This window comes from Triticum urartu, chromosome 4 (genome assembly GCF_003073215.2).
Source record: "Triticum urartu cultivar G1812 chromosome 4, Tu2.1, whole genome shotgun sequence".
Lineage (NCBI taxonomy): Eukaryota > Viridiplantae > Streptophyta > Magnoliopsida > Poales > Poaceae > Triticum > Triticum urartu.
Genome location: NC_053025.1, coordinates 423,608,411 through 423,680,499, shown reverse-complemented (window position 1 = coordinate 423,680,499; position 72,089 = coordinate 423,608,411). Strand labels below are relative to the sequence as shown.

At 46.6% G+C, this 72,089-nt stretch overlaps 1 protein-coding gene across 5 annotated transcripts; it reads left to right on the top strand.

The window, feature by feature from the left end:
* The first annotated feature begins 55,237 nt into the window (after positions 1–55,237).
* Positions 55,238–65,841, top strand: LOC125551870 (autophagy-related protein 18a-like). Of its 5 annotated transcripts, none has more exons than XM_048715252.1 (6): positions 55,238–55,800; positions 56,183–56,261; positions 63,712–63,832; positions 64,770–65,004; positions 65,119–65,245; positions 65,385–65,841. In XM_048715252.1, the coding sequence occupies exons 3-6, from the start codon at positions 63,794–63,796 to the stop codon at positions 65,539–65,541; spliced, it is 558 nt and encodes a 185-aa protein (XP_048571209.1). In that variant the 5' UTR covers positions 55,238–55,800; positions 56,183–56,261; positions 63,712–63,793; the 3' UTR covers positions 65,542–65,841. The 5 variants fall into 5 exon arrangements, 3 of the variants coding, with proteins under 3 accessions (XP_048571209.1, XP_048571207.1, XP_048571208.1); XM_048715250.1 differs by having other exon boundaries at positions 65,119–65,266; XR_007303302.1 differs by lacking the exon at positions 63,712–63,832.
* The last annotated feature ends 6,248 nt before the right edge of the window (positions 65,842–72,089 follow it).

Genomic DNA, 72,089 nt, shown 5'->3' with positions numbered 1-72,089 from the left:
GCATTACGGTACGAGTAAAGTGACTTGCCGGTAACGAGACTGAACAAGGTATTGGGATACCGACGATCGAGTCTCGGGAAAGTAACGTACCGATTGACAAAGGGAATTGAATACAGGATTGATTAAGTCCTCGACATCGTGGTTCATCTGATGAGATCATCGAGGAGCATGTGGGAGCCAACATGGGTATCCAGATCCCGTTGTTGGTTATTGACCAGAGAGTCGTCTCGGTCATGTCTGCTTGTCTCCCGAACCCGTAGGGTCTACACACTTAAGGTTCGGTGACGCTAGGGTTGTAGAGATATAAGTATGCAGTTATCCGAAAGTTGTTCGGAGTCCCGGATGAGATCTTGGACGTCACGCGGAGTTCCGAAATGGTCCGGAGGTGAAGAATTATATATAGGAAGTGTAGTTTCGGCCATCGGGAAAGATTCGGGGTCACCGGTATTGTACCGGGACCACCGAATGGGTCCCGGGGGTCCACCGGGTGGGGCCACCCATCCCGGAGGGCCCCATGGGCTGAAGTGGGGAGGGGAACCAGCCCATAGTGGGCTGGTGCCCCCCCCCTTGGGCCCCCCTGCGCCTAGGGTTGGAAACCCAAGGGTGGGGGGCGCCTCCACTTGCCTTGGGGGCACTCCACCCCCCTTGGCCGCCGCCCCCTTGGGAGATCCCATCTCCAGGGCCGCCCCCCCCCCCGAGGGGGCCTATATAAAGGAGGGGGGAGGGAGGGCAGCCGGACCCCAAGCCTTGGCGCCTCCCTCTCCCTTGCTACACCTCTCCCTCTCACAGAAGCTCGGCGAAGCCCTGCTGCGTTCACTGTTGCATCCACCACTACGCCGTCGTGCTGCTGGATCTTCATCAACCTCTCCTTCCCCCTTGCTGGATCAAGAAGGAGGAGACGTCATCCGCTCCGTACGTGTGTTGAACGCGGAGGTGCCGTCTGTTCAGCACTTGGTCATCGGTGATTTGGATCACGGCGAGTACGACTCCATCATCCCCGTTCTCTTGAACGCTTCCGCTCGCGATCTACAAGGGTATGTAGATGCACTCTCCTCTCATTGCTAGTTGACTCCATAGATTGATCTTGGTGAAACGTAGGAATTTTTTTTGTTTTCTGCAACGTTCCCCAACATCCCCACCCCACCGCCCGATGAACGCCCCCCCAACCGCCGGTGACTGCCAACCAGAGGTCTCACGACTTTGAATACCCACCGACCACTAATTTATTACCATTTCCGTCCTTCATATACGCGCTGACGGGTGGGCCCTATGGTAATGTGCGCTGCTGAATGTGGACCGTTTGACTGGTCAATTGATCGTGTTATCAATAAATTACGGAGCTGTATGGTGAGCCAGTGACCGTATGATCACCCTAAAATGTACTCCTATTTTATTAACACAGTACAGAATCAAACTACCATTTCTTTCTTCCATATACGGGCTGACAGGTGGGCACCACGGTTACGCGCCCCGATGGTGCAACACTAGTTGCGCCACGTGGAACGTTTGACTGGTCAATTGATTGTGTCATCAACAAAATATGAAGTTGTACGGGTGAGCCAGTGACCGTATAATCATGATATGTATTTGTTTAACACGGTACAGACGCAAGGGCTCATATATACGCGCAAGCACTCACCGCTATAAGCGCACACACGCAAACCCTACCCCTATGAGCACCTTCGAGAGAGTGGGCCAGCATATATGATCTTGAGCTTTTACGAAGTCACCATAGGTGCCTCGTAGTCGAGCGGAACGTCTCCTCCCACTGAACGTACATCGCCGGAAAATACTGAAATTAACACAAGATAAATGCGAGCACCGGGACTTTAACCTTGGTGGGCTCGAGAAACCACTGTCCTCTAACCATCCAACCACATGTTGGTTAGCATGACAAAATGTATGTGGTGACCGTGATGAGCTTATTCTGAAGTCCAGTGACCATATCGTGCTTTCGCTTCAAATACAATGACCGTAAGTGTCGTCAACAAAATACGGAGAACGCATCAAATGCAAAGTCCGTCAGTGTCATCAACAAAATATGGAGACGTATCGTGAGCTAGATACCGTTGTACTATTGTATATGCTTATTTTCTTAGTGGCCAATTGCGTGTGTGGTGTGGTGGGCACATCATTTCTAGTTGTGGTGGGTCAACATGAAGACTCATGGGTCGGTTCCATCCTGCGCCACATATAGGTTGGACCGAGACGTGTTATATGAAGACCCATGTGGAGGACTCGGCGTACAACACGAAGCTACCAGAGTCGCGGAGGACTCTATCCCCACTGGTGATAAGCCGACTATATATGATTTGTAACCCTAGGCCCTTAGTATGTTATACAAGCTTGGGGGCTAGTTCGTGGATAGTATACACACACGCACAATGCCTGGTATTCACGTGTACTTTGTACACACCCCTATCACTAATATACAGTACTAGGAGTAGGTTCTTTCTTCAGCTGCAAGGGTCCGATCCGAACTAGGGTAAAACTTTGCCTCATATTACCATCCAGCCTAACAGCCAGGGATATCCTACCGAATGATATGATGAAATCATATCTGCCAACTACTAAGAGAGAGGTGTGTCGAGGGGGGCAATGTGTGCGAGAGAGGCCTAAAGATAATGTGCGTGCGGGAGACACGTAGGCACATATATGTGCGTATAGAGGGCTAGTAGAGACCGTGCATGTGTATATATGCATGTGAGAGAAATAGTGTTTTCCAACTGAGATTAGTGAAAAGAGTGGTACATAGTAGTCAGAAAGAGAGAGAGAAACAGAGAGAGCATGTGCGTGAGACACCCCCACACCCTGAGAGAGATTGTGAGCATGTGTGAAAGAGAAATGTCGATGCATATAAAGTGTGTGCACTTATGCGTTAGACAGAGAGATATATAACGCGTTTGTGAGAAACGGGCGAGGCATAGTGCATCTACGTGTAAAAGGCGGTTCTACGCATTAAATTAAAATATAAATGGCATTATTATTTTTGGATGAGATCATGAATTTTGCAAATTGCATATGGACGAAAAGCGGTCTATCAGACACCCATACTGTATTGAATTCTAGCATGTGCATGTGTTTATTTCATATTATCGATCCATAGAGTGAGAGCGGTTTGAAATACAGGCAATGGATACTTTTGCAATTCATATATAAACATTAATTAGTGCACTCCATGTTGTTAGTGTGAAGCACTTTATACATTTGTCACTTGCATGGATACATTCCAAATTGCTAGCTACGAAATAGAATACATGTTGAATTCAACATAAAGGGGGTTTCGAAGATTCGAATTCATAGGAAGTGCATTCATCTATTTGAACCCGAGATAAACATTTGTAAATTAGTTGTAAAAGGGGGCATCAATCTTTGTTGTGAGTTGAACATGCTATATATATATTCATACGCATATCTAACTTTTTTTTGCAACCAAGGAGATTATATCTGGAACCATGCATGAACTGAGGTAAGTTGCATATTTTTTAATATATACTCGTGTACAATGTATATTCAAATGTACCCCCTCCATTCCAAAATAATCGTAGCTTTAGGATTTTCAAGAGTAAAGATTTGTGAAGTTTGACAAATCCTGAAAGTTCAATTCAAGAGAACCGAAAACGTTAGCTTCTGCTCCCAAATATTGAACGAAGCGCCAAATAGGCCTCTAGTCACCCGAAACCGCGCGAGACTAATGTTTTGGTGGTAGGAAATTACTACCTGACTCTGGCCCGTGTAGCCTATCGGCCCGATGTCCAAAGGTCTAAACCGTGGTAGGTTTGTAACTTCACCAAGACACCAGTCTCAACCGCCTCCGAGAAGCATTCATACGCCGTGGGCGCCTACCCATGCGCTCGGCCAAAATCTATCCCGCCCACATTTGGGACACCTGACATGACTGTCCTACCCCCAACCCGCAATATGTCCGAAATTTTAGATGGGGGCAAAGTTTGTAACTTTCCCCAAATTTCAAACAAGCGCGTCTCAAACCGAAACATTGTTCCCCCTTAGTACCCCGCCTCCCTCCGTTTCCCCAGTTATATTCTGTGGGCGCGAAAACGCCCTCTCCACCAGCCATGAAACCACAGCCTCCTCCGTCCTCCACCCCATAGCGGCCAATCCACCGCCGCCCTCCTCCATCACGCCGGAGCCGGTACCCCGACGTCGTCGTCCAACGCAACCGCAACCGCAACGCCCTCAAGGACTTAGCAGCTGAAGCCGAGGAAAAGCTGCCTCCACGATGCCGACGCCGACGTGCGCCATACCAGAACCACTCCGACCATGCCGTCCTGCGCCTCACTGTTGCGGCTCCACTGTCGCAACCGTCCACCGCACCGGAGCTGTTCCCGCTACGCCGTCGTTCGCCGCCTCGGATCTGCTTCCCCGCAGCCGACAGACGGCCACCGCACCACACTCAACAACTTGGCCATGGGTTCGTCCAAGGCTGCACCATCCTCCACAACTTCTGGTTTCCGGCGAACAACAAGAAGATCGTCGGAAAAACAGAAGGAGGACACGACACTGCCAGTAGAAAGAGGTACTCCTCTTCCCTTATTCGTGCAAATCTTACATCTCCGATCACACCGTATTCATCCCACGAAAGAAACTAGTTGAGCGCTTCTTACTTCATCTTCTTCGTGATACTAAATGCACAAGGTTTCCTCCCTTTTACTATTTCACCTTTGCTAGAGGTCAGTAGCCCGCCTGGATTTCAATTCAGGGTCAGTCGAACCGCAATTAAAAGAAGCAACACCCGCTTAGGCGTGCGAAGCACCTAGTCCACTTGTTCCCCGGGGAAGCGGCGCATCAGTGTCTATCATAGGGGGTGTGGGGCGCAGGAGCTTCTTGCGCCTGATCTGGAGGTCAGTGGGGCTTGAATGGATGGTCGGGGGGCGGTGCCAAGCACGGCGGTGCGGTGAGGTCGAGGGGAGGGCGCATGTAGGGGAGGAATACTGGGCCGGTGGTCGCTGGTGTTTCGAGGAAGATCGTCAACACTGACTGGCTAGAGGTAGATGAAGGCGATCTGCCCGTTCTTTGTACATCGGACGGTGCAGAAAAATGGACTGGCCTATTTGCTTTCAGTCGACTGTTATTTTCATAGAATCATGTAGTAATTTAGTGTGCCATGCATGTTGTAGAGCTATCATATGTCTCCCGTCATTTATTTCTCACCGACCTGCTATCTGCTACCTTTACACTGTACTAATTGTGCACACACTTCACCCATACTCACACTATTTTTTTTATGCATGGGTATTTCAGACTCTAACGCAGTGTTGATGAATGCAGAAAAGAAAAGACAGAAGTCGCTCCAGTGTAATTCGAAGATAAGCACTAAGCGTTTCAGTGCTCTAATGGGTGCAGTGTCAGCAGTTGGAGACAGTAAACGTAGCTCTGCAGTTGATGATCTCAATTGCCACACACAACCATCCCAGGTGCTTGCTTTAACTTCGTGCTGTCAAATGTGGTTGCATGTTGCATATGGTGTCTAGCTTATATTGCTTCCAATTTGGTTAAATTGCATCTGCTTACTTTACACATTATACCTTTGATAATGACATGCCTTCCTGTTTTGGATACATACTACATATGTCTATTAACCATGTTCGTACATCAAACTAATGCTCTTTTGTATCCCTCGTCAATCACTTATGATGAGACAGTCACCCGAGTGGGTTACTGTGAGACGCCCTACTCATTTAAAGAGTGCAGTGTCATCCTCCCCACATGATTCTCAAGAAACAGCAAGGCTAAATGAAGATAGTCAACGTAGCTCTCTAGTTGATCACCGCAATTCCCCCACACCACCATCGCAGGTGCTTGCTCTTACTTGGCAGTGTGATATGTGGTTGCATGTTGCATATGGTGTCTACCTTGTAATGCTTCTAATTAGGGTAAATTGCATCTACTTAGTTAACACATTATACCTGTGAATATGACATGCCTTCCTGTTTTTGGTACATACTATGTCTTTCTATTAACCATGTTCTTACATCAAACTACTTTTCTTGTGTATCCCTCATCAATGCTCCTAATTTGTTAAATTGCATCTCCTTAGCTTACACATTATACATGTGAATATGACACGCCTTCCTGTTTTTGGGACATACTACATCTGCCTATCACACCATGTTCTTACATCAAACTACTGTTCTTGTGTATCCTGCGTCTATCGCTTATGATGAGACAGTCATGCGTGTGGGTTAATATGAGACACAATACTCTTATAAAGAATGCAATTTCATCCTCTCCACATGATTCTCAAGAAACAACAAGCCTAAATGAAGATATTGAACGTAGCTCTGTACCTGAAGACCGCACTTCCCCTACACCACCATCACAGGTGCTTGCTCTAACTTCGCAGTGTGATATGTGGTTGCATGTTGCATATGGTGTATAGCTTGTAATGCTTCTAATTAGGGTAAATTGCATCTTCTTAGTTTACACACTATACCTGTGAATATGACATGCCTTCCTATTTTTGGTACACACTACATCTATGTGTTAACCTTGTTCTTACATGAAACTACCTCTCTTCTGTATCCTGCATCAATCACTTACGATGAGTCACCTTTATTCGTTGCATATTGCATATTATTCCTAGCTTGTTGCCATGTATTGCTTCTAATTTGGTCAAATACATTTGTTAGGGCACCCTTTTAATTTGGCAGAGTGATATTGGTTTCATCTTTCATATGGTTTCTAGCTTACATCGATTTTAACAAGTTCAAGCACCTTGTGCTTAGTTTACACTTTATACATCATACATGCCAATATGTCACGCCGTCCTGTTTTTCATACATATTCCATCCTCCTATCATGCGGCTGCCTTACATGAAAGTAGTGTTCATCAGTATCATGCATCAATGAGTTCTGAAGAGCAAATTTTATTCCTTTTTCTTGTGGGTTTGACTTGACAAGGCAAAATCAAGAAAGAGGAAGGAAAAGAGTAAGGAAGGCGATGATGGTGGTCCTCTGCAGCAACGTAAACGGAGCATTTGTACTGATTCTCCTTGTACTGATAGTGCATTACAAGGTCCAAGTCTCCACTCCCCTACTCCACCATCCAAGGTGCTTGCTCTAACTTGGCAGTGTGATATCTGGTTGCATGATGCATATGGTGTCTAGCTCGTATTGCTCCTAATTAGTGTAAACTGCATCTGCTTAGCTTACACATGATACATGTGAATATGACACGCTTTCTTGTTTTTGGTACATACTATATCTGTCTATCACACCAGTTCTTACATGAAACTACTCTTCTTGTGTATCCTGCATCAGTCACTTATGATGGGACACCTTTAAGTTGGCAGTGTGATATTGGTTTGCGTCTTGAATATGATTTCTAGCATGTATTGCTTCTAGTTTGATGAACGCCACCTATGACGAGACAGTTTTAACTTGGCAGAGTGATATTGATTGCACCTTCCGTATGGTGTCTTGCAGTGTTTCTAATTTGTTGAAGTGCCTTCTGCTTAGTTACCACATCATAGGTGTGAATATGTCAAGCCGTCCATTTTTTCGTACATATTCCATCCTCGTATCATGACTTTGCCTTTCATCAGAGTAGTGTTCGTTAGTATCATGCATGAATGAGTTCTGAAGAGCGAATGATATTCCTTTTTCTTGTCGGTATGACCTCACAATGCAAAATCGATAAAGCTGAAGGAAATTGGCAAGGCATTGGATGATGGTGGTCCTTCCGAGCAACTGAAACGGAGGTTCTCTACAGATTCTACTCCGCCATCCTCCCAACAAGATTCGCAAGACAACGCAAGGCTAGACAGTCAACGTAGCTGTGTAGATGATGAGCACATCTCCCCTACTCCACCATCACAGGTGCTTGTTCTAACTTGGCACTATTATATGTGGTTGCATGTTGTGTATGATGTCTAGCTTGTATTGCTTCTAACTTTGTTGAATTGCATCTGCTTACTTTACACATAATGCCTGTGAATATGACATGTGTTCCTGTTTCTACATCAGACTACTATTCTTGCATATCCCGCATCAGTCACTTATGATAAGGCACCTTTAAGTCACCACTTTGATATTGGTTGTGTCTTGCATATGATTTCTAGCATGTACTGCTTCTATTTTGTTGAAACACCATACAGTTTGAACTTGGCAGAGTGATATTGGTTGCATCTTTCATATGGTGTCTAGCTTGCAGTGCTTCTAATTTGTTGAAATGCCTTCTGCTTAGTTACCACATCATAGGTGTGAATATGTCACACCATCCTGATTTTCATACATATTCCATCCTCGCATCATGTGTTTGCCTTTCATTCAAGTAGTGTTCGTCAGTATCATGCATGAATGAGTTCTGAAGATCGAATTTTATTCCTTTTTCTTATAGGTTTGACTTCACAATGCAAAATCATTACAGCTGAAGGAAATTAGTCCGGCAGTGGATGATGGTGGTCCTTTGGAGCAACTCAAACAGGGGGTCTCCATAGATTCTACTCTGTCATCCTCCCAACAAGATTCGCAAGACAACACAAGGCTGGACAGTCAACGTAGCTGTGTAGATGATGAGCACATCTCCCCTACTCCACCATCACAGGTGCTTGCTCTAACTTGACACTATTATATGTGGTTGCATGTTGCGCATGATGTCTAGCTTGTATTGCTTCTAACTTGAATTGCATCTTCTTACTTTACACATAATGCCTGTGAATATGACACGTGTTCCTGTTTCTAGAACATACGTGTACATGATGAGCACATCTCCCCTACTCCACCATCACAGGTGCTTGCTCTTACTTGGAACTGTTATACGTGGTTGCGTTTTCCGTATGATGTCTAGTTTGTATTGCTTCTGATTATGTTGAATTGCATCTGCATAGCTTACAACTTATACCTGCAACGATCACTTACCCATAAGACACATTAAACTTGGGACTGTGATGTAGGTTGCATCTTGCATTGTCTTCTAGCTTGTACTGCTTCTAATTTCTTGAAATGGCACTTACGACAAGACACTTTTTACCTGATAGAGTGATATTGGTTGCATGTTCATATGGTGCCTAGCTTTCATTTCTTCTAATTTTGTTGAAATGCCTTCCACTTACTGTTTTTTCATACATATTCCATCCTCCTATCGTACGTGTGAATATGAAATGCTGTCGTTTTTGTATATATTCCATCCTCCTATCCTGCGCTTGCCTTACATCATAGTAGTGTTCGTCTGTATCATGCATCAACCAGTTATGCAGAGCTAATTTTATTCATATTCTTGTGGTTTTGACTTCATAAGGCAATATCAGAAAATAGGAAGGAAAAGAGTAAGTTAGGGGATGTTGGTGGTCCTCCGCACCGACGCAAACAGAGACTCTCTAGATTTGCCACTGCTACTGCTAATGAAGTTGAAGTCCCAAGTCTACATGATGAGTTCATCTCCCGTACTCCACCATCGCACGTGCTTGCTCTAATTTGACAGTGTGATAATTGGTTTCATGTTGCATATGTTGTCTAGACTGTATTTCTTCTATTTTGATTAAATTGCACCTGCTGAGTTTATACGTTATACATGTGCATATGACATGACTTTTTGTGTCTAGGATACACTGCATCTATCTATCATACCATGTTCATACATCAAAGTACTGTTGTTGTGTATCCTGGATCAGTCACTCATGATTGGACGCTTTTAACATGGCAGTTTGATAGTGGTTCCATCTTGCATTGATTTCTATGTTGTACTGCTTCTAATTTTTCGAATTGCCACTTGTGACAAGACACTTTTGACTTGGCAGAGTAATATTGGTTGCATCTTTCATATGGTGTCTAGCTTGCATTACTTCTATTTTCTTGAAAATCCTTCTGCTTAGTTTGCACATCGTAGCTGTGAATATGTCATGTCGTCCTGTTTTTCTTACATATTCCATCCTCATACGGTTGTCTTACATCAAAGTATTGCTTGTCTGTATCATGCATCAATGAGTTCTAAAGAGTGATTTTATTCTTTTGTGTTGTGGGTACAGCTTGACATGGCAAAGTCAAAAAAGAGCAAGGAAAATAATATAGTAGGGAGTGATGTTACTCGTCGGGTGAAACGGAAAAAGTTCTGCCGTCGAGATTCTGCTAGTACTTATAGTGCAGTAGAAGGTCCAAGTCCACCGGCTAAATCTACAAACACAGTATCACCTGCTCCACCAGCTGCAGCATCCGCTTCAACTATACCAACATCTCAACCAGTTACTCGTTCATTTGCTCCGAAACTGGCTAGTTCCCAAGCTACCTTCACACCTAACACTACTTCCGAAGCACTGCTAACACAACAGGACTTGGCAAGATCAGATGAACCTCATGAGCATCAACACCAAGACGGTACCTGACCGAGTCAAGTTGCAGTTGCATGCTCCTTTATATGTACTCTCACAGTTTGATGTACACTAACACTTTCCATATTCGTTGTTGAACTAGCACCACGGCGCAAGCGGAAACAGACATCAGGGATAATGCTTGACAGATTAACAAAATCTAAAGGAGGAAGAATGGAGATCCATTTTGAGGCAGGTTTAGAAAGGCCACGTGATGCTACAGAGTCAGCCAAGTTAGTATCAGAGGTAGCAGTTGCCGTTAGGTGTCATGCACGTATCCTCCCAACGTGGATCCAGTATAGGAATGAGAAAGACAATACCCAGTTTAACACCTTCCTTGACCATTTATCCGTAAGCAATGTTATTCATTGCAATTAGTAATATTGTCTTGCTCCGTCCCATACTTTCTAGCTTCCTCCTAATAAGACTCACATTCTTTTTTCAACAGATGAGGTTCAAGTTGGATCCGAAAGATGATGCAACTAAACAAGCATGCACTCATATTTTTCAGTCTGCTCTGCGACAGTATCGGTACCACCTTAGAAAATCTCACTTTGAAGGCAAGGCTAACAATGAAATCGCCCAAACATCTCCAGTGGAATATATTACAGATGAAGACTGGACAACCCTTGTTAAACACTGGTCTGATCCAAAGTATCAGGTAGGCTATATGTATTTGATTAGACCACATATTGAACTTGTATTTATATATGTGCCTTACAAGTGTATCTTCTTCTAGGCTAACTGTTTGAAGAACAAAACCAACTGTTCTAAAGTGAAATTCCAACAGACAACAGGATCTCGTAGCTATATTGCACACTACGAGGCTCTTGTAAATAGCTGCTACTTCCTTATTTTTTTGTGCCATATTATCGTATCTATATTGACTTGTTCCAAATACAGAGGAAAGCCCGTGCGGACCAAAAAGAACCTGAACCGAATGTAGTGCAAATCTTCAAGGATTGCCACACCAGCAAGATGAAGGGCATAAGCACACCAGTTCAAGCCGCTGTTGTAAGTCCTTACTCCTCCTGCCTTGAACTGATTGGTACTGTGATGTGTTCATTTAACTACTTGGTTTGCAGCCAATGTCAGTTACTCTGTTCACTTTTATTCACAGTTGTCTTAACGTATCATTTCACCTTACATGGTTTAAAAGAGATGAAGGATATTCTTTTGGTCTTGATCTGTAATATAGTTGTTATGTTCATGTGCGCACACAATGATAAAATAGCCTGTTTGTTTTATATCTGTTTGCCCATGACATGAATGATGTCATACTATGTTCATCCTACTTTAAACCATGTCTCTTTATCCTTAGATGTCAACGAATGTGAGGAAATAGACAATACAGTAGGCATGCTACATGGACATATGTTCCGAAAGTGATTTTATTATGTACTTGGCACTACAATACATGCTAATGTATTATAGTAGTTCACCCAAATAAGTTATGTATAAACGTTTAACCTACTTTGTTTGTTTTTGTCTCATTAGTAACTTATCTGGTACACTAATCTACAAGTTCAAACTTTCAGGAAGCTATGGAACAAATGATTGAACATCCACAACCACCTGAAGGTGACGAGGCTACTACAGGCACAATGTCACCTCTTGCTGCAATGCGTTAGTATCTCTCCACTAATAGTGCAAAAAGCACCTTCCTGCATAATTCTGGGTTGGTTGTCAAGGTAACCTCGTCCAAATCTCCTACTGAACAAAATCTTCCTGCTAGACAGAGTGATATATCTGTGCTCCAGACACAAGTCCAATCCCTAATGGACGTTGTTTCGGAAACAAGAATAGTGGTTGAGAAATGTCATCAAGATATGAATGGTTTTGAAACCAGACTATCAGACATTCGCTTCGTTGTTCAAGAGCAATGGTGGAAAAAATGTGGAGATCGTGCTACTCCATCAGATTCTACAGCCTGAAACATTAGCACTCAGGTCAAATGATCTATGCTTCTATACATCTGATGGTGCTTTTATCTGGAAGGACTGTAAACTTTATGCCAACAGGCCTTTTGTTGTATAGTTGGAATTTATTTTGTTGTGATACAACATTTATGATGCTGCCTCAGGCTGCAGTAATTACGATGCTATTTTTGTATAGTGTAGGTTTATCTTAGTAATGTATTCGGCCGAAAGCTTCGTGGGAGCCCAACATGCCAACATTCGTCGGGCCCATTCCAATTGGGCTAAAAATGATTACGGGCCAAAATTGGCATGTAGCCCACTAAAAATATTTGGGCCTAAATCAGCATAAGCTTTCATATTTTTCTGGTAGGCCTGTGCCCATAGTGGGCCTTTAACAGGCCTAAACATAATTTGGGCCCTCAGTAAAAATAGGCCGTTTACAGGTGTAAATATCTCGAGCCCATAAAAAACATGGGCCTTTAATAGACCGAAAGTGAGATTGGGCCCTGATTGTGCCAAATAACCCACTAGACTTAGCAGGCCGAAATGGTGGCCCATTTACGATGCGGATCTTTGACAGGCCGAAGTTCGGACGGGCCGTAAATGCGCCGACCTAATACACGGGCCTTTAACAGGCCGAAATTTCGGTAGGTCTAGATTATCGTCATTTTTATATGGGCCCGATATGATGTTGGGCCACATATGGCCCATGGTTTACGTCCGGCGTTAACAGGCCGAAAATGACAACAGGCCGAAAGTGGCCCAAAGCTATAGTGGGCCTCTAACAGGCTGAATGTCAGACATGGCCGAATATGACCCAATCCTTCACGGTCATTTATGGGCCGAAAGTTTTGATGGCCTGTAAATGGGCCCAAATGAAGCCAGACCTTTAACAAGTCGGAAATACACTGGGTCGTAATTCGGCCCAATTACTTAGCGGACTGTTAACAGGCCAGAAGTGACCATGGGCCGCGTTGATGACAAGTTTAGGATAGGCCGTTGATGGGCCGATTTGAAAGAGAATGTTGGGCCTTTAGCTGGGCCGGCCCATTATGGTCTGCAGAATCTTGTGGGCCTTTAGCTAGGCCGGCCCATTGTGGTCCGCAAAATCTTGTGGGCCTTTAGCTGGGCCGGCCCATTATGGTATGCAAAATCGTGTGGGCCTTTAGCTGGGCCGGCCCATTTCGTCCGCTAAATTTTGTGGGCCTTTAGCTGGGCCGGCCCATTATGGTCCGGTAAATCTTATGGGCCTTCGGTTGGGCCGGCCCATTTAAACTTTGTGGGCCACTTTTGGGCCGGTCCACGTGTCAACATATCATAGGCCCATCTCGACAGTTGGATGAGTGACACCTGTGCCAACGCGGAGCTGACACGTGGATCCGTCAGCCAATGAGAATTTTACACGTGAAAAATCGGGATTGGTCATGGCTATTAACGGGTTATCGGATCCAAAATCCGATCCGATAGCTTAACGGTGTTCCGTTACGGTGGATGCCACGTGTCGGTCACCCTTGACGAAAGCACTTCTGTGACGCGCGATTTATCGTCATGGAAGTGGACACTTCCGTGACGATAATTTTGGCAATGTCATGGAACACTTCTACGACAGCACAGGTATGACTACCTTGATTCTGTCATAAATTTGTCATGGATGTACATGCATGACAGAAAACGCGACCTACTGTGACAAACACGTATCATCACGGAAGTGTATTTTTTTAGTGCCAGGGGCTCTATTTCAAGCCATATATATATTCTCAACAATAGAAAGTCCGAACACTCTCAGAGTACACTTCGGCGTCCCGAATAATGCATTATATGCATACGCTCCGAATCACGTCTTTGGTCAATAGTTGGGTTGCCCAACTCCTGTGCTTGCTGCCTTACGTTCCGTTTTTTGGCTAAGGTAGTAAAGGGAGAACTACTACGAATGTGTTTTTGGCTGGCCCGGTCAAACACCTCAGTAGAGAAAGCCGTAAACTGACTATCGTGATGCGGCGAGAGCCGGTCAACAATTTGGTGACTTACTAAATCTCTAGCAATTTCTTCCGTATTACACGAAGGGCTGGCTTTTTCCAATCACGCGCTTAAGGCATAAAAGTTCGATAGCCGCATATGCACCAGCGGCTATCCTACAGTCCCACTATCAAACTCCTATGGCTAAGTGAGAATGATAAAACCGTATAGTTCGATTGCCTAGTTCGGCGCGCTGCCACCTCCTTTATGGACCAAGACGTTGGGTCAAGTGTGGTCATGTGCTATTCCGAACACCCCTGTAGTATCTACGTGGGGGCTGAAGCCGACAACCGGTAAACTCTCAAGAATTAAAAATGGCCACACAGGGGGAGTAAAACTTTCAGATAAATGCATAAAATATATTACACAACCACGGTCTATAACACATTGTCTGGGTAGCCCGGATACATTTACTCGAACATAATATTGTTTGAGCATTGACCCTCTATCAAACGGGCACCCTCGAGGATGTCTTTGAAATAGCGCTCTGGCTTGCGGTGGTCCTTGCCTCCAAGAGGACCCTCAACCGCCACGACGGTGGCCTTCATCCTCGCCCAGTGCATCTTGACACGGGCAAAGGCCATCCGCGCACCTTCTATGCACGCCGAGCACTTCACTGCCTCTACTCGGGGCAAGGCGTTGCCAAGCCGCTTGACCAAGCCGAAGTAGCTGCTCGGAATGGGTCCGGCCGGCCATAGCCGGACTATGATATCCTTCATGGCCAAACCAGACATCCTATGCAGCTCGGCCAGCTGCATCATCTGGTTATTTAGCAGAGCTGGCCGCTCTGGCTCCAAGTACTACGACTAGAAGAGCTTCTCCGTCGCGTTCCCTTCTTGGGCCCGGAAATATTGGGCGGTGGCAGCAGCACTCCTCGAGAGATCCTCAAAAGCGTTTGGAGCACCCCACAGTCTATTTAGCAAAGCATATCTTCGACCGCCGAACATACTCTATAAAAGAAAAGGCTTACCAGTCACTATCTGTTTGGCTTGCTTGATCTCCTCGCGAGCCGCCCGGGACAAAGACCACGCCTCCTTCGCCGCTTGAAGAGCCTTGGTGAGTTCGACCGCTTGGGTCTTGTTACTCTCCTCCAAGGACTCACACTTGTTGGCGGGATCCTGGAGCTCTTGCTCCACTTTGGTCACCCTCGCCTCATACTGAAGGCGGGCGGCCTTTTCGGCCTCTACATCCGCAACCGCTTTCTCTGCAGCCGCTTTGCTTTCCCTCGCCCCCTCCTTGGCTTCGACAAGGGCACTCTTGAGGGCCTCGACCCCGGTCGTGTTGCCTACAATCATTTACATAGCAGCGCATGAGCTTAAACTCTGAGTTTGCATTATAATTTAGGCTTGTAAAGGGGTCTTTTTAAAAGCATACCTTGGGCCTCATCGAACCGCTTGTTAATATGGTCGATCTCATTGTCAGCCAGCTTTAGTTTCTGCTGGACTTTGGACACTTTAGCATCCTTGGCTGAAGCTGCCAATAGTGAAGCCTGTTTTTCAAAATAGATAAATGTGTTAACTCGGCGATTATTTGTTCCTCTGTCCGGCTCCTTTTTCCAAAAGAGCCGAACAGAGTCTCAGGGGTTACAATCTATATACAGGCATATTCTTTCAAAAGCAATAGGTGGCTAAGCATCTTATATCACATACCTCAAAGCCTGTTAGCAGGCTAATGAAAGCTTCGTTCAGTCCGCTTTTGGCAGACTGAACCTTCTCAACTACCGTACCCATCAAGGTACGGTGCTCTTCTACAACGAAAGCATGTTGAAGTGCTTCCCTCAACATATCCGGCGCCTCCGGGTTGATAGGGGTAGCCGGTGGAGTCGGCACTCCCCCCTCTTTCAAAGGGGGATGCCCGCTTGACTCCGGAGCCACGTGGGTCTCCGGAGTTGTATTCGGCTGGGGCCCGGACTGATCCAGGCCCCCGTCGTCAATTTCCATGGGGGTTGTACCCCCAATGTTTTTAGCAGCTGAGGCATTACCCTCTGGCGCCGTTTCAGTAGCCTCCCACATCTCCCCCTGGCCTGGAGAAGTCCTTTGGGAAAACACCTCGGTGTCATCCGTGGTTGGTGGCGGAGAGGCTCGCGGAGGCGTTCGCTCTCCATCATCTCCGGCGCCAATGAGTTTCCCGAAGACGACGATTGTTGGGGGAGATCATGGGCCAGACTGAAATGCGTAAATAAAATGTTATCCTACGATCTATAAAAAGCCAGATGTATGTACAGTATCTTTAAATACTTACGATTCGGCCAGGGGCTTCGGCCTGAGGCGCCGCTCGGGGATGACTTCGGTGTCCGAATCCGAATCATCTGAAAGGGAGATCTTCCCCTTCTTTGACGCCTCCTCTTCTAGGTCCGCGGACGCCACCCTTTTCTTCTCCCCCCTTGAGGGGATAATTGCTCTCCTCCTCTTCCTCTTCGTCTTCATCTCCCTCGTGGGAAGAGAGAACTTTGGTGTCTTCGGACGCGATGTCCAAAGTACCTTTATGACGGAGGCCACTTCTGGCTTCCTTTCCCTTCTTCTTGGCCTTATGAAAGCACAAGTGCTCCCTAGGTGGTTTTGATAATTGATGACAACATATCTCTTGTTGGACTAACATCTCAATCTAGCATGTTTCAGATAAGTTCAACAATGGAGTGGCATGGACTAAAGGTTGTGGGAACTCCTTCAAGATGCTAGGGACAAAGGATTGGCTAAAGCTTCAAGATCAAGACTCCTCATTTTACATTTTAGTGATCCAAGATCACATTGAGTCTTTAGGAAAAGCCAACACTATTAAGGAGGGATGAGGTGTTGCTTAATGAGCCTCTTGCTTCATGTGCTTAGTGATATGCTCCAAAACCCTCAGCTACTTTCCCACTTCCACATATGACCTAAACCCTAAGCCAAACTCGGTCCTACCGATTTTTCCTATCCGGCGCCACCGAGTTTCACTTGTCATAAACCACTGCCAAACCCTAATCAGTTCGGTCCCAACCGATGGGATCTCGGTCTCACCGAGATGGGCTTGCAAACTCTTTGTTACCCATTGCAATATTCTCGGTCCCACCGAGATATGCAATCGGTTCCACCAAGTTTGCTTGGCCAAATCTCAGTTTCACTTATTACCCAAATCGGTCCCACCGAGTTTGAGTAATCGGTCAAACCGAGTTTTGGATTTACCCTAACCCTAGCACATCGGTCCCACTGAGTTGATCCAGTCGGTCCCACCGAAATCTCTAACGGTCACTAGGTTTACTGTTTCGGTCCGACCGAGTTAATTGATTCGGTCCCCAACCGAGATTGAAAACTGTGTGTAACGGTTGGATTTTGTGTGGAGGCTATATATACCCCTCCACCTTCTTCTCATTCGAAGAGAGAGCCATCAGAACACACACACCATTCCAACTCATATGTTCTGAGAGAGAACCACCTACTCATGTGTTGAGACCAAGACATTCCATTCCTACCATATGAATCTTGATCTCTAGCCTTCCCAAGTTTGCTTTCCACTCAAATCCTCTTTCCACCAAATCCAAATCCTATGAGAGAGAGTTGAGTGGTTGGGGAGACTATCATTTGAAGCACAAGAGCAAGGAGTTCATTACCTACACACCATTTGTTACTTCTTGGAGAGTGGTGTCTCCTAGATTGGCTAGGTGTCACTTGGGAGCCTCCGACAAGATTGTGGAGTTGAACCAAGGAGTTTGTAAGGGCAAGGAGATCGCCTACTTCGTGAAGATCTACCGCTAGTGAGGCAAGTCCTGTGTGGGCGATGGCCATGGTGGGATAGACAAGGTTGCTTCTTCGCGGACCCTTTGTGGGTGGTTGCTTCTTCGTGGACCCTTTGTGGGTGGAGCCCTGTGTGGACTCGCGCAACCGTTACCCTTCGTGGGTGGAGCCCTGTGTGGACTCTCGCAACCGTTACCCTTCGTGGGTTGAAGTCTCCATCAACGTGGATGTAGGATAGCACCACCTATCCGAACCACGGGAAAAACATCCGTGTCTCCAATTGCGTTTGATCTCTCCAAACCCTTCCCGTTACATTCTTGCAAGTTGCATGCTTTACATTCCGCTGCTCATATACTCTTTGCATGCTTGCTTGATATGTATCGTGTGTGTTGAAATTGTGCCTAAAACTCCACTTAAACCGAAAAAGCTTAAAAATTGCAACTTGAGCATTATGTGTCTAATCACCCCCCTCTAGACACATCTTCTTCTAGATCCTACAAGTGGTATCAGAGCCTTGGTCTCCATTGCTTTGGTTTAATCACCATTGGAGGAAGATGGATGTGTCTACTCTAGGGAGTCTTAGACATAGAGTGCCTATTCTTGATGGAAAGTACTTTCATGAATGGAAAAATGAGATGCTTGTAATCTTCAATCAATATCATTTGAACAAGTATATTGCTAGTCCTTGTGCACCCCATATTGATCCCTTGCATCCTACCCTAGATGAAGATATTGACATGATTCGCAATCTTAGAACTATTGAGCTCATCATTAGAGGATTGCCCAAAAATTTGATTGCTAGTTTGCCTACTCAAAATTGCGCCTATACTATATGGAAATTTCTTGAGGAACGGTTTCCCAATCATTCCTTGAAAACTTTGGATGAAATTCTCCATAAATCTATTGCCTTGAGTAAGATGAACTCTAGTGATCCTAGTTTTGGTAAATGTCTTCTTGAACTTGCCAATCTTAAGCATGCTAAAGGAGATGTTGGAATCATTAATGATATCATACTCAAAGCTATAAGAATTCATAAAAGTGACCACTTTGATGATCATTTATCTGATGAATTACCCTCTCTAGGAAATGATGAATCACAAGATCATGATGAACATGAATATTACAATGAGGATGATAGTGACTTCGATCTTGATGATGCAATGAGACATTTTGGTCTTATGGCAAATCTTCGGGGATATGAATCAGAAGGAAAGGAATGGGTTCTTGATAGTGGATGTACTGATCATATGACCAGAGATGAAGAGATGTTTCGTGAGCTTGCTGAAAATGACGGCCCTCGAAAATATGTCACCTTTGGTGATAATTCAAAGGGTAAAGTGATTGGCCTTGGTAAGGTGGCCATCTCACATGATAGTTCCATTCAAAATGTCATGCTCGTTGAATCTCTTGGCTACAACTTACTTTCAGTATCTAGACTTGCTGATTTCGGTTTGAATGTCCTATTTACTGAGGTAGATTGCCAAGTATTTCATCGAGACAATCATAAAATGGTCTTTACGGGTATGCGTAGAGGTGATCTTTACATTGTCGATTTCTCTAAAAAGGCACAACCTAAAACTTGCTTTGTTGCTAAATCCTCAAAAGGTTGGTTGTGGCATAGACGACTAGGTCACGTTGGCATGAGAAACCTTGACGAGCTTATTAAAGGAAATCATATCCTCGGAGTTAACGATGTCATATTTGATAAGGATAGACTTTGCAGTGCTTGTCAAGCAGGTAAACAGGTTGGAGGAAGACATCCCGTGAAGAACATCATGACCCAAGGAGGCCACTCGAGCTACTTCACATGGATCTTTTTGGTCCCAACGCCTACAAGAGTCTCCGTGGAAATTCTTTTGGTCTAGTTATAGTTGATGACTTTTCAAGATTTACGTGGGTGTTCTTTCTTAATGACAAGTCGCAGGTCCAGAAGATCTTCAGAAACTTCGCTAGGAAAGCCCAAAATCAGTTTGATGTGAAGATCAAGAAGGTTCGGAGTGACAACGGAACGGAATTCAAGAACGCAAATGTGGACACCTTTCTTGACGAAGAAGGGATTTCACACGAGTTCTCGGCTACATACACACCTCAACAAAATGGAGTTGTTGAGAGGAAGAACCGGACGCTCATCGAAATGGCAAGAACGATGCTTGATGAATACAAGACGCCAAAGCACTTTTGGGCAGAAGCGGTTGAGACAGCTTGTCACGCAACAAATCGCTTATATCTTCACAAGCTACTCGGTAAGACGGCATATGAGCTCCTCACCAGTAACAAGCCTCAAGTTGGATACTTTCGAGTATTCGGCTCAAAGTGCTACATTCTTGATAAGCATCGTCGTTCAAAGTTTGCTCCTAAATCTCATGAAGGTTTTCTACTTGGTTATGGCTCAAACTCTCACACTTACCATGTCTACAACAATTTCACCCGAAAGGTTGAAGAGACGGTAGATGTGAAGTTTGATGAATCTAATGGCTCGCAAGTAGAGTAATTGCCAATTGATGTAGGAGATAAAGACCCTTCAGAAGCAATTCAAGACTTGTCCATTGGCAAAATTCGTCCAACGGAGGTGAAGGAGAGTACTTCATCCGTCCAAGTGGAAGCTTCTACTTCACGACAAGGTGAACCAAGAATCGACACGGAAGCATCCACAAGCGGGACACATCAAGATGAAGAAAACAAGGAAATACGTCAAGACGAACATCAACAACCTCCTTCTCCACCACGACAAGAGAACGACGACGTCAACAATGAAGAAGGCCAAGAAGAAGAACAAGATGAAGAAGATGTTCAACGAAGACCCAAGCAAAAGCTCTCACGAGTTCGAGCAAGAATTGCCAAAGATCATCCCGTCGAGCAAATCCTCAATGATATACAAACCGGGAGAATCACTCGCTCAAAAACTCGTTTAGCTAACTTTTGTGAAAACTATTCATTCATCTCTAGCATTGAACCAATGAAGGTTGAAGAAGCATTGGAAGATCTGGATTGGATAAACGCTATGCATGAAGAGCTACATAATTTTGAGAGAAACCAAGCTTGGACATTGGTTGAGAAGCCTGACAACAACCACAACATCATTGGTACCAAATGGGTGTTTCGCAACAAGCAAGATGAAGATGGACAAGTGGTTCGCAACAAAGCACGTCTCGTCGCCCAAGGGTACACACAAGTCGAAGGTATGGACTATGGTGAGACGTATGCTCCCGTTGCTAGACTTGAGTCCATTCACATCTTACTTGCCTATGCTAATCACCATAATATCACCTTGTACCAAATGGACATTAAAAGTGCTTTTCTAAATGGTGAAATAGAGGAGGAAGTTTATGTCAAACAACCTACCGGCTTTATCAATCCCAAGAAACCAAATCATGTTTACAAACTTCACAAAGCTCTTTATGGTCTTAAACAAGCTCCTAGATCATGGTATAAATGCTTGACCAAGTTCCTTACTACAAGTGGTTTTGAAATTGGTAAAATTGATTCTACTCTTTTTACTAAAAGGGTTAATGGAGAACTATTTGTATGCCAAATTTATGTTGATGATATCATATTTGGTTCAACTAACCCTCTCTTCAGTGAAAAGTTTGGAAAGCTAATGTCAGAGAAGTTTGAGATGTCTATGATGAGTGAACTCAAATTCTTTCTCGGGTTGCAAATCAAGCAAACTAAGGAAGGTACATTTGTCTCTCAAACAAAGTACACCAAGGACTTATTCAAGAAGTTCAATATACAAGAATGCAAAGGTATGTCTACACCCATGCCTACTAGTGGACATAATGATTTAACCAAAGATGGTGAACCGGTTGATCAAAAGGTTTATCGCTCTATGATTGGTTCATTGTTATACCTATGTGCTTCACGTCCCGATATTATGCTAAGTGTATGCATGTGTGCACGATATCAAGCTGCTCCTAAAGATTTTCATCTTAAGGCTGTGAAAAGGATAGTGAGATATTTAATCCATACACCAAATTTTGGCATTTGGTATCCTAAGAGGTCTTCTTTTGATCTTGTTGGCTATTCCGACTCGGATTATGCCGGAGACAAGGTTGATAGAAAGTCCACTTCGGGTACTTGTCAATTTCTTGGTAGATCTCTTGTGTCTTGGTCTTCCAAGAAACAAAACTCGGTATCCTTATCCACCGCCGAAGCTGAATACATTGCCGCTGGTTCATGTTGCGCTCAATTACTTTGGATGACTCAAACTCTTAAAGATTATGGGATTTATGTGAAACATGTTCCACTACTTTGTGACAATGAAAGTGCTATCAAAATTGGTCATAATCATGTACATCATTCTCGAACTAAGCATATTGAAGTTCGTCATCATTTCATTCGAGATCATGTTGCTAAGGGTGACATCAATCTTAAGCATGTTCGCACCAACAAGCAATTAGCGGATATATTTACTAAACCACTTGATGAGAAAGCGTTTTGCAGGTTGAGAGGAGAATTGAACATCATTGATGCTTCGAACTTGGAGTAGAAACTCCATTGGATACATGCAAGACATGAGCTTATGACTAATCCATGATATATCTCTCATGATAACTATCTTATGTCTTGGATACATTTGTACCTTGCATGTTGTCTAACCCATGTAGGTGCTTGGTTGAATCTAATTCCATGAGATTGCGACTCACTCATATCCTGAGCGATCTCTACATCACCAAGACTCTACACAATAGTGGTTGAAGACAAGGAAGCACAAAACCATACAAACATATCCTTTGACAAATTCTATGATTGAGCTTCATGATTGTCATTTTTGGATACACAAGTGCTCTTCCTTGCAAAAACTAACCCATGTAGGTAGATGAACCCAAACTCCAAATGATGCTCCCAACTCTCGATGAGCTACATCAACCTTGAGCACCCACACAAGTTCAACTACATGAGCAAGAACCACATCACCACCCAAGGTATGTTATTCCATCTTAGAGAAGCTTTACTCCAAGACATGAGTCAAAGCAACTCAACAAGATGTGAATACATCAAGATGCTTAAACGAAAAATGGTAACCCCATTTTGAGCTTAAACGATGAGTATGACCTATGATCAAGTGTTCTAACTTGACTCCTAAGTCAATATACTCTAACACAGGTGACTATGTCATCGCCCAATTCTAGATGAAGTTCTCTTGTGTCCCTTTTCTTTTTGATTTTTGTTCTGCATATTTCTGCATCAAATTCCTTGCAAATCTTTCAGCTAATTCATTGCAAATCTTTGTGAGATCTTACCTGACTAGTGAGCTGAGGTGACAAGTGTTTTTCTCTGTGATGAACTCGGTTTCACCGAATTGCCATTTTCGGTCCAACCGAATCCCTTCGGTACTACCGAAACATGCCACTCGGTGCCACCGATTTCCAACAGGAAAAACAGTTTGCCACATGTTCTATATTTCTTCTGATCCAGCTCCACTCAATGAATCTTGTCCTCTACAAGCATCACAGTTTTATTCCTTGCTTTGTACTGAATCTCAAGGACCAAACCTATTCGACGGATTCCAGGAGAAACCTTCTTGGAAATTGATGTCAAAGGGGGAGAGAGAGATCACATCAAAGCTTGTAGGAGAGAGAGATCACATCAAGGGAGAGAAACAGTCTCAAGGACCAAACCTACAAGTGAGAAAATATTAAGGGGGAGAGAGAGACCTCAAGGGGGGAGAGAATACTCAAGGATCCCATATATTAAGGGGGAGAAAGAAATCTCCAAGGGGGAGAGAATACTCAAGGATCTCAGATGCTTGATGTTCAAGAGGAGAGATGCCACATGTCTTTTTGGGGGAAAGACATGTTCATATGAACTCATTTGAATTTAGTTCTATTCATAACCTTCAGCTCTAATTTTCTGTTTCCTATCTTCTCCCAATATCCCATGTAAGATTCAGGGGGAGCAAGACACCTAAGGGAAAGAAATCAGTCAAATTCATTGCATATCTTTATTCTTGGGGACATGTTGAATTCAATATGGTACCTTGTACTCACCCTCTACATGTCATCCCAATCTTGGTATTCTTGTGGTTTCTTTTGTTTTCTCTGGCTAGTGGACGTACCTGTGTTATCTAACCTTGTTTGTGCAGGTTCATTCCATCCTAAGCCAACTCAAGACCACAAGGTAAGGATATGCATCAAAATCATGAGTATGAGGAGTTCTTGCTTATGTACATACTGTTTGCAAGAAGGACTCATGAGCATGAAGGTATTTTCCTTGATAATCTTTTGCTCTGATGCATATGGCCAAGATACATGTAACACCTTGCCTACTCTGTCATGGTTATGCTCTCACATGCCTCTCTATTTCATATTTACATGAGTGCATACATGTAGGGGGAGCCTATGCTTGTTACATGTCCTTCCAAAGCTTTACTTGTTGTTCTTTATATCTTTATCTAAAGCTTTGATGTATGTTGCCATCAATTACCAAAAAGGGGGAGATTGAAAGCACAAGTGCTCCCTAGGTGGTTTTGATAATTGATGACAACATATCTCTTGTTGGACTAACATCTCAATCTAGCATGTTTCAGATAAGTTCAACAATGGAGTGGGATGGACTAAAGGTTGTGGGAACTCCTTCAAGATGCTAGGGACAAAGGATTGGCTAAAGCTTCAAGATCAAGACTCCTCATTTTACATTTTAGTGATCCAAGATCACATTGAGTCTTTAGGAAAAGCCAACACTATTAAGGAGGGATGAGGTGTTGCTTAATGAGCCTCTTGCTTCATGTGCTTAGTGATATGCTCCAAAACCCTCAGCTACTTTCCCACTTCCACATATGACCTAAACCCTAAGCCAAACTCGGTCCTACCGATTTTTCCTATCCGGCGCCACCGAGTTTCACTTGTCATAAACCACTGCCAAACCCTAATCAGTTCGGTCCCATCGATGGGATCTCGGTCTCACCGAGATGGGCTTGCAAACTCTCTGTTACCCATTGCAATATTCTCGGTCCCACCGAGATATGCAATCGGTTCCACCGAGTTTGCTTGGCCAAATCTCAGTTTCACTTGTTACCCAAATCGGTCCCACCGAGTTTGAGTAATCGGTCAAACCGAGTTTTGGATTTACCCTAACCCTAGCACATCGGTCTCACCGAGTTGATCCAGTCGGTCCCACCGAAATCTCTAACGGTCACTAGATTTACATTTTCGGTTCGACCGAGTTTATTGATTCGGTCCCACCGAGATTGGAAAACTGTGTGTAACGGTTGGATTTTGTGTGGAGGCTATATATACCCCTCCACCTTCTTCTCATTCGAAGAGAGAGCCATCAGAACACACACACCATTCCAACTCATATGTTCTGAGAGAGAACCACCTACTCATGTGTTGAGACCAAGATATTCCATTCCTACCATATGAATCTTGATCTCTAGCCTTCCCAAGTTGCTTTCCACTCAAATCTTCTTTCCACCAAATCCAAATCCTATGAGAGAGAGTTGAGTGTTGGGGAGACTATCATTTGAAGCACAAGAGCAAGGAGTTCATTACCTACACACCATTTGTTACTTCTTGGAGAGTGGTGTCTCCTAGATTGTCTAGGTGTCACTTGGGAGCCTCCGACAAGATTGTGGAGTTGAACCAAGGAGTTTGTAAGGGCAAGGAGATCGCCTACTTCGTGAAGATCTACCGCTAGTGAGGCAAGTCCTGTGTGGGCGATGGCCATGGTGGGATAGACAAGGTTGCTTCTTCGTGGACCCTTTGTGGGTGGTTGCTTCTTCGTGGACCCTTCGTGGGTGGAGCCCTGCGTGGACTCGCGCAACCGTTACCCTTGGGTGGAGCCCTGTGTGGACTCGCGCAACCATTACCCTTCGTGGGTTGAAGTCTCCATCAACGTGGATGTAGGATAGCACCACCTATCCGAACCACGGGAAAAACATCCGTGTCTCCAATTGCGTTTGATCTCTCCAAACCCTTCCCGTTACATTCTTGCAAGTTGCATGCTTTACATTCCGCTGCTCATATACTCTTTGCATGCTTGCTTGATATGTATCGTGTGTGTTGAAATTGTGCCTAAAACTCCACTTAAACCGAAAAAGCTTAAAAATTGCAACTTGAGCATTATGTGTCTAATCACCCCCCTCTAGACACATCTACTTCTAGATCCTACACCTTCTTCTCCAGCGTCGGAACCAGCATCTTCATTAGCAGAGGGATAGCCGGGTCTTCGGGTAGCGGAGCCGGACATTTGATCCGCTCCGCCTTCTTCGTCCAGCCCTGAAGGAGAAGAGGAAGGCTTAGCATACTCCTTGAATCTATAATTAGAGGTTATGTTTGGAAATCTGAAAACTTACTAGAGTGGCCAGGTGAGCGCAGTCGAGGCCAACGTCTTCAGTCGTTCCCGGCCACGACTTCTGGGCCTTGAAAAGCAGCTTCTAAATTTCTTCATGCGTCATGCCGAAGAATTGCTGCAGGGTCCAAGGGCCGGCCGGATTGAACTCCCACATATGAAGAGTTCGGCGCTGGCAGGGGAGAATCCAGCGAAAAAGCATCACATGGATCACATCGGCGAGGCTGGTGTTCTTCTCTATCACACCCTTGACGCGCTTCTGCAGCGTCATCACCTCGTCAGACGATGCCCAGTCCAGGCCCTTTTTAACCCACGATGTGAGCCGCATTGGAGGCCCAGATTTGAACTCAAGAGTGGCAGCCCATGTGGCGTCGCGAGGTTCCATGACATAGAACCACTCATGTTGCCATGCCTTCACTGTCTCCACGAAGGCCCCCTGGGCCAAGTGACGTTGGGGGGCTTGCTCACCATGGCGCCGCCGCACTCTGCATGTTGACCGTCGACCAATTTCGGCTTCACATTGAAGACGTTGAGCCATAATCCGAAGTGGAGGGGGGATGCGGAGGAACGCCTCGCACACGACGATGAACACCGAGATGTGGAGAAAGGAATTTGGGGCTAGATCGTGAAAGTCTAGCCCGTAATACAACATGAGCCCGCGGACAAAAGGATGGAGAGGAAACCCTAGTCCATGAAGAAAGTGGGGGATGAATACTACCCTCTCATTGGACTCTGGAGTGGGAATGATCTGCTTTTTGGCAGGGAGCCGGTGGGAGATTTTTGCAGCCAAGTACCCCGCTTCCCGGAGTTCCTTGATGTTCCCCTCCGTGATGGAGGAGGGCATCCACTTGCCCTGAGCGCCAGATCCGGACATGGCTGGAGTGTTTGCTGGGGACGAAAAGGATTGAACTTGGGCGCTGGAGCTCGAGGGTGGATGGGCTGAGGAGGAAGAAGGCGTGGGGTAAAAAGATGGATCCTTATCTTCTTATAAAGACTGAATATCAAGCGTCACCCCCACGAGCCTTAAAACTCTCCTATTCCCAAGGGGTCGTGCAAACGGCACGGTTGGATTACCCAAACCCGTATTGATGAGAATCCCGCAATAAGGGGACACGATCTCTGCTTTGACAAGCCGTGTCAATGAGGACCACACCTCGAAATACGAAACGGGAGGCTAAAAACGGTTTGAAATAATAATAAGGCCAGAACATAACGTCTCGCCGAAACAGTTGTCAGTGGACATAGCCTATTTTTGTTTAAGTATTTTACCCTTGTGGTTCAGGGTTGTAACTATTATACAGAGCTGGATACAGTTCTTTTGTTCAACTGCTTTGGAGTATTCGGAGGAGGAACCTGCCTTGCAATGCCGAATACAATTTGTGCGCCGGACACATCGTCATTGAAGCCTGGTTCAGGGGCTACTGAGGGAGTCCTGGATAAGGGGGTCCCCGGGCGTCCGGGCTATGTGATATGCGTCGGACTGATGGGCTATGAAGATACAAGATAGAAGGCCTTCCCCCGTGTCCGGATGGGACTCTTCTTTGCGTGGATGGCAAGCTTAGCACTCGGATGTGAAGATTCCTTTCTCTGTAAACCAACTCTGTACAACCCTAGGCCCCTACGGTGTCTATATAAGCCGGAGGGTTTAGTCCGTAGAGATAAGGATAATCATACAGGCTAGACATCTAGGGTTTACCTATTATGATCTCGAGGTAGATCAACTCTTTTAACCCCAATACTCGTCAAAGTCAATCAAGCAGGAAGTAGGGTATTACCTCCATTAAGAGGGCCCGAACCTGGGTAAACATCGTGTCCCTTGTCTCCTGTTACCTTCGATCCTCAGATGCACAGTTTGGGACCCCCTGCCCGAGATCGGCCGGTTTTGACACCGACACCCGCACCCTCTCCACCAAGTACGGAGGAAGGCCTGACTGGTTGTTGGCCTCGGGGGCATCTCTGTAGTAGAACCAGGTTCCCTGCCACCCCTAACCGAGTTGGGGAAACTCATTTTGGGGAAGGTATTGCCGGCCCTGAGCTTGATGCCTAGGCCCTCGCAAAGCTGAGTGACCTGAGTCTTCACACCAGTCGGCGAGTCCTTGACATCCATCGACCGACAAGTGAAGATGTGCTTGAAGAGGCCCCAATGGGGGTGGAAACCGAGAAAGTTTTTGCAGAGGGAAACGAAAGCAGAGAGGTAGACAATGGCATTTGGAGGGAGATGGTGGAGCTGCGCGCCGAAGTAATCGAGCAATGACCGGGAGAAAGGGTGGGGAGGCATTGAGAATCCCTCTCGATATGGGTGACTAGCAAGACGCGCTCGTCCTCCTACGGCATCGACTCAGTCTCCCCTGCCGCCGAACGACGCCATCCGTCACGCGGAATGAGCCCCTCCACGGCGAGCTCCTCCAATCGCCTAGCTGAGGCGCGCGAAGGAGTCCACTCCCCGGATGCACCCCCGGCCGCCGCGCCGGAGCCCGAGCAGGAAGCTCTCCCGGCCTTCTTCGCCTTCTCTGCCTTGGCGGTGGAATCCTTTGCCATGGATGCAGTTGTCAGAAGCACTCGAGCGAGGAGGAGAAGTGGAGGTGTTGAGAGCGGAGAAAGGGGATCTGGAGGCCGGACATCAATCCCACAAATCCTTTATATCCCTGATAGAATCACGCATCGGATCTCCCTCCACTGATCTCCGGATCAACGATGCACGCAGCGAGGCGGTACGCATGGAAACTACGGCATGTGGAGGATTTAGCACGCACAAATCGAGGAGCCATGCCCCCACTTTCCCCACTATCGCACGTCGTTACCGCTTCTGCGCGTGCACCCACAAATTCAAATCCCGAGATTTTCAGAGCAGATCAATCCGATTGATCACTCATGATTCCTTTCCTAAAGGACGTGTGTCAGACCGACTGACCACCCTCCGCGGGCATCCATGCACTCGGCCATGTTAAACAGCCGAGTGAAGTCTTCTTCAGGATTGCTATGTGATGAGCTTGACGCCCCTCTGCGGGTTGACTTGGCCCTACCAGTAGGCTCCAAGGCGCATGACTCATAAACATGGACCCATAAAAGGCATGCATTGGTGTCCCCATGGGATAAGGACTGGCATCTCTGTGGAGAGTCAGACCACGCGCCGGCGTCGCCACTCGAGTTGTAATGGCATGCCCTCACCCGGGCCCCAAGTCTATCTCCTCCGAGAGACAAACGAATGCCACTGGGTTTTTCTCGGCGATCAACAACACCCGGTCATCTGGGTAAACCTGTAGTCCAGAATCCGTCGTGTTTTTGTCCAGGGAACAGCGAACCACGACTTGAAAACATATTACGAATGCTCCTGCGGCACTCTGACTTAACCGAAGGATCGGCTCGTTTGTCCTACGAAACCTCAACCAATTCAGGGGCTAATGATGAGGTCACCTATTACGGGTAGGGTCAATGACCCATCATTTAGGACCCGCATGGGGCCCATCACCACCATGGGTAGGTCCCTGGACCATACCAGTATTCGGATGCATATATTAGGAAGTCCACTCGAACAGCTCGACGGCACTCGGACAACTACCCGCCACTCGGCTGATGAACTACCACACGAACCAAGGAGGCGAACGGGCGGCATGGGAGCTGCAACGGCCGAGGAATCCTAAGTCATCCATTAAACAGAGTCGAGGCTCCCGTTACCTATAACTACCATAGTATATCCTCATCATACCTATAACCGACGCATTCAATGCCATTTAATGCCCTAACAACGTGGAGAACATGGGGCCGTGGTGCACTCTATATAAGCTACACACTCCTCCTTAGCTGGGCACGAGCAACCTTTGTAACCATACCCATCAAATCATAAAAAGTCTCGAGGCACGAGACGTAGGGATGTTACCTCCGCCGAGAGGGGCCTAAACTCATTAAACACCGAGTGTTACACATGCGCCGTAGCTAGGCTCTGCCCCTTATTCGTACCCCCTAGTACTCATTGTCAGGATCATACCCCCAACACACGGCACTGGGCCATTGCAAGGATGTACCCCGCCACCCTGAGCTCCTCCATGATGCCTGCTGTGACGATGGAGTGTGTCCAGTTCTCCTTAAGTTCTGCATCGGCTATCGTGAGCAAAAGGATTGGGAAGAAAGGAGAAAGCTTGGAGTTATATCTAAGTTCGTTGGCGCTATGAGAGGCTTTGAGCGAAGGAGCAAGGAATGGAAGTGTGGGGAAATGATTTACTGCCCCCTTTACCTTTATAGGTAAGTGAAAGACCAAGCGACCCCTCACCAGGCGTATAAAGTGCCTATTTCCCAATATGTTGTGCCATTATGTGTGAATCGCTAAATCAACATGTTGATGATATCCCTGAAAACTGGGGAACGATCTCTTCATTGATAGGACATGCCAATAAGGGGAGGCCTCGAGCCACAAAGCATTTTCGTGATAATTGCTTCCAACCCATGATGGGAGACAATGGTTCGATAAAGTTGTCAGGGATTCGGCCCCTCTCACTGGCTATGCGTGATGTGGCGAGTCTTCAAGACCAAGCTACCCCGGGACCTCAGGTACAGGTGGATACCTTTGTAAAAAGGGATCTGGTACTTCCCTTGTCGAGGATAAGGTTCCGATATGGTCGAAAGGATCAACTGTGAAAGGGGAACCGATAATTGTACTCCTCGGATTCGAGCGCAAACTGATAAAAAAATAACTCGCATGCTAGGCGGAAGACTTCAGGTCGAAAACATTGGTCCGAGGATAGAGCTACCGTCCTTGGCTTCGAAGACAAGTTCATGGGCTACTGACGGTGTCCTGGACTAAGGGGTATTAACCTATACAACCCATAGTCCATGGGCCGATCTTACGACCCACCGATCTTCTCAAGGAAGGACTCAAAAAGCTATGAACCTCGGCGTAATCAAGATGGAAGCCTCCGAAGAATTGGCGTGTACTTCAAGGATAGCTCATTAGCTTACATGGTTGGCAACAGACCATATGTGTAACCTAGGTACCCCCGGTGCATATATAAGCCATGGGGTTTAATCTTTAGAGGCGCGATTACTAGCCTAAGGGTTTAGAACACAACATACAATCTCGAGGTAGATCATGTTGTACTCGATACTCTATCACATCACTATAATCAAAGAAGGACGTAGGGCTTTACCACTTCGAGAGGTCGCAAACCTTGGTAAACATCGTCTCCCGCCCCCCCCCCTGTTACCATTGTTCCTAAATCAACAGCTCGGGACCCCCTAACTGAGATCCGTCGGTTTTAGCACCGACAAGTATATTTCAGGAAAAGTTCAAATTAGGCAAGTAAATGGATGGAGATGTGGACCCCTCAGGCTACTATGGAATAACATTGGCAAAGCTTCAAGACTCTGCATTTTTGGTTGAGTAATCCAAGATCACATTGAGTCCAATGCTATTAAAAGGGGATGAGGTTTTGATCATGGACTAACTGCTCAAATGCTTAGAGATATTGCTCCAAAACCCTCAGCCACACTCTCACATTCATCTATGTCCAAAACCCTAAAGTCTATCCCGGTCCCAACGAAACACATCTAGTTGGACCCACCGAGAAACACTTGATATAGCCACTACCTAAACCATAACAACTTGGTCTCACCAAGATGACCCTTTGGTCCCACCGAAGAGCACTTTCCAACCTTCTATTGCCTATCGATTTCATTTCAGAATCTTTGAGTAGTTTCGATCGGTCTCACTGAAGTGTGGAAAGTGATTAGGTCATCACCCATCGGTCTCATCGAAAAGCCTAAAGTTCACACTTTTTGAACTCATCGGTCTCACCGAGTGTTTCACCCGTCACACCTAGTAGTGCATAGAGTTGTGTAATGGTTAGATTTTTGGCGCTGCCTATATATACCCCTACCCATTCCACCAACTTTTAGAGAGCAATCAGGATGAAACGACAACTTCCCATATCCATTTTCTAAGAGAGACCCACCTACACTTTTGTTTACATCAAGGGGATTCCACTTCAACCTTTGATCCTTGATCTCTAGCCTCTCCAAGCTGCTTTCCACTCAAATCCCTTCTCCTACCACATAGCCAAATCTGTGAGAGAGTGATTGAGTGTTGAGGAGACTATCTTTTGAAGCACAAAAGCAAGGAGTTCATCAACAACAACATATATTACCTTTTGGAGAGTGGTGTCTCTTGGATTCGTTAGGTGTCACTTGGGAGCCTCCAAGATGTGGAGTTGAACAAACGAGTTTGTACTAGCAAGGAGATTTCCTACTTCATGAAGATCTACCCGAGTGAGACTAGTCCTTCATGGGCGTAAGCCATGATGGCATAGACAAGATTGCCTCTTTGTGAACTCTTTGTGGGTGGAGCCCTCAGTGGGTTGAAGTCTCTATCAACGTGGATGCACGATAGCACCGCGTGTCAGAACCACGAGAAAAATCACCGTGTCTTCATTGCATTTGATCTTCTCAAAACTCTACCCCTTTACTTTCTTGCACTTACATGCCATTTACTTCCCGCTTCCCATACTCTAGATATGCATGTGTAGATTGTATTGCTTGCCACTTAACTTGTGCTAAAATCTACCTAAGTACCAAGGAAATTAAAAGTTACACCTTTTGCCTTGTTAGTGTCTATTCATGCCCCCACTAGACCTATCCTTTTGATCCTACAAGAAGAGGGTGAGAACAACTGTCCACCATATTAAAAATGTGACTACTCACGGATCATCCATCTGTATAACCATCGGTACACTGACAACACGTCACTCCTAAACTTGCTAGCCATTTACCATTCCGGCCCCTCATCTAAAACCAGCATAATTACACTTTGCATTAAGGGCATGGCGTTCTCGAACACACCATCGTTGCGGTGTTTCCAAATTTGCCACAACACCAAGGTGAAGAACGATAGTAGATCTCTGAAGATTTGTAGCGAGAGAAGGGAGGTGCCCCAAAGAAGCAAGCGATCTTCCGAGGATGGCGTTAAATCCGGTTGCCCCCATGTAGTCAAAGTCTCAAACCAGATCGCCCTAACAAACAGATAGGCAATCAACAAATGGTCTATGGTCTCCTCGGCCTGGTCACACAATGGGCATGCCTCCTGGTGTGGCAATCCACGCCTGATAAGACGATCGAATGTCCAACATCTGCTCCTAACAAGCAAAAAAAATTGCATCTCAAGAGAGATCTTGATTGCCATGTAAAAGAAACTCTCAAATCAAGATCACGGCCCACGAACAGACTGGCGTAAGTCGAACGCACAGGCTGAAGCCTCCCAAGCCCATGTTACGACATCCGACATACCTTCCTGCTGTTCTACCTCGCTGGCCATCTCCCAGAGTGTCAAATATTTGGTCAACCCATCTGCCAAAAGATCAGGTCCCAAATCTCAAGGCTCGCAATCCGATTTTGTTGGCAAAACAGAAAAAACAGATGGCATGTACCTTTTCCCCTTTAGTTATTGAAATGATGTTGGCATGTGTCTTACCAAGATTTTCTATAAGGACTCTTTAGTTAATTTGTCATAAGTTCCCTGAAAAAAAATAACCTAGTACCTAACGTGTGGTATTTAGATGTCAGACTGGATGTCCTCTGCATCATTTCATTTTCAATCACGAATCTTAACACTAGGATATTAGGGCATCTTCAATGGCAACTCGCAAAAAATCTCTCGCATCCATTCACGAATAGGGGGGTCAATCCGCGGACACGGATATAGAAGGCAACCATTCAAAGCTAGCCGCATATATTTCAAACCGCCTTTGAACTATGTTAATTAGATAAATGTCACTCCAATTATGGCGATTCATAAAAATGCCACCGCAATTTTCAAACTTTGAAAAATGCCACTGCAATTTTTGCAAATTTTGAAAAATGCCACTCCAGACAAAGTTTGAAAATTGAAGTGGCATTTCTCGGAATTGCCAGATTTGAAGTGGCATTTATCAAATTAACCCTTTGAACTAACCAGACGAAATTCATGCAAACCGGCCGATATTCATCGAAGTTCAAATAGAAAATAGCACAAATCATCCACACATAACATGCAAATTAAGTCCAATACAGAATGATCTCAAATTCAACTAGATCCGGATGTCCAACAAGTTTCTCATGAACGAATATGTCCTTCCACACATATTTTTCCTTTAGTTTCATCCAACAGTATGTGCACGTGAATGGTCGTCCCGCTGACCTGTGGTCCAGCACGACGGTGTGTGTGGGCTACATATAATATGTAGACCAACATTGAATAAATAATCAATCAACAAGTTTAGCAAGAGGAAGTAAAGCTTACCATCTTCTCAATGCTCGCGTGCAATGGCTACGCCTAACCAAGTTGCAGAACTTGATGACGCTGATGTGGATAGCGTGCCAACGATACTGTTGAGTATATTGTGTACGTGTATATTTGTGTGTAGGGCCCACCTCATGTTTCCTTTGTATAGTTGAGGTTGTGGCCCACCTCTGTACTTATATATACGTGTCTGGTGCACCGATCAATACATCGAGATTGCACAGCCCATAACTTGTCCTTCTACATGGTATCAGACACCTCCTCCTGGTCGTCGTTGCCACCGCTGGTTGCCGCTGCCTTTCTCCACCACCTAGCCCGCCGCCGCCGCCTCCTCTTCCCGAGGCCGCCGCCGCCGCTTACTCCCGCTTCCGCCTACGCCCTCCCTCTCCCGCGCCGCACCCTCCCCTCCCACCCGCGCCGCACCCGCACCACCCCATCCCCTGCCACCTGCGCCGCCGCACCCCGTCTCCCTCCGCCCGCGCCGAGTCCCAAACCCTAACCCGTGCCATGAGCTCCTCCTCGCCCACCGTCTCCAACCCGTTCGCCGGTCCCGATATCACTCTCGTCCGCGACCTCAACATCCATGAGCGTGTTCCGGTCAAGCTTGATCACACCACCGTGTCCTACTCCGCCTGGAAGCGATATTTTTCGCTTGTGTTTCGTGAGTACCTCCTGCACGGCCACGTGGACGGCACCGTGGATTCGGCGCTCATGATCCACGACGAGGAGTGGATGATCCTCGACGCCACCATCATCCGCTGGTTCTACCTCACCATCTCCAGCGACCTCTTCCACACCGTGGTGGACGACGAGGACGACGCCCATGTGATCTAGACCAAGCTCAACGGCCTCTTCACCGACAACCGGCTGCAGCGCAAGGTCCTGCTCTACGGTGAGTTTTACGGGTGCCAGCAACATGACTCATCCATCGATGATTTTTGCATGCGCCTCAAGAAGCTCGCCGATGAGCTCCGTGATCTCGGGGAAAAGATTGGCAACGAGCTCCTCATCAGCACCCTCTCCGGCAGCCTCAACGAGAATTTCGGGAACGCCGCCTCCAACCTCACCCTCATCCCGGATCCTACCTTCGCTAAGGTGGTCGCGTACCTCAAGTTGGAGGAGCACCGGATGCGGGTGGCGTGGACTCGCGCGACCCACACCGCCCTCGTCGCCGGCACCCGCGGGGGTCCAGCCCCGCCACCGCCGCGCCCGACGCCTCCACAGCCGGCGGCGCCCGCCTACCCGCCAGGCTTCCCGCCCGCCCCGGCCACCCCCTTCCCGCCGCCCCAGCTGGCGGCCAATGGGGGGGTCGTCGCGACGGCCGTCATGGTGGCCGCAAGCAGGGGGCGCAGGCGCTCAGGGAGGAGCACCCCGCCCACCGCAGCAGGCTTCTCAGCCGGCCCCGTGGTACGCCGGCCAGAACCCATGGACCGGCGTTGTGCACGCCTACTCCATGTCGGTACCTCGGGCCCCTACCTCGGGACTTCTCGGCGCCCGACCACAGCCACACCAGGCGTTCTACGCCGCGTCGCAGCCCTACATGGCGCCCTACGGCCAGCAGCCACCGCCATGTGGGCCGCCGCTGCCCCTAACGGCCGTGCCGCCTCTCCCGCCGGCACCGTGGGACCCGGCCCTCCTGGCGGCTCTCCACAACACCCCTTCACCGTCCAGCTACACCGGCGGCGGCGACTGGTACATGGACAGCGGCGCCACTGCTCACATGGCGGCGTACCCCAGTAACCTCCATACCGCTCGTCCTGTCCACACTTCCAACCGCATCACCATCGGTGACGGATCTTCTCTTCCTATCACCCATATTGGTCATGCCTATTTTCCGTCTAACTCCACTCCAATATCCATGTCTAATATTCTAGTTTCTCCTGAACTTATTAAAAATCTTGTTTCCATTCGTTCTCTTACACGTGAAAATCTGGTTACCGTTGAATTTGACGAATATGGTTTTTCTGTTAAGGACGCTCGCACGAGGATGGTGCTCCACCAATGTGACAGCCCCGACGAGCTCTACCCGGTTCACTCCGCCACCTCCACCACTTCCGCCGCCCCTGTCGCTCTCGCCACCAGAGTGGATCTTTGACATGCTCGCTTGGGTCATCCTAATCCTGCCACCCTTCGCCCCATACTTTGGAGTTTTTCTTTCACGTGTAATAAGAACAAGGATCACTCGTGTCATGCATGTTGCCTCGGCAAACATGCTCGTCTTCCATTTAGGGCTTCTTCTTTTGTTGCTTCGTACCCATTTGAGTTAATTCATAGTGATGTTTGCACCTCTCCTATTGCCAGTAATATGGGTTTTCTTTATTATCTTGTCATACTTGATGATTTTTTGCATTATGTGTGGACCTTCCCGTTGCGCCGCAAGTCGGATGTTATATCCACTCTCGCTGCTTTCTACTCCTATGTTCTCATGCAGTTGGGTCGTCCCATTCTCGCGTTGCAGACAGACAACGGGAAGGAGTTTGACAACCTCCCTGTTCGTAATCTTCTCACCACACATGGCACGATTTTTCGTCTCACTTGTCCGTACACCTCGCAGCAGAACGGTCGCGTTGAGCGCATCCTTCGCACTCTCAGTGACTGCGTTAGGACTCTTCTCTTTCATGCCAATGTGCCTCCGCGCTTTTGGCCTGACGCTCTCGCCACCGCTTCTCTCCTCATCAACATCCGCCCATGTCGTACTCGCAGGAACTTTACACCTCATCATCTTCTCTTCGGTGCACCCCCCTCTTATGATGGGCTTCGCATCTTCGGCTGCCTTTGCTACCCTAGCATCGCCGCTACTGCGCCTCATAAGCTTGCACCCCACTCCGTCGCCTGCATCTTTCTCGGCTACCCACCTAACACTAAGGGCTACCGCTGCTATGATCCCGTCTCCCATCGTGTTTTCACCTCCCGACACGTTTACTTTGATGAGATGGTGTTTCTGTTTCAGCAGCAGGTACCTCTTGTCACCTCGTCATCGCCGGCCACCGGCGGCTCTTCGACGACTACGTCAGGTGGACGATCTCGTTCGGCCCGTGGACCGCCTCCGGGCTTTGGCGGTCCTCGCGCCCTCACGCCGGCGCCGGCCCCCTCGGCCTCCTCGGCCGACCCTGCCGGCGCAGCTGGCGCCCCTCCTTCACCCGCCGCCCCCGACTCGGGCGCCGCGGGGTTGGGCGCTACTGGCTCGGCCGCTCCTTCAGCCGCCTTGACGCCGGCCTCCTCGCCGGCTCCGACGCCGGCCACCACGCCGGCCTCCTCGTCGGCTCCGACGCCGGCCATCTCGCCGGTCCTAACGCCGGCCTCCTCGCCGGCTCCAACGCCGGCAACCTCGCTGACCCTGACGCCGGCCTCCTCACCGGCTCCGACGCCGGCCGGCTCGCCGGCCGCCTCGTCGGCTGCCTCGCCGGTGGCTCCGACGGCGCCGGCTGGCCCAGTTACACGGGCTCGTACCGGCGTTCATCGTCCGAGCCTCCGGTACTCGAGCGACGAGTATGTCCTCGCAGCCTCCACCGCGGAGCCGTCGCCTCTTCCCGCGTCCGCTCGCGTCGCCCTCCGTGATCCTCACTGGCTTGCGGCGATGCAGGAAGAGTTCGATGCTCTTCTACGGAACCGCACCTAGACACTGGTTCCCCGGCCTCCTCGCGCCAATGTCATCACCGGCAAGTGGGTCTTTTGCCAAAAGACCCGCTCGGATGGTACTCTCAAGCGCTACAAGGCTCGCTGGGTGGTCCGTGGTTTCCGCCAGCGCGCTGGAGTGGACTTCACTGAGACGTTTGCCCCGGTTGTAAAACCGGGCACGATCCGCACCGTCCTCCGGCTTGCAGTGTCCCGTGGCTGGCCCGTTCACCAGATGGATGTCTCCAACGCCTTTCTCCACGGCCATCTTGAGGAGCAGGTGTATTGTGAGCAACCCATCGGTTTCGTCGACGCCTCACTTCCTGGCCATGTGTGTCTGCTGTCCCGCTCTCTTTACGGGCTCAAGCAGGCACCCCCGCGCCTGGTACCAGCGGATCGTCGGGTTTCTTCAGACACTGGGCTTCAGCGTTACTCGCTCGGACGCCTCACTGTTTGTCTATCGCCACGGTGACACGACTGCATATTTGCTTCTTTACATCGATAACATCATCCCGACGGCCTCCTCCGCAGCTCTTCTTCAGCAGATTACTCTCCGGCTGCGTGACGAGTTTGCCATTAAGGACTTGGGTGCTCTACATTATTTCCTTGGCATTGAGGTCGTTCGGCGCCCGGATGGTTTCTTTCTTCATCAGCAGAAGTATGCACATGAGCTTCTTGAGCGTGCTGGCATGCTCAACTGTCACCCTGTTGCTACTCTTGTTGACACGAAGGCCAAGGTCTCTGCTCTTGAGGGCTGGCCTACGTCGGATGCTCCTTTCTACCGGTCTATCGTCGGCGCTCTTCAGTATTTGACTCTCACCAGACTGGATATTCAGTATGCTGTTCAGCAGGTGTGTCTCCACATGCACGCCCCTCGTGACTCCCATTGGACTCTCGTGAAGCGGATCCTTCGTTACATCCGCGGCACGATGACCCTCGGATTGACACTCACGGCGTCTACTTCTCTGGAGATGGTGGCCTACTCCGATGCAGACTAGGCTGGCTGCCCTGATACTCGTCGGTCCACCTCCGGCTACTACGTCTACCTTGGTCCTTCACTCGTCTCGTGGTTGTCCAAGCGACAACTCACGGTTTCGCGCTCCAGCGCGGAGGTTGAGTACCGAGTTGTGGCCAATGCTGTTGCCGAGTGCACCTGGCTATGACAGTTACTTCAGGAGCTGCATCACGACGTCTCCCAGGCTACGGTTGTCTACTACGACAACGTTTCTGCGGTGTACCTCTTCGCCAACCCCGTTCATCATCGCCGGACCAAACACATTGAGTTAGACATTCACTTTGTGCGCGAGTAGGTGGCTCTTGGACGTATTCAGGTTCTCCATGTGCCGACTGCACAACAGTTCGCCGATGTGATGACGAAGGGACTACCGACTTCTACCTTCGAGGAGTTTTGTTCCAGTCTTTGCGTCACTGGCGCCGCTTCGACTGCGGGGGGCTGTTGAGTATATTGTGTACGTTATATTTGTGTAAAGGGTACACCTCCTGTTTCCTTTCTATAGTTGAGGTTGTGGCCCACCTCTGTACTTATATATATGTGCCTGGTGCACCGATCAATACATCAAGATTGCACAGCCCATAACTTGTCCTTCAACAGATACGACAACGACCTCATGTTGTGTGGTCGCATGATGTACACATCGCAAGGCGTAATGTGCTTTTATGTGTGAAACTTTTCATGCACTTGCTCCCAGAAGGGCGGCCCTCTGGTCCTGCTTATGAATTCCGCGGATATGGCCAGCCACGCATTGCACAACAACTCATCCTTCATGGTCGAGTAGCTCACTATCCTTTGTACTATAAAAAACGACATAGCATTTCAAAATAAGCTCAATGACATTTGACTGGACACTTGTTGGGCGTGGTGTCTGTAAGTGCATCTAGTGCCACCCCTAGTTGGTTTTGGAGTATTGATGACAAACCTAGTTGAGGGACTAATGTGTTTGTGAGAATTGCAGGATAACACAGGTAGAAGTCCCTCATTGATTCGGTTTTCCTACCAGAGATGACCCCTAAAAATGTATGAAGACATTGAAGTCAAAGGTGGTATATGAAGATATTCACATTGAAGACTATGACAAGAGAAGACACCACATGAAGCCTATGGAGCTCAAAGACTTAGATCTTTCGTAGTTCTCTTTCTTTTGTGTTGAGTCATAGGAACCACCGTACTATTAAGTGGGGTCCAAGAGAACCAGTCAGAATGACTGAAGTGATGCCTAACCATAACCTATGTCTTCGAGTGAAGACTATGAGAGCGAATCTTGTCCAAAGTCGGACAAGTCAGCTTTGCTTGTAGCCCAAGTAAAGTTGACGTGTGAGTTTGAAATCTGACCGTTGGAACACGTGTCAGTTCCTTAGTGACCCAGGGTCATTTCGGACAAATCAGGTCGGGTTGCCAAGTGGCTATAAGTAGCCCACCCCCTACAACCATAAACGGTTGGCTGCTTAGATTGAGAGTACGGCTTTTGTCGTTTGAGAGCAACCCACCTCGAAGCCTTTGAGAGAGAATTCCTTGCGAGGATAAAGCCCTAACCACCCAGAGCCAAAGAGAATTAGGCATCACTTAAGTCTTCTTGTCTGTGTGATCTGAAGACTTATTACACTTGAGGACTGTGCATCCTCCAGCCATTTAGGCGTCGCGTTTTGAGCATCCAAGAGACATTGTGGATTGCCGGTGAACGAAGTCTGTGAAGGTTTGGGAGTCTACCTTGAAGACTTACCAGAGTGATTGGGCGAGGTCTGTGTGACCTTAGCTCAAGGGGAATACGGTGAGGACTGGGTGTCCTGAGCTGCGTGTTCAGGACTGGGTGTCCGGTACTGTGTGTACTAAGATTTAAATACCTAGCCGCCCCAACCAGACGTACAGTTGTCACAGCAACTGGAACTGGTCCAACAAATCATTGTCTTCAACGAGTCACTGGTTTCATATTCCCTTCCCTTTACTTACTATTACTCCTTGTGAAGTCATTGTATGTTTGCACTATCTTTTGTCTTCACTGAGTGACTGCGTGTTCTATCTGGCTTCACAATATCTTCCTACCTGATCCTTACTACATTGCTACTATTAGTCATTGTGCTTTCACTCTATTGAATACTTGACTATGGCTTGCCTAGTGTAGTCTACCTTCCGCTGCAGGGTATTAGGTTTATTTCTATCGTTTGTCTTCATAACTCACATGTTTTGAAGACTTCCATAAAAATCCCCTATTCACCCCCCCTCTAGTCGATATAACGCACTTTCAATTGGTATCAGAGCCAGGTGCTCCCTTGTTCTGTGTGATTCGGTTTAACCACCTGGAGTTTTAGCTATGTCGACTGCAGGGATAATTAAAGTCTCCGCTGCGTGCCCCGTCTTTGATGGAACTGAATATCCCTACTGGAAGAATAAGATGCGCATGCATCTTGAAGCCATTGACGTTGACCTATGGTATGTCATCGAGAACGGAGTTCCCAAGGCTGGAGAAGGTGTCACTGCTGCTGATGTCAAGAAATTCGTTCAACTGGACTCTACTGCCAAGAATATCATCTGTGGTCATCTGACCAAAGGACAGTATGGCCGTGTGAGTGCTTTGAAAACATCTAAGCTGGTCTGGGACTGGCTCTCCAAGGTCAATGAAGGCGTCTCAACCCAGAGAGATCAGAGAATCAGTGTCCTTCGCAACCTCTTCAACCGCTTCAAGCGAAATGACAATGAGAATGTCCAGCTCACATTTGACCGACTCACTGACATCACAAATGAGCTTCAATCCCTTGGCGCTGCTGAGATCACCAAACATGAAGTCGTCAAGACACTGCTGAGATCACTTGATAGTTCGTTTGACACCCTAGCCCCGATGATTCAAGAACGTCCTGATTTCAAGACACTTGATCCGTCTGACATACTTGAGAGGCTCAACACACATGAGTTTCAGCTTTCTGAGAAAAGAGATATCTATGGTCCAAACTATGGGCGAACTCGTGCCTTGAAGGCAAAAGCTGTCTCCTCATCTGAAGAAGAATCTGACAGCAGTTCTGATGATCCTGAAGACATTGGAAGGGAACTTGCTATGCTTGTGAAGAAGTTCCAAAAATTCACCAAGAAGAAAGGCTTCAGAAAGTCTTCCCGATCAAGCTCAAGGAATGATGAAGCTTCTGCTCACGACTACAAGAAGAAAACATGTCACAAGTACAAGAAACCTGGCCACTTCATCTCTGAGTGTCCACAGTGGGACAATGAGAACAAAAAGAAGAAGAAGAGCAAGGAATATGACTCTAACGACAAGAAGAAGAAGAAATACTCAAAGTCTTCTTCCAAGTCTTCCTCAAAGTCTTCATCACACAAGAAGAGGTCATCTGGCAAGGCACGTGCGTTTGTTGGCAAGGAAATGGATTCAGAGGAGGAGTTCGCTTCTGAGGAGGCGGAGGTGGAGTCTGAGGAGGAGTCCGATTCAGGCGTCGCAAGTCTGGCTACAGCATACGTTGCCAAGTCCATCTTCAACACTGAAGACAATGACCTCATCACCGACACCGATGCAAATGACAAGGACTACTCCGCTTCTACCTACTGCTTCATGGCACGCGGTGCCAAGGTAAACACACGCACTACTCACTATCAAACATCTAGTGACGATGACTCTGATTGTGGTTCAAAACCCAGCTACAAAACACTTGCTAAAATTGCAACTGAACAACAGAAAGCTATGGAACATATTCAAAAACTGTTAGACAAAAGCGATGATCTATTAGGTGCTGAAATGACTCGATCTGAATCCTTAATTGAAGACATAAAAAATCTTCACGTTAAGTATCAGGAACTTGAAAGTCGTCATGAAACTCTCTCAACAACTCATGAAAAGCTTTCCTATGATTATCTTCAAAGGAAGCAAGATCTTGAGAAATTGAGAGCGGCTCATGAAGATCTTCAAAAGGAAAACGAGTCACTTCGCGCCAAACAGATCAGTTCCGCTCAGGAAGGATTTGAACCACCATGTCTTAAATGCATTGAGCGTGATAATGCTACTTCTGTTGCTGAATGTTCTACTGCTACTGTTGTTGCAATATCTTCAACTGTTGATGTGGTAACTAACCCCTCTGCTGAGGATACCACCGCTATTGCTGATGAGAATGCTAGGTTGAAGACATTGCTGGAAATAGGGATGTACAAAAGTCTTAAAGGGCATCAAACATTATGTGATGTCCTCAAAAAGCAGATTCTGAACCGAAACCCGAGGAAAGAGGGTGTTGGGTTCGTAAGGAAAATGAATGCTGATGGCTCTTACTGGAAACCTGAGCAGTACCCCAAAACCATGTGGGTTGCTGCAAAGGAACCTTCAGCAGATCCATCCAATCTATCTGGCTTCACTTGTGCTAACCCCATTATCATTGATGAATCCTTTGATGCAAACTATATACTGTTTAAGAATCAGAATGGTGAAGTGTTTGCCAGGTACATTGGTACTAACTGCAGGAATGGACCGCCTATGAAGAAGATCTGGGTTCCGAAAAGGTGTCTGGAGAATCTTCCTGTGAATGTCATCATGACACCTCACGTGAAGAAGACAAACCTCAGACCAAAGGCTTCATACGGTCCAAAGGCTTCATACAGACAGAGAACTCACCTGAGTCGCACTAACGCAAATGTTTTGCAGAGAAACCATACTCGGGCATATGAATATGAGAGCGGTTCGTCAAACCGCCATGTTCATAAGACCAAGAACTATTCTGCTTATTCTCATGAGTACTATTGTCCGCCTGCAAGACTGTTTGCTAGGGCTCCAAAGCCAAAATTCTCATATGCTGCACTTAGACTTATTGCTTCTAAGCCATCCTTGAAGATGTGGGTGGCTAAGAAAGCTTAACTCTCTTTTGCAGGGAAAGGTCTCCAGCAGAAAACCAAAATCATCTGACGCTATTGCTGGGGACCTTAAACATCTTGTAGGGCGCAAGATCAAATGCCCAAATGGTCTTACTATGTACTTCGTTCCTGAATCGCTTGCTACTCTCCCTATTAGTCCTAATCTGGATCTAAGCTTTCATAACCCACTGGTTCGTCAAATGTTTTTGCTTCACAATGCTCTTGGTGAAGCCTATCCCCCTAACTGCACTATAGGGTACGACACCAGCGTCTTCAGAATGGATTATCGATAGTGGGTGTACAAATCACATGACTGGCAAAAGAAGTCTTCTTATGGACTCAACCTTACGTCCATCCGACAAGAGCCACATCACATTTGCTGACACTGGTAAAAGTAAGGTATTGGGTCTAGGTAGAGTTGCAATCTCAAGGGATCAACACATGAATAAAGTCATGCTTGTTGAATCCCTTGGCTTCAACTTAATGTCTGTCTCAATGCTTTGCGATTTAAACATGATCGTAATATTTGGAAAATATCGTTGCATTGTTCTAATGGAATCTGACAAGTCTCTAGTATTTGAAGGGTATCGAAAAGATGATTTATACGTGGTAGATTTCTCAGCAGGACCACAGCTTGCCGTATGTCTTCTAGCAAAAGCTTCAGAATGCTGGCTCTAGCATCGGAGGCTTGGGCATGCTGGCATGAGGAACCTCCACACCCTGCAAAGAAGAAGCATGTCATAGGCATCGGAGGCTTGGGCATGCTGGCATGAGGAACCTCCACACCCTGCAAAGAAGAAGCATGTCATATGCATCGAGGGCGTCAAGTTCAAGAAAGATCACTTATGCGGTGCCTGTGAGGCAGGAAAGATGACGAGGGCCAAACATCTCTCGAAGACAATCATGACCACTACTCGACCCTTCAAACTACTTCACATGGATCTTTTCGGTCCCACTCATTACTCAACTCTTACTACTACTGCTTGTCTCTATGGCTTTGTCATTGTTGATGATTATTCTAGATATACTTGGGTGCACATAATTCTTTATAAGACTGAAGTGCAGGATGTCTTCAGACGCTTCGCCAATCGAGCTATGAACAATTATGGCGCCAAGATAAAGCACATCAGAAGTGACAATGGCACTGAATTCAAGAACACTGGCCTTGATACATATCTTGATACCTTGGGCATCACACATGAATTCTCAGCCCCGTACACGCCACAGCAGAATGGAGTCGTCGAACGCAAGAACAGAACACTCATTGAGATGTCCAGAACGATGCTAGATGAATACAAGACTCCAAGAATATTCTGGCCTGAAGCCATTGATACTGCATGCCATACAATCAATCGTGTTTATCTTCACAAGCTTCTGAACAAGACATCTTATGAGCTCCTTACTGGCAAGAAGCCAAATTTCAGTTACTTCAGAGTATTTGGAGCCAGGTGCTGGATCAAGGACCCACATCACACCTCAAAGTTTGCACCAAAAGCACATGAGGGTTTTATGCTTGGATATGGAAAGGATTCACACTCCTATAGAGTCTTCAATCTCTTTCATTACAAAGTGGTTGAAACAGTGGATGTGCGGTTCGATGAGACCAACGGTTCACAAAGAGAGCAACTGCCAAATGTGCTAGATGAAGTTCCATCCAGTGAATCAATCAAGCTAATGGGAACTGGAGAAATTATACCTTCTGAAGCTCATCCTGAAGAAGAACTTATCATCTCAGCACCTGATCAACATGAAGACAATGCTCAGCCTGAAGACATTCCTTCTAACAACGACAATGATCAGCAAGAGCAAAATCTTCGCCCTGTACATCCTCGCGTTGCCAATGAAGTGCAGATTGAAAGAATAATTGATAGCATCAATGCACCCGGTCCACTCACCCGTTCAAGGGCAACTCAACTAGCAAATTTCTGTGGGCACTTCGCATTCGTCTCAATAACAGAACCCAAGAAAGTTGAAGAAGCCTTCATGGAACCTGAATGGATTCAAGCTATGCAAGAAGAGATTCATCAGTTTGAGCTGAATAATATATGGGAACTGGTTAAGCGTCCTGATCCACGGAAGCACAATATAATAGGCACCAAATGGATATACCGCAACAAGCAAGATGAGCATGGTCAAGTTGTCAGAAACAAAGCTCATCTCGTTGCTCAAGGATATACTCAAGTGGAAAGCATTGACTTCGATGAAACATTTGCTCCTGTGGCTAGACTTGAAGCCATACGCATACTGCTGGCCTATGCAAATCATCATAACATACTTCTATATCAAATGGATGTGAAGAGTGCTTTTCTCAATGGCAAGATTGAAGAAGAAGTGTATGTTGCACAACCGCCTGGCTTTGAAGATTCAAAACATCCTGACATGGTATACAAGCTCAACAAGGCACTGTATGGCCTCAAACAAGCCCCTCGGGCCTGGTATGACACACTCAAATACTCCCTGAAGAGCAAAGGCTTCATACCTGGTTCCCTAGACCCCACTCTCTTCACGAAGACATATGATGGTGAACTGTTTGTGTGCCAAATATATGTGGATGACATTATCTTCGGCTGCACCAATCAAAAGTATAGTGAAGAGTTTGGATATATGATGCAAGAGCAATATTAGATGTCCATGATGGGAGAGCTGAAGTTCTTCCTCGGTCTTCAAATACGACAACAACGCAACGGAATCTTCATATCTCAAGAGAAGTATCTCAAAGATTGCCTGAAGAAGTTTGGTATGCAAGACTGCAAAGGCTTCACAACACCAATGCCAGCCAAACATCATCTGGGTCCCGACGACAATGGTAAAGAGTTCGATCAAAAGGTATATCGCTCCATGATTGGTTCCTTACTTTATCTATGTGCATCTAGGCCAGATATTATGCTTAGTGTTTGCATGTGTGCTCGATTTCAAGCGGCACCAAAGGAGTCGCATCACTTAGCTGTGAAGCGAATTCTTCGATATTTGGCTCACACCCCAACTCTAGGATTATGGTATCCAAAGGGCTCAGAGTTTGATCTGGTTGGATTCTCGGATGCTGATTATGCTGGTGACAAAGTTGATCGCAAGTCTACTTCAGGCACATGTCACTTTCTGGGACGATCACTTGTATGTTGGTCTTCAAAGAAGCAGAACTGTGTATCTCTCTCCACTGCTGAATCTGAATACATTGCTGCTGGATCTTGCTGCGCTCAGCTTCTGTGGATGAAGCAAACGCTCAAAGACTATGGCATTCATCTGAAGCAAGTGCCACTTTACTGCGATAACGAAAGCTCCATCAAGATTGCCAACAACCCAGTTCAGCACTTGAAGACAAAGCACATTGAAATTCGTCATTACTTTCTTAGAGATCATGTTGTGAAGGAAGATATTGATATCATACACGTCAACACTGAAGAGCAATTGGCAGATATCTTCACCAAGCCCTTGGATGAGAAGAGATTTTGCAAGTTACGGTGTGAGCTAAATATCCTGGAATCCTCAAATGTCCTGTGATCAGGCACACATCCTAACCTTTATGCATATTGATGACTTAGATGTGCAACACACGAAGTAAAGTATATCTTCAATCAATAAAGACATACATTCTAAGTGTGAATACATTAATGTGGAATTTGACTTCAGAGCGCCGCGATAATTGTGCGCCATGTCTGGGTCTAATACTTCCTATACGGTGGGTAACGCCACCACCAAATGTTCTGTTTGAAGTGTTTCACTCATGGCGTTATATTTGCTATGTCTTCACATTTGGTTTGGCTTCAATCTCAACATATATTCATGATTATCTTCACTATGTTGATTATGTAGATATATATATACTAGTGTTCTGTCCTCTACAGCATTCACTTATAGCTATGTCTTCTTGTTGAATCTTTTGAACTAAGTGAATGTGATCGGACCCTAACCTCTCTATGCTTTCTATCTCAAATTCTATCTCTCCAAATCATATGCATTCTATTGAAACTGTCGAATGTCTTCTCTGCGTCCTTGTCAGCAGAAGATACAGAGACAACCATTAAGTCCGTTTTCAATGCTCATTCCTCCACATGAAACTCGGAGAAGTAGGAACGACCACCCGACAATCCAGGCGTGCGTGGGACGTGGAACAAACCCCAAAATTCCGCATAATGGCCACGTGTTCCTCAGATGCGAATCACCAGGGGCACCTGTGTAATAACACAGTGCCGCCCCTGTACCTATAAATACACACTTCACAGCGGTCATTATCTCTTTTCCACTCTCGCACGAACCCTAGCGCCACCGCTAGCCCTCGACGACGCCGGTGACGAAGCGCTTCGCTGCCGCAACCTCTCCGACGCCATCTTCACGCCGACCGCGGACATCTTCCACTCCGCCGTCGCCGTAGTTGTCCTCCGTCGCCAAGTTAGGGCACGGAAGATTGAACTGCTCGGCCTCATCTTCCACTCCGTCTAGTAGTTCTTAGTGTGGTAAATAAAACTTCCTTTTTATGGCACCGTTGATCCTATGACTTTGTCACTTTCTACCACAAGCAGTTTCTATTCACACAAGTTAGATCTCTCTCATACTGCATCTCATAACATGCCTAGTATATTCACTTATGCTTCACAAAGTAGTTAGATTCCTCACTTGTACTGATCTGTGGATTCGTACAAATCTGGAACCAACTCCTTATCTATGAGTGAATGTCTTCGCACGATGAGGTCAATGTCTTCTAAACTGATTTATCTTCAAAATCTTCTGAGAATGCATATGACCTCTTCCCCTTCCCTCGCACCTTAATGCTGTCACAGGTACATGTCCGTGGGAGAATCCTTTGGTTCTCATAGTCTGCATTCATTTGCAGAATTCTTACAGCATCACATAAATTCTCCCGAAGCCAGTTCCTGTTTGTCCAGCAAGCGAAAACCTTTGAAGCCTTTGAACGTGTTGAAGCCTTTTAGTTTAAAGTTTATGGCTTCAGAGAATTCAGCAAGGAAGGGTGGCAGAAAGCGTCGTGGAGAAACATCCAGAGATCTGCCAGATGACCTCTCAGAGCTGTACAAGATAGATCCTGAAGAGGATTACAATCAGCGCAAGACCCGAATCCAATGGATTCAAAGATATTGGGTAGAACAATGGTTCAAATACCGATTTGTAACCCAGGAATATGCTAAAAAAACGCCATCAAGAGACCGTGGGGAGACATCCTATACAAGAATCTTCTACCCAGGTCCAGAGATGAAGCCATTGAACAAGGCTTCTATCCCTGCATGGTCCGTGGGCCACAGCCTGCTGATGCACACCCATCGTCACTACTATGGTGTCGTGACGACAATCTGTTCAAGCGCAACTTCCAATTTGCTCAGAACTCAGCAAAGCAGAACAAGAAGACTTTGGGGTTAGATTTCAACCCTGGTCCCTCTGCTCCCCGTGCCGATGGAACTCGCGAAGTAGAACCCAATGTCATCGGTCCTTTCTACAACCTTGAAGGCCTCATCATCCACATATTGGTTCAAGGGACTGCAGTAAATGAGCCTGCAGCTGACGCTGAATCAGATGAAGCGCCTGCAGCGCTGAAGCCAAAGAAGTTGAAGAAGCTTAAAGCTTCAAAGCCTGCCCCTTCACCAAAAATCTCAAGGGCGAAGCCACTGGCACTGCACCTCCTGAAGACAGTGTGCAGTCCGAAGATTTATCACGCATCTCCAAGCCCCAGAAAGTCAAGATGCCTCTGCCACACACCGGCCAAGAGCTAACGGCTGCTGCCATTTTGCGCAATGATGCCATTGATCTGTCAAGTGATGAAGATCTTGCAGATGACGCTCTTGAGCAACTCATCAAGAGCAAAGAAGAAGCAGAAATCTTCAATGATCTGCCTCTCTTTGATGTGACAATCATCCACAACTTCATTGATGAGTGGTTTGACACGTCAAATATCAGCTTCGAAGATCTGCAGCTACTCATTGGCCTCAGTGTCGCCTTCCAAGGCGCCATTGCTTCAGAGCTAGCTGTCGCCCAGCGCATTGTTGAACTGAAGCAAAAGATTGACTATAAAAAGACTCAGTTCAAGAAGCATATGGCCAAGCTCAGCGTGCAAGAAGTGAAGAACTTTAAGACCATGATGCACGAGCTCAAGGAAGCCTTTGTAAAGAAACATGCAGAAGCTCAGGGTTCGCGTGAGCACATGAAGGTTCTGGCTGACAGATGTGTGCAAGCCTACAATGAGGCTGAAAAGCGCAAGGCCCTTGGGCGTCCTGGCATCGACCCCAGGATGGCCGCAAAGAAGAAGAAGAAGCCTGCTACGGCTGAACCCGACGCACCAAGGCAGGAAGCAGTTTCGATTGTCTTCCCAACTAGAATGACTGGCTCGAAGCCAAAAAGCCGGTCAACCGCTTCAGAGCTCAAGAAGACAAGGACTGCTGAGGCTGAAGCCAGGAAGAGGAAACATCCTGAAGCCTCTCCCACTGCCCCTCCCAAGAAGAAGAGGAAGACCAAGAAAGATCGGGCTGCTCCCACAGAGCCTTTGATAGTTGAACCCATTTCTATGGTCTATCCTGAAGCTGAACGCCAACTGACAATCCATGAGTCTGCTTCCACAGAGGCTCATGAAGCTGAAGACTTTCCAGCAGCTGATCCCATCGCTGCTGAAGACATTGGTCAACATGACCATGTAGAAGATGGTGCAGTCCTTCCTCAACTCGAGAACAGCGAACTCATCAGCATTGGTCGTCCACTGACGCCAATTGCACATGATGCTTCATGGGCGGATCGCCCACAAGAGGAAGAAGACTATGAGGCCCAGCCAACTCCAACTCCACAGGCGTCGCCTGCGTTGCGCAGGCTTTGCAAAGGTCCAATGCCTCAAGTCTCTGCTGAAGACAATCCGGCTGCATCAGCCGCGGAAGAAGAAGTCCCACAAGTTCCCACTCCCCTGTCCCACCAAGAAGCAGTTCTCAAGGAGAACGTGCTTGTGACCGATCCTCCAGCTCGTCAAGTGGAGGATGAAAATCTTGCGACTGCCACCACCACCAATGAAGCTAATGTGGAGCCCTCCCCAACAAAAGCATCAGAAGACAGCGAAGCCACTGATCCCGCCACTTCTGTTCCTGAGTCTGCTGCCGGTCCCCAGTTCGACTATCATGTTGAGCACAGGCCTCAAGTACAGAAGCCAATCCCAAGATTGCCAAGGTTCCCAGGTCCTGCACCAGCACCTGGCTCCTTCAATATCAATGGCTTCAGAGCAGACAACACATTCTTCGATAGCTCCAGGAACCCCTACTCAAGGGAAAAGATATCATCTGATTGGTTCTGGAGCTATCCGCAGCGAAGCTATTACTCGTGCATTCTTTACAATCAAGGTCGCATCTTCTCACACAAGCGCCTTGACATTGAAGCTATAGCTGGTCTGCCATGTCTGGAAGAATCTTTGGATTGCTTCAAGGAAGTTGGACTGCTACCGTTCGTTACTGACCAAGAGCATTGGAATGAAGAGTTGCTGCTCCAATTCTATGCCACACTTCACATCCGCGGGTACAGCAGAGATCCGAAGATTTGGGTCCTGGAGTGGATGACAGGAAACGTTCATCACGAAGCCAATGCATTTGACATCACTGAGCTCACTGGTTTGCCCACTCCTGGCGATCTCTACGAGCATGGCTGTCAGCTGCATAGTGAAGCTATTGAGAGCATCTTTCAGAAGCTTGAACCTGATATGAGTCAGATGCTTAGCATGATGAAGCCATTGCCCCAAGATGCTGCTTATCCCACGGAGTTCTTCATTGAAGACCTTGAGTATCTGCCAAGAACCATCTATCACATCATCAGGCGAACTCTCTGGCCCATCAAAGGGCACTCTCCAAATGCCAAGCTTGAGGGTGCAATGAAGACTTTGGTCTTCTATATTCTTCATGAAAAATGCTTCAATGCACAGGACTTCTTCATTCGCCAACTTGCTGCATCAGGCTCTGATCTGTTTGGCTTGAAGTTCTACGCCCCATGGGTAATGCGGCTCATCAAACTTCACTCCGATATCTCATATCAGCCATCTGCTCGCAATTATCGGATTTTTCTGCCTGATGTGGATATCTCTACTGAAGCCATCTATCCTGAGCCTGCCAAGGAACCTCTAAGTCTTCAGAATGCAGAGCATCAGAGTTTCTCTCAGAACATTGAAGGAGTTGAAGCAGTCACTCGGGTGTATCCTTTGGCTGGCACTACACGTGCACCACACCCTGCTTCCACTGAAACCACTGATAGTACAACTGCTCCACGACCCAAGAAGCACACTCGTGTTCTCAACGACCGAGAGCTTCTTGTGGCTCTTCATCAGAAATAGGATAGGCATCATGACTGGCTGAAGCGTCAGATGAAAAGCCTCTTGGTGGATGTTAATCGCATTCGCAATCTTGCCACCAAGAATGCTTTCGTTGCCCATGAAACCTGTCGCCGCACGTGGAAAGGGCTAACGATGATGTGTTCTGAAGATGATCTTCAAGAGGATGGCTTCACTGAGCGTTTCAAGTTTGACTCCACACCTCCTCGAAGGGCTGTGCTGCTAGAAACTCCATCTCTTGAAGACTCTGAGTTCTCTTCCTCTGTTGCAACTGTGACTGCCAGAGTTATCGAGGATGAAGATGATGCTACTTCACCGCCACCTCCTTCAGCACGCTTCGACTCTGCTCCAAGCTCTTCAGCACCGCCAAACACCACCAACGACCCGGCTACTTCACCTACTCCGCATGGAAACGAGTAGATGCTCTATGTCTTCAAACCTTTTTGGTCCTTACTAACAAAAGGGGGAGAAGCATATGAGGTTGATAGTCTTCAAGCGGGTCTATATGGGCGGGTGCTTTATATTTTGCTTCGTGCTTACAACTCTCGTTTTGCTACATTTGGTTCTTTGAGTTGTAACACTTAAACTCGATGGTCGTCTGCTACTTATCTGCCACCTTATTTTGCGATGATAAATTCCGCACTTAGATCATTCTGCAAACGTTCATTTTCCATTATGCATGTCATTATCTTCATATACTTTCACATGCATAGTGGATTGTCATCATAAGTTGAAGTGGATCTCCATAAGTACATCCTGCCATGTGCATTTGAATTCCAAAAGCAAATTACTTATATGCACATCTTCAGGGGGAGCCCTTGCAACTTATGAAGACAATTCCTTATCCTTTACAATTTCACAGATTATATTCCCCGTTGAAAACTTCAACTAGTTTGTCATCAATCCCCAAAAAGGGGGAGATTGTAAGTGCATTTAGTGCCACCCCTAGTTGGTTTTGGAGTATTGACGACAAACCTAGTTGAGGGACTAATGTGTTTGTGAGAATTGCAGGATAACACAGGTAGAAGTCCCTCATCGATTCGTTTTTCCTACCAGAGATGACCCCTAAAAATGTATGAAGACATTGAAGTCAAAGGTGGTATATGAAGATATTCACATTGAAGACTGACAAGAGAAGACACCACATGAAGCCTATGGAGCTCGAAGACTTAGATCTTTCGTAATTCTCTTTCTTTTGTGTTGAGTCATAGGAACCACCGTACTGTTAAGTGGGGTCCAAGAGAACCAGTCAGAATGACTGAAGTGATGCCTAACCATAACCAATGTCTTCGAGTGAAGACTATGAGAGTGAATCTTGTCCAGAGTCGGACAAGTCAGCTTTGCTTGTAGCCTAAGTAAAGTTGCCGTGTGAGTTTGAAATCTGAACCGTTGAAACACGTGTCAGTTCCTTAGTGACCCAGGGTCATTTCGGACAAATCAGGTCGGGTTGCCAAGTGGCTATAAGTAGCCCACCCCCTACAACCATAAACGGTTGACTGCTCAGATTGAGAGTACGACTTTTGTCGTTTGAGAGCAACCCACCTCGAAGCCTTTGAGAGAGAATTCCTTGCGAGGATAAAGCCCTAACCACCCAGAGCCAAAGAGAATTAGACATCACTTAAGTCTTCTTGTCTGTGTGATCTGAAGACTTATTACACTTGAGGACTGTGCATCCTCCAGCCGGTTAGGCGTCGCGTTTTGAGCATCCAAGAGACACTGTGGATTGCCGGTGAACGAAGTCTGTGAAGGTTTGGGAGTTTACCTTGAAGACTTACCAGAGTGATTGGGCGAGGTCTGTGTGACCTTAGCTCAAGGGGAATACGGTGAGAACTGGGTGTCCTGAGCTGCGTGTTCAGGACTGGATGTCCGGAACTGTGTGTCCTAAGGTTTAAATACCTAGCCGCTCCAACTAGACGTACAGTTGTCACAGCAACTGGAACTGGTCCAACAAATCATTGTCTTCAACGAGTCACTGGTTTTATCTTCCTTTTCCTTTACTTACTGTTACTCCTTGTGAAGTCATTGTATGTTTGCACTATCTTTTGTCTTCACTGAGTGACTGCGTGTTTTGTCTGGCTTCACAATATCTTCCTACCTGATCCTTACTACATTGCTGCTATTAGTCATTATGCTTTCACTCTATTGAATACTTGACTATGGCTTGCCTAGTGTAGTCTATCTTCCGCTGCAGGGTATTAGGTTTATTTCTATCGTTTGTCTTCATAACTCACACGTTTTGAAGACTTTCATAAAAATCGACTATTCATCCCCCCTCTAGTCGATATAACGCACTTTCAGTGTCCGTCATGGAGGTTGCCGCGGAGTGTACCTAGGTACAAACAGCTCCAGGGCTGAAAGCTCCGTCGGAATGGCGAGCGGGCGCGTCGGTGCTCTTTGCGAACATCCAGCAATGCCTCTGTGGCTGCCTGAGACGAACAGCAGCGGCAGCGGAGGTGAAGGATACAGATACAAAGAAGGGAAAGAAGGAGCGAAGTGGAAGGAAATAGGACCGAAAGGGAGATTGGGTGGGTCGAGGGTGTCGGAGTCATACGTTTCTGGTGCCCGGACTTCCGCAAAGCTCCTCTAGTTTTATACCCAATCTACGAGAAAAATCATGTATGGATACAAACCGGTGTTAGATGGTTCTGTGATCCGAACACTTTAGAGATGCCCTTAGCCAGGTCAGCTTTTCTTTTCGTTCGGGTCAACAACGCGTCGTCGCGAACGTTTCTTCCCCTCCCTCCAACCTTATCTTTTTCCACTCTCTTCCGAGCGCACACATGGAGGGAGAGAACAGAGGAGGTGCGGCCGGCGCGGTAGCTCGCCGACGGCGGCTGAGATGGCGACGGGCAAGGGGGGTTTGCGTGCGCCACAGCTCCTGCGGGGGAGGGGAGCTCCCGAAGGGCGTCGCAGGGCGCCGATTCGCAAATCGAGGTGTGGGACCGCTCCTTGAGAGATCTGCGGCCGTCGCTCGGGAGCTTCTCTCCCGCAGGAGCTGTGGAGGCACGACGGTCTCCTCTGCGTCGCCGTGCAAATCGACGACGGGGTGGCTCGCGCCACCAAGCGGGGACGCCCGCCTGACGACCTCCGGCGGCCTCGAGCGCGGGTCACGGCGGCGGCCTCGGGCGCGGGTCATTGCGGCGGCCTCGAGCGCAGGGACACGGCGGTGGCCTCGAGCGCGGGGAGAAGCACAGGCACGGCGGCGGCTCGAGCAAGTCCATTCTCCAGCGAATTTCGTCCCCGCCGTGGTTCCCGTCGCGCCGACGGTGAGGGATATGGCTTCATCCGGCGACCCCGCGCCCATCATTACCACCTCGCCGCGAGGGTCTCTTCGGTTCAGGATTCATTCCCGCGCGCAGCTGCCCATCGCGCATGAAGCCTCCTCCTCCCGACGCCATCCTCTTCTTTTGGGTGTCACCGCTGCAGCGCTGTCGGCATGGCCGGCGCCGGCATGGAGATGGTCGGCTATCTTCCTGGCCGCAACCTCCTCGCCCGCTTGTCACTTCCCAAACCCAGGTCCTTCCCCTCCTCCCCCATGCCTTTTTTATTTCCCTTTGTTTACCATTTTCCTATTGATGTTTTAGTTTCCTGCTCCGGTGTGAAAATGTTTTTTCATGGTTTTTTGCCATGCTATCTAGGAAAAAAAATGCCATGTCATTTTCTGTGGAATTTGCCTAGCATTACCAGAGAAGTTGCTACAATAGTTTTGCCACCTTTAAAGAAAAATCAATTTGTTGTAAAACTTGCAATTGTAACATCATGTCAAATCGTGCAGTAGTCATGTGCAGGTTTTGTTCCAGTTTTTGGTTTACGTATTTTTCAAAATGAGGTTCAGACACTTGTTTTTTTTTTGAGACAACCTCGCGAAGCTTTTATTAATCCGTCACAATGTTTACAGGGACGAAGGAAAGATCTCCAGGATGACCTAACCATACATGGCGGCCACCCCCGAGAGATAAAGCATGCTTCGCTAAGTTGTGAGCCTCAAACTTTGAGCTCCTAAATTCATGAACTATTTTACAAAGCTGAAAACTAGCAGAATGTTCTATGATTTCATGTATCACCGCACCATATGAAGCTGAAGTATCGCTCTGTATATCTTCAACCACCGTCTTGCAATCGGAGCCCACATGAATGCTTTGAACGTATAAGTCCTCCGCCAAAGCTAGTGCTTCCCTTATAGCCAGGGATTCGAGTGTTTGAGGATCATTGATTTGCCGGAAACCAACGATCGAAGCTCCAAGAAACAGTCCATTTTGGTCCCTACACACCGCTGCAACCGCACCATACGTGCCTCCTCTCGACAGCGCTGCATCCACGTTAACTTCGGCACATCCTTGGACCGGGGGTAGCCAGCGTTTTGGTCTCGGCACCGACGCAGTAACAGGCTTTAGTGACCTCTTATTGATCTGTTGCAGTTCTGACAAGTAACTCATGATGAAGCCGTTCGTGGAGTATGGAGACTAGAAAATGTCCTCATAGGTCGCCTTCCTCCTTGCACTCCATATCGCCCATGCTGTAACCACAAGGCGAGTGAACTCTTCAGCTTGTAGCATATCGTGTAGAGCAAACAACCACTGCTTCGGATTATCATGCTGGCACCTTATCACCTTTTCAACAAATTCATCTGGAGCTAAAGCCCAGATACTCCTTGACATCGAGCAATTCAACAGCGCATGTCTCCATGTGTTCGTGGCTCCGCATAGATGGCATGTATTTTCGTCGGCCATGTTTCGGTGGTGGAGGACCTCACCTGTCGGCATCGATTGCCTGGCTAGACGCCAAACAAACATCCGCAGCTTTGAGGGTACTTGTATGTGCCAGATTGCACTCCACTGCTTACTTTCCTGTAAATTTGAAGTACCTTCTTCCTCATGAAGCCATCTCTCCCTGTTGATCTTCGTTCTTAGTATCATACGGTAAGCAGAACGCACCGTGAAAACTCCCCGTCTCTCTTCATGCCATGCCCAAAAATCTGTTATGTTCCTCGTGCACAGCGATATCTTGAGGATCTCTGCAGCATCAAAAGGAGTAAAGACAGCCCGTACCAGGTTTTCTCTCCATTGAGCCGAGGTAGCATCAATTAGGTCCGACACTCTTTCTGGCGGATTAGGAACAAGTGAAGTGATCGGCCTCTTGAAGTTATCACGAGGAATCTAGTTATGCTGCCAGATACTTGTCGAAGCCCCATTACCAACTCTTCGAACCACACCTTGTGCAACAATGTCCCTACCATCAAGCACCGCTCGCCATATCTGAGAGGGGTGGGATCCCAACTCAGCATCCAGGAGTGAGCATTGAGGGAAATATACAGCCTTTAGCACCTTTGCACTAAGCGAGGTCTCATCGGTCATCAGCCGCCATGCTTGTCTAGCCAAGAGTGCTAGATTGAAGATCTCCAAATCACGAAAACCAAGACCACCCAAGTGCTTAGGCCTGGTCATCATATCCCATGCCACCCAGCTAGGTTTCCTTTTACCTTGTTTGCTTCCCCACCAGAATTGGCGAATTATGGATGTGATACTGTCACATAAACCCCTTGGTAGACGAAAACAGGACATTGAAAAAACTGGGATCGCTTGTGCAACTGCCTTAATTAAAACTTCCTTTCCGGCCGCCGATAGTAATTTCTCCATCCAACCTTTGATCCTCTCCCATACTCGGTCCCGCAAATACTTGAAAGTTCCATTCTTCGACTGGCCTACATCAGTTGGCATACCCAGATAACGTTCATTTAATGATTCATTTTGGACGTTTAAGGAATTCTTCACCTCTTCCTTTATAGATTCTGGACATCCTTTGCTAAAGAAGATGGAAGACTTCTCATGATTTATCCTCTGTCCCGAAGCTCTGCAATAAATATCAAGCAGGTTTGACACTTCCTCTGACCCCTCCACATTAGCCTTAAAAAGCAGCAGGCTGTCATCTGCAAATAAAAGGTGGTTAATGGTGGGCGCCGTTGGAGCCACCTTAATACCTGCGAATGATGACCGAGAACTGGATTTCAGGAGGCACGGAAGGCCCTCTGCTGCAATTAGGAATAAGTAGGGGGAGATTGGGTCTCCCTGCCGGATACCTCTTGTAAGTATAAATGAATCAAGTTTCTCTCCATTAAAGAGAACAGAAAAGGATACCGATGAGACCATCCCCATTACTGTGTCAATCCACTGTTGAGAGAAACCCAATTTGGCCATGATACCTTTCAAATATGGCCATTCCAATCTGTCATAGGCTTTCATCATGTCCAATTTCAAAGCACAAAAACTATTAGATCGTGACTGTGTCCTCTTCATGAAGTGCAAACATTCATAAGCACATATGATGTTATCTGTGATGAGTCTCCCAGGCACAAAAGCAGATTGTTCCTCAGATATAATGTCAGGCAAAATAATCTTGAGTCTATTGGCAACGACTTTGGATGCAATCTTGTAGAGCACGTTGCAAAGACTGATGGGTCTAAATTGTGACAACTGGGAAGGACTCGTTACCTTTGGAATTAGGACCAGCACCGTGTCATTAATGCATTCCAGGCTTTCCTCCCCTCGCACTATTCTCAAAACAATTCTTGTAACATCTTCACCACAAATATCCCAGTTGCGCTGATAAAAATGAGCAGGAAATCCTTCTGGGCCAGGTGCTTTCGTTGGAAACATTTGGAATAAAGTTGCCTTAACCTCATCAGACGTGTATTCGGCATTAAGGCGCGCATTCATTTCCTCCGTCACTTTCCTGGGCACATGATCTAGCACCGCATCCATATTTTCAACTCCCTCCGAAGAGTACAAAGCTTGATAGAAACTATTAGCCATTGCCTTTAACTCATCTAGGTCAACAACGATCGCCCCCATGGAATTTTGTAGTGCCTTAATCATATTCTTCTTTCGCCGCAAGCTTGCACGGAGATGAAAAAACCTGGTATTCTTATCGCCCGCGGACAGCCACTGGATCCTTGCTCGCCGACGCCATATTAATTCCTCTCTATTGTACATCTCAATTAGGCGCTCGTTGATCTTGAGTTCCACGTGTGATGGTCCAGTTCTAAGCGGGTCCCCCCGCAACTGATCTAGCTGTCTTTTCAAGAGCTTAATCTCCTTTTTCACATTACCAAAAGCATCATTGCTCCATCTGCTTAGACTTGTCGCCAAGTGCCGGAGCTTGTTCCTCATGTCCTCAACTGTCAGGCAAGGCTCCGCTGCATCCCATCCATCAACTATAGCATCATGGAGCCCCTCATGTGTCTCCCACATTACTTCATAACGGAACTCCGATTTTTTGTGTTGCCTTTTCATTCGCCCCATATCAACCAGCAGTGCCGAGTGGTCTGAAGAAGCAGCTATCTCATGGGTGACAGCTGCTAGTGGAAACCTTGCCATCCAATCCGTGCTGACCAACGCCCTGTCCAGTCTGCATCGTGTGTATGTACCTCCAGTGACCTTCTCGAAGGTCCAAAAACGGCCCGTATAGCCCAAGTCTAGTAACATGCAAACATCAATTGTGTCTCTGAATGCCTGAATCTGTGCGTTGCTGCGTTGACCAACTCCCTCGTGCTCTTCCAGACGTAAAACTTCATTAAAATCACCAAGACAAAGCCAGGGTAAGCTGCTTGTTGTACTGATGTTCTTCAAAATTGTCCATGTTTGGTGTCGTAAGTGCGTCTGCGCCTCGCCATAAACACACGTTAGTCTCCACTTATCCTCTCCTTGCTCCTCTACAGATACATCAAGGTGGTAAACAGAGTAACCAAGAATTTCAACTTTTATTTCATTGTTCCAAAACAAACCGATACCACCGCTCCTACCTTGACTATCAATTGCATAAGCATTATCAAAACCAATAGAACTAGCTAAAGCTTCTACCCTAGAGCCTTCAATATGTGTCTCCACAATACAGAGTAGGGTAGGGGCAAACTTCCTCGTAAATTCGCGAAGTTCTCGGGCTGCCGCGGGTTTGCCCGCTCCACGGCAGTTCCAGCAAAGGGCACTCATTGGGCCTGGCGGCGCTCCTCGAAGGAGCCCGCCAAACTCTTCACTGCCGAAACCTGCCCATCACTGCCATCATCTTCCTTTCGGGTCCTCTTGGGTTCTCTCTGTGGGGGTGGGCTGGACAAGGAAGTGCCCACTGGCACGATTGCTAGCTTATCTGCAGCATCACCCTTTGTGTTGTTGTGCACATTACCCTCCAGCGGCAGCCCAGCCAACCTCTTCCTCGTGAGATCATCCATATTAGCATCTTTGCCTTTGCCGTCCACTACCATGTCATCCTCTCTCCTTCCCGTCTCCTGATGAGCTGGGAAGTTGTTCATGTCGGCCTCGTGTCGATTGCCTGAACGCCCCCTTGTCCGGCCTCCCCTACGGCCACCTCTCCGACCTCGGCCCTCTCCAGGACCTTGGCTTGCGCGCATGGCCCAGCTAGCTCATAAATCCTTGAAGACTAGAGCCGAAGGGGGATGAATCCCAGTACCGTGTTCCTTATAAAGATGACCCAACATGCCACACACGGCGCACCAATCAGGCAGCTTCTCATACTTTACCCTATAGATCTGTCTTCCCCCTCCCTCTGATCATAGACACAGCGTTCTTCAGGGGTTTAAACAAATTCAGCCGGATCCACACCCTATGGAAGTTCCCCACAAAATCATGAGACGGTTGTTCTGTGAATAGCACTTCCCCCACCTTTGCGGCTAGTGGAGTAACCAGGTGAGCAAACAGATCTGGAACATGATCCATATGTCAATCGTCTCCAGCTTGATGGATGAAGGTTTTGAGACCCCATCATAAGGCGCAAGAAGCACTGCATCCCCTCGGAAATTCCAAGGTCCCTCATGCATAACTCTCTCCCAATCTCCTAAACAGGACAGTTGAACTGAGTACAGATTATCTTCCAAGGGCTTAAATTTGGCCTCCTGTGCTATATTCCATGCTGACCGCATGTTTCTGTAGAACCACGTCTGACTGTATGATTTGGAGGTGTTTACCCTAGCCAGAGCAATCCATCTGGGTCCCTGTGGAGGCGCATCTTTCTCATCGAAGATCACATCATCAAGATCTTCCTTCAGCCCAAGTTCTGCCATCATCCGCTCGACATCGCTTGCGCCCGAGGAGCCCGAGGCCCCTTCAGTCGCCATCAGAAGAACCTTACCCGATGCAAAAGTGACCGGGTATATTGGGGAGACCCTAGAACCACCGTTCCCTGCCTAACCTCGCGCGAGAAGAGTGCGACGGAGGAAGACAGAGAGAGATCGGCGATAGGGAAGGAAAAGCGATCTACTCGATGGCGTCGTAGTCGCCGCCGCGAGAAACAAAAACCCTAACTCGAGGGAACTGCACTTTTCCTTTATCTAGAAAAAACTGGGCTTTTTTGGCCCAACTAGAGGCTCGAGGGTTTTTATAGTGGTTAGCCTGGGGGCCTGCGAGCGAAGCAGTCGTTCGTTCCACTCCTTCCCCCGATCGAATTTTCGTTCGGCAGGGAGATCGTCCCGTGGGGAACGACTCGTTCGGACGGGGCTTTCTCAGGGTCCAAAAAATATATTTTCACAAGATACCGGCTGCCTCAAATCGAATCTGGAGAACACAATCGCGTATCCTTGTTCCCATGGGGTCGACAGACCCACCTGGTGCCGAGAGGAGGCCTGCTCCTCCGCTGCCGTCCCCTATCGTCCACCTCTCCTTCAGCAGCGACGCGTCCTGCTTCGTCGTCGCCGGCACCTCCAGCGTGCATTGGCTTTCATGTGACACCTTCGGCCTGCGTGGCCTCTACCAAGAAAAAGATGCCAGAAAGACCATCGCCGCAGCGGCCGGCGACATGCTCAGCCTCAAGGAATCAGCATGTGCCACCATGAGCTGCGTCGACAACACCAAGTTCTTCATCCGGCGTTGGAAGCCGGGACACATGAACTACCACTGGCGGTACTTCGAGGGGGAGAAGACATACACCGGAGGCGAAGACGACGTGCGGGCAGTGCGCGTCCACGGTGCGAAGACCGTCGTCGTGCTCGTCGACCGGCTGGAGGTGCTCGGCTGCAGGACCAAGGACACCGAGGACAAAGAGCTTTGGTTGCTGCACTCGGTGGTGACGGGGGGCAATCCCCTTGGCCTCTGCGCCGTGTCACCAGGCGTGCCCTTCACGTTCGCGTGCCCCGGCGCCAGGGATGGTGAGGTGCACGTCGAGCGGTGGGAGGACAAGGGGGAGGTCGCGGGGCCCGTGGTGGCCATACGTGCACACTCTTCCCGCCTTGCATCCATTGCCATGTCTTGCGACGGCCGGCTCGTGGCCACAGCTAGCGTCAGGGGCACCCTCATGCGCGTCTTCAGCGCCACTGACGGCGCGTTGCTCCAAGAGGTAAGTGGCGGCGCATAGATCTTAGATCGCCGGTAGTCAACGATGCCTATCAAATTATGTCTTTTTTTTACGGTATCAGATTATGTTTTGTCAAATTTTGTTCAAAGGAAAGTTGAAATAAAAACAAATAAATAAGAAGTAGAAATCATGCATACGCAAAGCTGTCTATCTTTCCAAGGATAGAACAAAATAGAATGATTGTAAGGGAGGGTATAACACATGGCACAAACACAAGATGACATGTAGGTCAACTGGTCAAGTAATGGAAATGAAAAGCAATTGACTAAATCTACTGATTATAGCTCAATCCAATACCTTGTGCAATTCTACAAGGTTATGCCTTGAAATGATTATTTTTTTTGTCCTCTGCAATCTGGTTATTGAAAACTCTCAGTTGCTCATCATCCTGAACATAAAAGGAAGTATCACACAGCTGTAAAGATAGCAGCATCGTCCAAACTAGGAGGGCTTGTAGTTAGTACGTTTTCAGATCAGCAGGAGAGTGCAATCAACACTATGAATAACATAATACTATTTTTGGAGACTAAAATGGTGTAAACTTACCTTTGGAAAAGGAATATAGAATTTAATTTCGAAGAGTTTCGCTATGCCACTGGACTTTGAAGGTTTCCGCCCTTGTAGTCCCCCTTACCAGCCTCTTCAAGGATGATGTCTGAAAAAAATACAAATTTCAACTAAGTACAAATTTTTAGCCATTGCTATGCTAATGCCACCATAAATGAAACCAACTCTCCAAGTCATTATTGCAAAGAAAAGTAGCTCACAGGAACAATGTAAATTCGACTGCAGAACATCATGCAACAAGGGAGAGAATGACCCAATTATGTTTTCTACCTACTTCGCTAAGGTAGAGCATTTGTTAGGTTAACAATGAAAAGCACTGCCTATTCTGGAGGGTGCATTTAAATTGTGGTGGCTTCATAAAAGCACTTCCATTATGCTAGTTTTTTACATATAAACCTACGGCAAGATTCTTCTGATAGTTGTGACAGCAATATTTTACTAGATTTGATAATTATTCTCTGCAGCCAACTAGATTTGATAACAATTCTCTGCAACCAACTGTAGGTTTGTTAATCGTTCTCTGCAACTATCTACAGTTTAGTGCAGTGCAGTGCAGTGCACTGCAGTTTAACAGCAACCTGCCACCATGCAGTCTTTGCCAGACCTGTCTGGAGTTGGGCACCTGGTAAGGCCGGCCAACCTGGATCAGCTAAGACAAACATTGTTTCGAGTTTCGACCAGGTCAGGCCAGGCCTTGCTTGCTAGCAGGCTTATAATGTTGCACTTACTCTCACCTTGATCTGGCACAGGGACTAAGCATATATGGGATTGCTTTTGTATTTTCTTCAAAAAAATAAAAATGATGTGAGGTCATGCAAGTAGCATACCAAGTGGTCAACTGCTAACTTATCCAGCTATATCAAACTTATCCCTTACTCTGTGCTAATAATGTGGGATGAGCACAATGAACAGAGCCCATGGGAATATTTAGCAGGTTAGGTTAAGCAGTGTATACATGTTATCAATGCTAAAAGTTTCTTTCATTCCCAGAGTCACCCATCACTGGTAATACAAAACAAATGAGGGAACGGCCAAATGAGAATACAAAAGAGCAAGGGAAAATAGCATGATACTTTTGCAGGTCTCTTCCGGTTGAAGACCTCATAGATGCAATAAACTAGGCAGTAGGCACATACTGTGCCATAACTTATACCTAGATGGCTAGATGAGCACAAGAGACAATTAAAAAGCTAGATGGGAGAATGAGAATGTTTTCTCAATCAGTTGTAACAGAGAAAAACCACGAAACAAACACATTCTTGAATAGATTAGCAAGAAATTACCAGTGGGGACAGGCGAGAGAGATTGTGAAACACCAGCTCGGGTTTGACTTTAATCCGTAGTACTCATTCTTAGTTGTTCCAAGAAGATCTTTCCATGTTTAAAAGAAGAAGAAAAACTTCCTGTTGTGAATTTAAGTTCTAGCATTTGTGCACATTGAGTTCTTCACGCATATGTTTCAAGAAAATGCAAAAACAAAATGTGTTCAGTACACACATTGCATCTTATTTAGGGTATGAGCTAATGGGTAAATAACTTTTCCATGTCTGTGTCCCTGTTAGCTGAGGAGAGGCCGAGACGGAGCAGACATCCACTGCATCGCCTTCTCTCCGGATTCAAAATGGTTGGCGGTCAGCAGCGACAAGGCGACCGTGCACGTGTTCAGCGTCAATGTCGATTTGCCAAGCCTGACACCGGAGGACAGCAACGGTCCCGGCGGTCTCCTAGCAGCCCCGGCGCCGTCGTCTCCATCAGTAGCTACAGCCAACAAGAGGTCGTCGCTGTCGTTCGCTGGAGGTAATATACTCATAACTCACACGTGTGAGTCCAGGTCTCCAAGCACAAAGTTTATGTTGATTCCTGCATATCTATGTGCATGAGGAACTGAAGGTTGACATCCAAATCCTGCAGGATTCTTGCCGGGCTATTTCAGTTCAGAATGGTCGTCGACTCAGATCCGCGTCCCTGAAGGCACCAAGTACTTGGTCGCGTTCAGCAGTCAGCCAAACACCCTTCTCATCCTCGGCATTAATGGACGGTTGGTCAAATATATACTACTGTACTTGAATTTGCCCTTGCTCTTTTGAGTTTATTTTCTCCGAACTGAAGTGCACTGTTCTAGTCGAGCTTATTTGTGACACTTTTCGCGTGACATTTTGCGGCTGTGGTTTGTGTAGCTTCTACCGGTGCCGATTCGACCCGGAAAAAGGAGGCGTAGTGGATGTGCGGCACAAAGGGACGCCTTGTGGGAGTGAGGAACAAGACGTGGAGTGCATCAACTTCATGAATCCGAGCAAGAAAACATCTAATTCGAAGCCATCATATGGCAGCTAGCCTTGTTATCTTTGCTTTCTTCATCTTCGTCTGTCTTAGGGATGCAGATTTGGAACCTCCAGGGTATCCTTCGATCCTACTTATAGTTCAACTAAATGAACTAACTTTTCAGAATTCACCTCACTTTTGAAAAAATAGTTCATTTGGTTGAACCAAAAAAGTATCGGAGGGTATCCTTTAGGTTCAACATTTGCATCCCCAGTCTGTCAGAACAGTAATAAATGCACTACTGTCTGCGGCCCTACACCATTTTGGAACGGTGCATGATTTTGTTTTTGTTCAATGCATTTTGTTACTGTTGTTTGGTGCGTACGCACGTCTGTTTGCTCAGTCGGCACTTGCACTCATGATCATGATCTGATGGACATGGTGACAACCTCCCCCACCCCGACTAATCTGGATCAGATCGACCACATCTCCCAAGTATTCTGGGGTGCACTGTTAAACAAGGATGTGTTCTGGGACGAGAACCTTGTAGAGGACACTCAGATTATGGCGGCGTATCATTGCCTTCTCTTTGCATCAATCATCTCTAAAAGAAAATGGCAGGTCAAGGGACAGAGAAGATCAGAAGATTGAATACTTGGCAAAAGAAAGGACTACTAACAATGATGCCTATGGTGAGAAACACATCCCCACTGTGCTTACTTCTGCTAATGATAAAATTGGTACTATTGCACATGATGTGGGAATATGGTTGATTATGATATCAACCTTATTAAAATAGTTGAGCTGGTCAGGGTGGACATGTGGGTTAAAAATAAATTTAATAAAAACTCAACCCCTATTAAGGAGGTGAGATTTGTGATTGAAACTAGGGAAAATACTATTAAAGATTTAATTGGGGGTGGGTGTGATATAGAAGGGGATCATCTTAAGCACTTATTTTCTCGTAAGAAAGGAAAAAACAAAAGCAACTTAACAAATGTCTTGCTGGGATAAGTCGTAAACAAGGAGATTCTTAGTTTTGGTCCAAAGTCCAAACTGATTAGATATCAAGAACATTTCCTGTCTCCATGCAGGTTTGTGGTGGAAATGGGCAAAATATGAGATTTTGGAAGGACTGGTGGGTTGGTAATAAACTTCAGATCAAGTTTACTCTGGATATTGGTTCCATGAAGATCGTGTTGGAGTTGTGTGATCCCCCCCCCCCCAAATTCAGAAAGATCAAAGGCATGGTTTATTGGTGACTCCAAGCTTTTCATTTCGGTTTGATTTGAGTCATAGGAAAAACCGCACTATTAAGAGGGGTCATCATGGATGTATGTCGTGTGGGGACACTTCAAAACATATGCACCAGCCCTCCTACACCTACCACCCAGTTATCCCATGAAGTGTGGTTTGCAGAGGTGTCCATGAAGTGTCAACGGAGGGAGGAACCGGGTGTCGACGAGGACAAGTGTGAAGGTGGCGATGAGTGAACCAACGGCTCTCGTACGGAAAGGCGATTCGGGAGGCGATCCCGATGGCGTTGGTGTTGGGGAACGTAGTAATTTCAAAATTTTCCTACGCACACGCAAGATCATGGTGATGCATAGCAACGAGAGGGGAGAGTGTGATCTACGTACCCTTGTAGATCGACAATGGAAGCGTTAGCACAACGTGGTTGATGTAGTCGTACGTCTTCACGGTTCGACCGATCCAAGCACCGTTACTCCGGCACCTCCGAGTTCTTGGCACACGTTCAGCTCGATGACGATCCCCGGGCTCCGATCCAGCAAAGCGTCGGGGAGGAGTTCCGTCAGCACGACGGCGTGGTGACGATCTTGATGTTCTACCGTCGCAGGGCTTCGCCTAAGCACCGCTACAATATGACCGAGGTGGAATATGGTGGAGGGGGGCACCGCACACGGCTAAGGAACGATCACGAAGATCAACTTGTGTGTCTAGAGGTGCCCCCCTGCCCCCGTATATAAAGGAGCAAGGGGGAGGGGGCGGCCGGCCTAGGAGGGGGCGCGCCAAGGGGAGTCCTACTCCCACCGGGAGTAGGACTCCTTCCTTCCTTGTTGGAGTAGGAGAAGGGGAAAGATGGGGAGAGGAAGAAGGAAAAGGGGGCTGCGCCCCTTGTCCAATTCGGACCAGAGGGGGGGCGCAGGCCTCCTTCCTTTTGTCCTCTCTCCTCTATTCCCGTATGGCCCAATAAGGCCCATATACTCCCCGGCGAATTCCCGTAACTCTCCGGTACTCCGAAAAATACCCGAATCACTCGGAACCTTTCCGATGTCCGAATATAGTCGTCCAATATATCGATTTTTACGTCTCGACCATTTCGAGACTCCTCGTCATGTCCCCGATCTCATCTAGGACTCCGAACTCCTTCGGTACATCAAAACTCATAAACTCGTAATATAACTGTCATCGAAACCTTAAGCGTGCGGACCCTACGGTTCGAGAACAATGTAGACATGACCGAGACATGTCTCCGTTCAATAACCAATAGCGGAACCTGGATGCTCATATTGGCTCCTACATATTCTACGAAGATCTTTATCGGTCAGACCGCATAACAACATACGTTGTTCCCTTTGTCATCGGTATGTTACTTGCCCGAGATTCGATCGTCGGTATCTCAATACCTAGTTCAATCTCTTTACCGACAAGTCTCTTTACTCGTTTCGTAATACATCATCTCACAACTAACTCATTAGTTGCAATGCTTGCAAGGCTTTATGTGATGTGCATTACCGAGAGGGCCCAGAGATACCTCTCCGACAATCGGAGTGACAAATCCTAATCTCGAAATACGCCAACCCAACATGTACCTTTGGAGACACCTGTAGAGCACCTTTATAATCACCCAGTTACGTTGTGACGTTTGGTAGCACACAAAGTGTTCCTCCGGCAAACGGGAGTTGCATAATCTCATAGTCATAGGAACATGTATAAGTCATGAAGAAAGCAATAGCAACATACTAAACGATTGGGTGCTAAGCTAATGGAATGGGTCATGTCAATCAGATCATTCACCTAATGATGTGATCCCGTTAATCAAATAACAACTCTTTGTCCATGGTTAGGAAACATAACCATCTTTGATTAACGAGCTAGTCAAGTAGAGGCATACTAGTGACACTCTGTTTGTCTATGTATTCACACATGTATTATGTTTCCGGTTAATACAATTCTAGCATGAATAATAAACATTTATCATGATATAAGGAAATAAATAATAACTTTATTATTGCCTCTAGGGCATATTTCCTTCAGTCTCCCACTTGCACTAGAGTCAATAATCTAGTTCACATCGCCATGTGATTCAACACTAAGAGTTCACATCACCATGTGATTAACACCCATAGTTCACATCGTCATGTGACCTATACCCAAAGGGTTTACTAGAGTCAATAATCTAGTTCACATTATTTATGTGATTAACACCCAAAGAGTACTAAGGTGTGATCATGTTTTGCTTGTGAGATAATTTTAATCAACGGGTCTGTCACATACAGATCCGTAAGTATTTTGCGAATTTTATGTCTACAATGCTCTGCACGGAGCTACTCTAGCTAATTTCTCCCACTTTCAATATGTATCTAGATCGAGACTTAGAGTCATCCAGATCTGTGTCAAAACTTGCATCGACGTAACTTTTTACGACGAACCTTTTGTCACCTCCATAATCGAGAAATATTTCCTTATTCCACTAAGGATAATTTTGACAAATGTCCAGTGATCTACTCTTAGATCATTATTGTACTCCCTTGCTTAACAGAGTGTAGGGTATACAATAGATCTGGTACACATCATGGCATACTTTATAGAACCTATGGCTGAGGCATAGGGAATGACTTCCATTCTCTTTCTATCTTCTGCCGTGGTCGGGCTTTGAGTCTTACTCAATTTCATACCTTGTAACACAGCCAAGAACTCTTTCTTTGACTGTTCCATTTTTGAACTACTTCAAAATATTGTCAAGGTATGTACTCATTGAAAAAACTTATCAAGCGTCTTGATCTATCTCTATAGATTTTGATGCTTAATATGTAAGCAGCTTCACCAAGGTCTTTCTTTGAAAAACTTCTTTAAGAACACTCCTTTATGCTTTGCAGATTAATTCTACATTATTTCCGATCAACAATATGTCATTCACATATACTTATCAGAAATGCTGTAGTGCTCCCACTCACTTTCTTGTAAATACAGGCTTCATCGCAAGTCTGTATAAAACTATATGCTTTGATCAACTTATCAAAGCGTATATTCCAACTCCGAGATGCTTGCACCAGTCCATAGATGGATCGCTGGAGCTTGCATATTTTGTTAGCACCTTTAGGATTGACAAAACCTTCTGGTTGTATCATATACAACTCTTCTTTAATAAATCTATTAAGGAATGCAATTTTGTTTATCCATTTGCCAGATTTCATAAAATGCGGCAATTGCTAACATGATTTGGACAGACTTAAGCATAGATACGAGTGAGAAACTCTCATCGTAGTCAACACCTTGAACTTGTCGAAAACCTTTTGCGACAATTCTAGCTTTGTAGATAGTAACACTACTATCAGCGTCCGTCTTCCTCTTGAAGATCCATTTATTCTCAATTGCTTGCCGATCAGTGGGCAAGTCAACCAAAGTCCATACTTTGTTCTCATACATGGACCCCATCTCAGATTTCATGGCTTCAAGCCATTTTGCGGAATCTGGGCTCACCATCGCTTCTTCATAGTTCGTAGGTTCGTCATGGTCAAGTAGCATGACCTCCAGAACAGGATTACCGTACCACTCTGGTGCGGATCTCACTCTGGTTTACCTACGAGATTCGGTAGTAACTTGATCTGAAGTTACATGATCACCATCATTAGCTTCCTCACTAATTGGTGTAGTAGTCACAGGAACAGATTTCTGTGATGAACTACTTTCCAATAAGGGAGAAGGTACAATTACCTTATCAAGTTCTACTTTCCTCCCTCTCACTTCTTTTGAGAGAACGTCCTTCTCTAGAAAGGATCCATTCTTAGCAACGAATGTCTTGCCTTCGGATCTGTGATAGAAGGTGTACCCAACAGTAACTTTTTGGGTATCCTATGAAGACACACTTTTCCGATTTGGGTTTGAGCTTATCAGGATGAAACTTTTTCACATAAGCATTGCAACCCCAAACTTTAAGAAACGACAATTTTGGTTTCTTGCCAAACCACAGTTCATACGGTGTCGTCTCAACAGATTTAGATGGTGCCCTTTTAACGTGAAAGTAGCTGTCTCTAATGCATAACCCCAAAACTATAGTGGTAGATCGGTAAGAGACATCATAGATTGCACTATATCCAATAAAGTACGGTTATGACGTTCGGACACATCATTATGCTGAGGTGTTCAATGTGGCATGAGTTTGTGAAACTATTCCACATTGTTTTAATTGAAGACCAAACTCGTAACTCAAATATTTGTCTCCGCGATCAGATCGTAGAAACTTTATTTTCTTGTTACGATGATTTTCCACTTCACTCTGAAATTCTTTGAACTTTTCAAATGTTTCAGACTTATGTCTCATCAAGTAGATATACCCATATCTGCTCAAATCATCTGTGAAGTTCAGAAAATAACGATACTTGCCATGAGCTTTAACACTCATCGGACCGCATACATCAGTATGTATTATTTCCAATAAGTCAGTTGCTCGCTCCGGAGAATGGAGTCTTAGTCATCTTGCCCATGAGGCATGGTTCGCAAGCATCAAGTGATTCATAATCAAGTGATTCCAAAATCCCATCAGCATGGAGTTTCTTCATGCACTTTACACCAATATGACCTAAACGACAGTGCTACAAATAAGTTGCACTATCATTATTAACTTTGCATCTTTTGGCTTCAATATTATGAATATGTGTATCACTACAATCGAGATCCAACAAACCATTTTCGTTGGTGTGTATGACCATAGAAGGTTTTATTCATGTAAACAGAACAACAATTGTTCTCTAACTTAAATGAATAACCGTATTGCAATAAACATGATCAAATCATATTCATGCTCAACGCAAACACCAAATAACACTTATTTAGGTTCAACACTAATCTCGAAAGTATAGGGAGTCTGCGATGATGATCATATCAATCTTGGAACCACTTCCAACACACATCATCACTTCACCCTTAACTAGTCTTTGTTTATTCTGCAACTCCCGTTTCGAGTTACTAATCTTAGCAATTGAACTAGTATCAAATACTGAGGGGTTGCTATAAACACTAGTAAAGTACACATCAATAACATGTATATCAAATATACTTATGTTCACTTTGCCATCCTTCTTATCTGCCAATCACTTGGGGTAGTTCCGCTTCCAGTGACCAGTCCCTTTGCAGTAGAAACACTTAGTCTCAGGCTTAGGACCAGACTTGGGCTTCTTCACTTGAGCAGCAACTTGCTTGCTGTTCTTCTTGAAGTTCCCCTTCTTCCCTCCACCCTTTTCTTGAAACTAGTGGTCTTGTCTACCATCAACACTTGATGTTTTTCTCGATTTCTACCTTCGTCAATTTCCGCATTACAAAGAGCTTGGGAATCGTTTCCGTTATCCCTTGCATATCATAGTTCATCACGAAGTTCT

What these genes read in the sequence shown, in the direction of transcription:
- LOC125551870 (XM_048715250.1), top strand. Translation starts at nt 63,794, where the DNA reads ATGCAGTCTTTGCCAGACCTGTCTGGAGTTGGGCACCTG. An exon ending in GTCGCTGTCGTTCGCTGGAG is followed by an intron (nt 65,005 to 65,118) that starts GTAATATACTCA and finishes CAAATCCTGCAG; the next exon opens with GATTCTTGCCGGGCTATTTC. An exon ending in TTGGTCAAATATATACTACT is followed by an intron (nt 65,267 to 65,384) that starts GTACTTGAATTT and finishes TGGTTTGTGTAG; the next exon opens with CTTCTACCGGTGCCGATTCG.